This window comes from Pelobates fuscus, chromosome 1, assembly GCF_036172605.1.
Source record: "Pelobates fuscus isolate aPelFus1 chromosome 1, aPelFus1.pri, whole genome shotgun sequence".
NCBI classification, from domain to species: domain Eukaryota; kingdom Metazoa; phylum Chordata; class Amphibia; order Anura; family Pelobatidae; genus Pelobates; species Pelobates fuscus.
The window spans coordinates 134,883,525-134,955,613 of record NC_086317.1 but is presented as its reverse complement, the minus strand read 5'-3'; positions in this window follow the sequence as shown (position 1 = coordinate 134,955,613).

Below are 72,089 nucleotides of genomic sequence, written 5' to 3'. Positions count from 1 at the left end.
TGTCATTTTACTCAGCAGATGTAACTGAACACAAAATAAAACTTTGTACAGTAATAGCACACACCAACTTTACAAAATACACCTGAGAACTTCTTTGTTATAGGTTTGTGTGCCAAAACCTCCAAAAAACACAATTTTACTCCAATATTTAGCAGAGGTTGGCGGTAAAATGGCTACGTAGAAAGTGTCAAAGAAACCTTAGGTAAATAGCCTGTGGTGTCTACTTTATATAAATATATACTTTCGTGTGGCAATTGTGTTTTCTTTTATGGCTATTAAGCTTACAAGACAAACATACCAAATTCTAAAATCGCTCCACATTAAAACTTTATTTTACTCCTTCTGCTTTGTGACCTGTAACTACCATAAAAAACTTAAAATCCCAGACACATTATATATTCTGTAAATCAGAACAACTAAATTTATCTATTTTTAATTACTTTCCTTAACCTGCACTAATTGTGCACACATTATTATTGCAAAAACTGTCATTTTTTTGCATTTTTCTGTATATTTTTTATAATAAATAAGCATATTTATATATATTTGTGTACGGCACATTCCGAGGACGTAAGGAAAACAGGGTTTAAAATAAGTAGTTCCTTAATAGCAAGTCAGTTGAGGTGTGCCGAAACTGACGTAAGGTTAGGCCTGTAAAAGAGGGCCCACCTAGGAAAATGATAAAATTGAGGGTGCGGTGGGAGGGGCACTTCCGAGATCGTCGAAGACAGGTAAGCAGGGGCTCACTGGGTTTAAATAGGGAAATTAAGTGCCTCCCACAATTACAGGCCAAGCCTTCTATTTGTGTACGGCACATTCCGAGGACGTAAGGAAAACAGGGTTTAAAATAAGTAGTTCCTTAATAGCAAGTCAGTTGAGGTGTGCCGAAACTGACGTAAGGTTAGGCCTGTAAAAGAGGGCAAAAATAATAACCATTAAAAACAAAATGCGTTTATTAAGCGGTACATCATTTAGTCATATCACAGAAAGCCAGCCTTATCTCTTTCTCTGGATTGGGAATGTATCTGTTGTATGCGGATGATTTCCACCTCCCCATGTTTTTAATTATGTGTGTCGGTACATGATTACCTGAGGCAGCTGTGGCTGCTCCAATGCGAAAAGAATGGCCCGAGAATGAACGTGGGTTTTGTCCCAAGCGGAGTAAAAGGGTGCGTATGTAAAGCATGAAAATTTTTGTGGTCAGGGGTTTCCCTAGTATAGCTAGAAGTGGGCTATCAGGAGCGGAATTAGCTTGGGCTGCTACTAGCTTATCCAATACACGGACGGGACACCATTTGGTTGAAGTGGGATAAAAGTTAATTTCCACTGGTGGGCCTGTTTGGCTTGTTTTGGTACGGGTAACGGACAAAGTGTAGTGATCTGGATTTTTAATTAGGTGTTTCTTTTGGAGGCACGAGCTGAAATCAGAAGCTCTCTCTACAGTGAACTCTTTGGGTCTCAAGAAACCATAAAAGGCTAGATAAGCCGCTGATTTGATAACGAGGTTTGTGATATGTTCGAAAGGGGACGTGTCGAGTACATCGGACAAATTCTTAAACAGCTTACTATCTATGGGAAGGCGTTTAGTGGGTATGTGTACTGACAAGTTATGAATGCCTTTGAGGACACTTTTAAGAGGGTAGGAAGATAGGAAAGGAGACTTGTTGGGAAAGGAGGTTAACATGTAGTGTTGGATTCCCGTTAAGTAGAGTTTGATTGTGTTGTAAGCTAGATTAAGAGAAAAGTGGCAAAAAGTTGTGAAAGCAACCATGGTTTCAACAGAAAAAACATTTATTACACAGTAATTACGAACGAAACACATAAACAGTTCATATGCTCTGTAATAGGCTTTCCTCGTGTTAAGGGATAGACCCGCCTGAGCAAGCGTGCCGCTTAGTTGTAAGAGAGAGCTTAACGCATTACCAGGTCTTCGAATTTTGGAGGTACCCTGGGTTGCTGGGAAGCTGTAGGATGTAGTCTGAAGAACTCCTGCAAATTGAAGCGTGACAGAGCATCAGCGGCAGTATTTTGTATACCTGGGACGTGAACACAGGATATGCAGAACTGGAGATTAGCTGCTAGCCAAGTGAGTCTCCTGACTAGGTTCATGATCGTGAGGGACTGAGAGCGGCCCTTGTTGATGATGTTACAGGTAGCTAAGTTGTCACAAAAACACCTGACTGACTGCCCCCTCCACTCTACCCCCCACGTGTAAGCTGCTGCTACGATAGGGTAGATCTCAAAAAGAGAGGAGGTGGTACTGAAACTCTCGAGTGACGTGGTTTCGACCGGCCAGGAGTCGTACAGCCACTCGTCTCCAAATATGGCCGCATAGCCTAAGGTACCTGAAGCGTCAGTCCAGAGTACTGGGGAATCGTCGGAAATGGGGGGAACAAACAGTGACCTGCCATTCCACGAGGACAGGAACAGCTGCCACATTCTCAGGTCAGCTGTAGCTGACTCGTCTAAGGGTGTAGTGGAGTCATCGTCAGGGAGACCGTGCAAAAGTGAAAGGATTCTGGAAATGAAAGACCTACCCTGTGGAATTATTCTCATGGCGAAATTAAGTGAGCCTAAAAGTGACTGTAGCTGTTTCCTGGTGCAAGTGCCTAGTGACATGCAGGTGCTAATGTAAGACAGAATTCGGTCTACTTTCTCCTGGGGCAGGCTGGCGTGCATGGTGACAGAATTGAGTGTAATCCCCAGAAAAGTAATTTCGGTTTTGGGACCTTCAGTTTTGTCCTGGGCTACGGGGACACCTAAATCTTTGAAGAGCGTGAGCAAGTGATTAAGGCTGCGTGGAGTGCAGTGGTGAGGTTCAATGGTGAGGAAGTCATCTAAATAATGAATGACAGATTCAATCAATTCTATGAAGATCTGTATAATCTTAAATTGTCGCCCAACCAAAAAGATATTCAAAAATATCTTGCCGATACCCAGATCCCAAAAGTCACACCGCAGGATCTACTAACCTTAAATAGGATTATCTCGGCTGATGAAGTCAAATTTCAAATAAATAGACTTCCTACTAACAAAACTCCGGGCCCCGACGGCTTCACGAATATATATTATAAACAAATGCAGTCCCTATTAATTAATCCTTTAACAGATATGTTTAACCAAATAGCTTTAAATAAATCTTTTCCAACTGAATTACTACAGGCCAATATTATTCCGATACTGAAACCTGATAAACCCAGTCACAATCCTAGTAACTATAGACCTATAGCCTTGATTAATGTGGACATGAAGATCTATGCGGCCATTATCGCGGACAGAATCAAGTCTATTGTTGCGACGCTGATCCATCCAGATCAGATAGGGTTCGTGCCGGGTAGGCAAGTGTCCAACAATATTAGGACAATAATCGATACTTTGGACTGGGCCAATAGAAATAGGAAGCCCTTCCTGGCCCTGTCATTAGATGCTGAAAAAGCTTTTGACAGGGTCGGGTGGGGCTACCTCAGTGAACTCCTTATTGCTTTTGGGTTCACTGGCTGGATACATGACGCCATTATGGCCCTATATTCCTCCCCCACTGCTAGAACGGTGGGTCCAAATATTACAGCAGGGTGGTTTGCACTCAAAAACGGCACACGACAAGGTTGTCCTCTTTCCCCCCTGCTGTATATATTGTCTATTGAGCCTTTGGCAATTAATATTAGGAATAATCCCCTAATCCAAGGTGTCCAAACGAACATGATGGATATCAAGATATCATTATATGCGGATGACGCGTTACTCACTCTTACATCTCCAGAGTCCTCTTTAAAAACGCTAATGATGGAAATTAAAAGGTACTCCAATTTGTCGAACTTTAAATTAAATGTAACTAAAACCACAGCAATGTTTTTGAATTTCGACAATGATCTGGTAAATACCTTAACCCACTCCTATAAATTTATATGGACTGATGTAGAATTAAACTATCTGGGACTATTCATAACCGCCAATGTGACAGACATAATGGAGAGGAATATAATGTTCTTCATAAGAAATATGAATATCAAACTTAAAAGATGGAAAAATTTAGAAACTTCCTGGCAAGGTAAAATTAATATTATTAATTCATATATTTTGCCTAAATGGCTATTCATGTTCTCTATGATGCCACTTAAAGTCCCGGGGCCTTGGTTGGCTATGATCCAATCCAGCTTCAACAATTTCATTTGGAATAACAAAAAACCCAGAATTGCCCAAAAGATCTTAACTAAAAAACTGTCCAATGGTGGATTAAGTTACCCTAGTATTACCTACAGTTATTATGCAAATATTATTAGACATATTTATCTCCTTCAGGACCCAGTGCAGGTCCGTGAACCATGGTATATTTTAGAGTCCGAAATGGTGCAAACTGACACATTGCAATTTTCGATGTGGACAGTCACAAACAATTCTTTAATCAATACGTTTAAGAACTCTACGATATTATTTCAAATTTTGGAAGAGTGGATAACAATTAAGAAAAAATTAGGCCTAATGAATAAGATACCCAAGACATGTACACTAGAAATACTGCAAAGCCTTATGAAAGATTTTTCTCTAAAGAACTGGGCTAATGCAGATAAAATTAAGATATTACAAATTATGCAAGGCGATAATATTTTGTCATTTCAGTCCCTAATCGATACTTTTCATATTCCAGCTAGAGAAATTTTCACATATTTGCGGATAAAAAACTTTATACACAAAAACGTGCTCAAATCGACGTCCATTTTTGCTAAAAATTTGGAAGTTATGTTTAAGATGCAATCTATTAAAAAGAGCATGTCTGTTGCCTCATCAATGTTGGAATCCCTTAAGGAGTCCCCTTATAGAGTGATCAAGACGTGGGAACTAGAGTTGAAATTGCAAATTTCGTTAGATGACTGGAACTCCTCTTTAACTCGGGTAAATAAACATATCCATTGTTTAAACCTGTCAGAATGCCACTTCAAAGTTCTCTACAGATGGTATTATACACCTGTTAGATTAGCCAAAATGTTTCACTCTGCCGAGCCAACTTGTTGGAGATGTGGAAGCCATTTAGGCACCTACATACATATCTGGTGGTCATGTCCAGTTGTTAAAGCTCTTTGGTCCTGGGCCTTCAATATTTTTACATCTATGACCGTAGATAGAATTCCGGAGAATGCCGCCTCGGCTCTTTTACATCTGAATTTGCCTTTTGATTCTCAAAAAGAGATATGTCTTGCTATCCATTGTTTAGTCGCTGCTAAAATTATTATTGCGAGAAATTGGAAAATATCCAAGCCGTTTAATAAACGACCACTGATAGAACAAGTAAGGTATCAAATATCAATGGAATATGAGATGATCAAAAATGTGACTTCCACTTCTAGGAAAAACAATTGGTATAGTGAATGGTTAGATAAATACAGCTTACTATTTGGATAACTACCTCATAGATGGTTATCTCTCAATTTAAGGTATAATAGTCATATCGATATCTATATAAATGGAGAAAGATCTCTAAAACTAAAAACAGAACTCAATAACCCCAGTACAGGTGGAAGAAGACATATTTTGATTATGTGCTCTGAGTTGGTGGATTTAATTTTTTTTTTTTTTTTTGTCTTATTGTTGTTTTTCTATGTATGTTAGTATTGATATGCTGGAATATAACTGAATACGAGACTACTATTTGTGAATACGTGTTACGTATGTTAAAGATAAAAGATCTGTGTATTTATTGGAGAGATGGGCATATATGCTGCTAAGTATTAATTCCCGCATATTTGTTGTATGTTAAAAAAAAATCAAAAAATGTTTTGTCTAATAAAGAGCTATTTAAAAAAAAAAAAAAAATAATGAATGACAACTGGGCATCTGCAGAAGTTCAGGAGAAGCCATGTTAAGGTTTCGGCGAACAGGTCGAATAACTTGGGGCTACTTTTGGAGCCGAAAGTAAGCCTGGTAGCGAAATAGTAGTTGTCTTGCCACTTAACTCCGTGCAGATGCCAGAGTGATTGATGAATGGGAAGTAACTTAAAGGCGTTAGTAATATCTGACTTACTTAACCAGGCTGCCTTCCCGGAGTTAATAATCGCTTGAATGGCATCATCGATTCTAGCGTACTGAAGAGAAAAATCTTCTGACGGGATTAGTGCATTCAGGCTAGGTGTGGGAGAGGCGTGTGGTGCAGAAAAGTCAATAATAAGTCTCTTTTTGTTGTTAAACTTCCCAGTGGCGATACCTAGAGGGTTAGTTCTCCATGAGGAGAAAGGAGGAGTAGTGAAAGGGCCTATCATGAAGCCGTTATCTACTTCTTTCTGTAAGAGTACTTGTAGGGTGTCGGGGTCTGTGAGAGCTGACTGAAGGTTGGGGCACTCCAAGATGCCTGAGGGGAGAGAGACAAAGCCTGTGTGAAACCCGTGAGTGAACCCTGACGTGAGAAATTCCACCAGATGTAAAGAAGGATGATTAGCCAGGTAACGTTGCAAACTCGGTATGTTTATTGGAGTGGATGCCTTTTTAGGGTACAATTTGTTAGGGCACATTGTCTTGGCATGTGCCCTGAAACAAAGCGAGCACACATGCAGCAGTCTACAAGCACTGTAACTACAACCCCCAGCATTAAAATTATTGCAGACCTGAGCTTTGCCCAAGAACACTATTGGCCTGCCTAATTTGTCTCTAATCTCCTTCTGGTTGGAAGTTGACTGAAAATCGGAGTTGGCGTTACTGGTAGAGGGGATAGCTAAATTTTCAGGACAGAAATTAATGGAGTGAGCTGCAGACGAGCATATGGCACAGGAAGGGGTTTTGAGACCTGCAAAATGCATAAGAAACAACTCTGTGTCTAGCTGACCCCAGTCCGTGACTGCATTATATTGAGACAATGAAGCGGCTGACCTAGAGGAGAATGACTTGTGATAGTCGTAAAAGGCAAAGCCCCCGTACTTATAAGCTAGCTCTATCACCTTGTGTAGGTACAAATCTAGCTCCTCTCTGCGGAGGGGAAAAGCAGTACAGATAACGTCTCTGTATAGGCCAAATGCCAAGACAAACTCAGGAATGTTAAGTTTCCTATTCAACCTAGGATCTCTGGCCCTCATTACTACTGATAGATCCTCAAACGTGTACGCCCTGTTTTCTACCACGTCTTGAGCCGCTATCAGTAGCGAGGCCAAGTTAACATCCTTTCCCTCTATGATGTCACGTCTGAGAGACTGCGGTATTAGGTGAATAGGATTAATAACGTTAGTAACTTTCCTAGCCGGTGGAGGGTTACTGTTACCTCCTAGGGCGGGTGTGGGTTGGACAACCGGCCCGGGAATCTCGGGGACTGTAGGAACATTATTAGCTTCCAGGTTATCCAATCTGTTATTGATGGTGGCAACTGAGGACACTAGGGAGGCCATCATGGCGTGTAATTCAGCCAGGCTATTAAGTACATTAACCTGCGAACTAGGGCCAGGCCTTTCGTTATCCTCAGTAGAGTTTAATAAACGAAAAAGTTCATTCTTCCTAGCTGAAGCCGGATAAGGGATATTCCTCTTTTTAAGTTCAGCGGTAATCTTAGGGATAGTCCAGGAGCGATAGCTGGAAGCTGGACTTGGAGGGGTTGGTTGCCTTCTCTGCGTGCCCGACCTGAGAGGGGTGCTGGTAACCGACAGATTGTCTTCTAACACCGAAGCGTTGGACATTCTAAGGGGGGCAGAGAGGGTGAGTTTAGTACTGAAAAATAAATAGCTGGAGGGACCCCACTTACTAGGCTAGTGCCCATAGGCGAAATTGTATTAGCTTAGCTTTCGTTGGTGGCAGATGAGGCCCTAACTACTTGCCAAGTGGCTATGAGAGGCACTAACTATGATTTGGCTCGTGGGGCCTTGGTGCCACTGAGGTGGGTGGCGGGGTGTTGGCCTCTCGGTGACATGAAAAAGAAGCAAAACGTTTGGCCGTGACTGGTGAGGCCCTAACTAAGTTTTGAAGCAAGGCTATAGCTATGCGTTGGGACGATTGGCCTGAACCTCCGAACGTAAGGGCTGACCTATGCCTTGCGGGACCTCTAAACTTATAGGCAAAGAGGCCTATGGGAACATACCTAAGTTGGCGGGAGAATTACAACTAGTCCTCGAACCCCCCCCCCCCCAGGACACACCAATAACATACCTGCAGAGGAAGGAAAACTTTACTTGACCTAATAAAGGAGTATTATCCTGAAGGGAACCAACGGGACTAAAGGAAAAGAAACGTGACCTATTTATGAAACGTACTATTTAACTACAATATACACACAAATGAACTGGGTGACACAGAGGCCTACCTCTTTAACAAAGCTGCGAACACGTATACCCGCGAAGGGCCACTTGCGAGAAGTGTCAGTACTAGTAAGGACTACAACAAAAAATAGGACATGAACAGCCATTTAAAACAATGGAACAACATACCCCCTATTTAATCTACTTAGCTATTTATGACTTTAAGGGGACCATATAAACTACTTTAAATACAGAAGTTTAGAATACTGGGCAATACTACAAACCGCCTAAACCCCTTTTATAAAACGTAACTACTAAATTATTGCTTAAAATGTGAACAATATCCAGAAAACGGAACAGAATGAAGGTATTGCACCAAGTGAACGAAAAACGTATGGCAACCCGGTGCGGCTAAACGAGACTACGAGGTGTAAGTGTAACTGAACGTGTTACACTGACCGAGAAAATGCAGGAGCGGAGTGAAGCCGAGCCCGTGAGCGACAGGGCTAAACTTACGATTTCGATGCCGTCCGTGTAAGGCAAAAGCGTTATACTCACGAATACAGCCGCAGGGCGTTTGAACCGGGCTGCCGGCGGGCGGGAAACTGACGTCACGGATCTGTAAACCGGAAGTACACTGAAGCACTTCCGAGATCGTCGAAGACAGGTAAGCAGGGGCTCACTGGGTTTAAATAGGGAAATTAAGTGCCTCCCACAATTACAGGCCAAGCCTTCTATATATATATATATATATATATATATATATATATATATATATATATATGTTACATCAAATTAAAGCCCTTTCTGTCCTTTAAAAAATGGTATATAATATGCGTCGCTGCAATAAATTAGGAAAATGCAAATTTCAGTTGAACGCAAACAGCAAAACATGCAAAAAATTCTGTTGTCATTAAGTGAAAGACAAGCTTCTGAAGCTCTGTCCTTAAGGGGTTAAAGTAGTATAGTGCATGAAAAGAGCTACTAAAGTATAATGTCACAGTGAGACCTCTGACTCCCATCATGCCTAGCCATTGGACCCCAGGAAATGTATGTGTGTCTGAATGAATCTCTTTATGTATGTGTATGTCTGTTTGTCTGTCTGTGTGTATGTCTCTCTGTGTGTCTGTATGTATGTGTGTATGTATGTCTGTGTATATGTGTGTCTGTATATATGTGTGTCTGTATGTATGTGTGTGTATGTCTGTCTGTGTGTCTGTATGTGTGTGTGTGTGTGTGTGTATATGTATGTATGTCTGTGTGTCTGTATGTATGTGTGTGTATGTCTGTGTGTCTGTATGTGTGTGTGTGTATGTATGTATGTCTGTGTGTCTGTATGTATGTGTGTGTGTGTGTATTTTCTATGTGTCTGTATGTATGTATGTATATGTGTATGTCTGTATGTCTGTGTGTGTGTGTGTGTGTGTGTGTGTGTGTGTGTATGTCTGTCTGTGTGTATGTATGTCTGTATGTGTATGTGTGTGTATGAATGTCTGTGTGTCTGTATGTCTGTGTGTATGTATGTATGTGTATGTCCGTCTGTGTGTCTGTGTGTCTGTATGTATGTGTGTGTGTATGTCTGTCTGTGTGTCTGTATGTATGTGTGTGTGTATGTCTGTCTGTGTCTGTATGTATGTGTCTCTGTGTGGGTATGTATGTGTGTGTGCCTGTATGAGTCTGTTTGTGTGTATATGTGTGTGTGTCTATGTTTGCGTCTGCATGTGTATTTGTTTGCATGTGTGGGGGAATGGGGGAACTTATGGGAGGGTAACGGTAGACATAAGGGGGAGGGTGGCAGGGGGGTAGATGTACGGGTGGGGGCCCAGGGCATTATTAACACCGGGGCCGAGTGGTTTCTAGTTACACCTCTGCAAAGAAGGTTTTTTTTTCTAGACTCATAACATGACATCTGAATGTGTGTTTGTTAATATTGCTTAAGTAATATTAAAGTTGAATTTTAAAAACATAGGATGTTGCTCTCTCTGCACTATATCACACATTTAATCAACTACATATAGACTTTGCCATTCTGTGCATCTCGATAGCCACTGTGCTCCAAATGGAGTTTTTTAAGTGAATGTGTAAGTCAAGTGTAACACAACAAAAAGTAATTTTGATCAGAATGAGATGTATGTCAATTAGGTATGTGGGGACAACATGTAGGAATTGCTAATTAGTTTAGTATTTTAATGAGGCACATGTTTCATGTCTTGAAGAGATAATTTGTATATGCATTTGAATAGTGCTTAACCAGACATCTTCATATGCTAATCAAAAGGATAAAAGGGAGGTGGCCAATAGTCTGTTGAAATGCAACTATACAGATAATGTTTTGTACTGGGTAGAGAGAGTAAAATGAAAAGGTAAAATACGTGATTGGTGAAGATTGGTGGAGATCAATGGTGGGTGGGATCACTTAAATGACATCATGGTTGGAGAGGAAATAGTTAATGACAATAAGCCAATAACAGGTAAGGCCAATAAACATGCCCACCAGAGAGGTGGGGATAACTCCCACACCTTCTGTTATTGAAGCACTCTCTTCACTCTCTCAGAATTACTCTCAATAGTGCCTTTGTGGAGATCCTGCTCAATTCCAACTCTTGCTAGCATTTTCCTTCTTTCTCACTGCTCACCATTCTACAAGCCCTGTCTGGGGTATCCATACTAGATTTGAATTAGACACACATACATGCCTTTTTTAGAGTTTGATCTCTAGTCCAGAGGATTTCTACAAAGATTTTACCTGCAGATCTGCTCCCAGTGCAGACCTTACTCCAGCGACCTTGAAGAATTCCAAGAAGAACTATCTGAAAGCCAAGTTAGGAAACAGAGAGGTTCACTACAAGATCCATGGAGAATGACTTTCTTTCAAACCAAGGAGGGCATGATCCACAACATCCTCCCGCTGTATACAAAGATTATCAAGGTAAAATGCAAGATGGTACTCACATGAGCCATCCACCTTACTTAGAGAATTTTCAAGCCCACAGTGGAATTAAACCTGGCTATGAAGATTGCATCCAACAACAGTGCCCACCTCAAATGCCGAACATGATTAACCAGCTCCCCCATTATGATCCAATGCCTCAAATACATAATATGCTTGGGCATGGCTTTCAGAATACAGCTCTTCACCCAGCGGTCATCCAAAATCCCACAACAGTGAAAGATGTGACTCTGTATCATAATATTGCTACAGAACCTAATGGTTGCAACATAATGAATTGTGGACAGCCGTTAATGCCAACACTAAACCAAAACCAAACACCTGTCTATGTAAACCAAGTACCTTACGACGCAAATCAAGTTTATCCCCATCAAGCCGCCAGTCCTGTAAGCATGAATCGGCCCACTTTCCCACAGGCCATGCTCTATGTTGCTCAGATGGGGCAAGTCAAGTACCCCATGCATGCCTACCAAAATCCTTCACCAGCTAGGGATGGAAACTGCACCCCTCCAAGTACCATATCAACAGCTTGGAACTGCACCCATACAGGTACCATATCTAGCACTGGAAGCTGTACCCCTACAAGAGCCATATCTGTGACTGGAAGCTGCACCTCTTCAAATACCATATCCAGTGCTGGTGCCTGCACCCCTACAAGTACCTTATCTAGGGATTGGAACTGCTCCCCTGCAAGTACCATATCTGAGACTGGAAACAGCACCCCTTCAAGTACCATATCACTGGAATCCACCGGAAAAGAAGACTCAGATATTGAGGTGAGTACTTACTAAAGCAAACTTGTGCACTGTTTTAATATGTGGTTCCTTTAGCCAGCTTAATGTTTGGTCCACTTTGGAATATTTTCTTTTTGAGCTAGTAACATTTACATTTAAAATGTCTCATATAGTAGGAGGCCTAAATGTTGGACAGAGTTTATTGTTTAATTCTGAAAATTAATTAATTTATTTATCAACTACTAGTTCACCTAACATCTAAATATAAAATTGTCAAATTATCAATGTCCATTTAGTGTATCAAGGTCACTATTTTTAAAAAGACATTAAGGTAGAAAATGGTGAATGTGCAAACATTTGGTATGCTTGTTTTAATGTCTACGTTTTAATTTTACTTATAGTAAACATTAAGTTCTGGTGGATTGACAATTAAAAAATGTAGGCTGATATTTGGAAAAGGTGAAAAGATATCTCAAATATTTTCCAGCTTGGCACTGAGATCCACTTGTCAATTTAGATCAACTCACTGTTTATTGAATACATATATATTTGTATTCTATATCGTATATTGGGGTATGGCCCTCCATCAGTAATGTTTGTGAAGCTAGTCTAGTGATAGTTTTACCTCTTTTCTGTCAAAATAAACTTAAATCCAAGATTTACTTTATCTATAAATAAACAGTGGGAACTTGAAGTTAAATAAACCTTCTGTTAAAGTCGATGGCAATGTTGGCTCCAAGCAGAAGGCTGTGTCTATTGACTGTGACTAGTGCAATCCGGGTTTATATGCATCAATGATGGCCCCAATTTCCCATCCTGTAAATGGTGTTTCTGTATGGTTGATATATAATTGCACTCCAAACACTAGTAAATAAAACATTCATATCAAAAACTATGACTATTGCAGATGTTTTGCTGGAGATCTGGACCTTTGTAGATGTTGTGCTCTAAACACTTTAAAATAATTAAAAATGTTTTCTTTAACCCCAAGTTTAACTTGCTCCTTACATTCACAGGATAAATCAAGCATTAGTGAGCTTGAAAAATTTGCCCAAGATATTAAAAGGCGGAGGTATAAGTTGGGGTTTACCCAGGAAAACGTTGGGGACGGACTAGGAGTTTTGTACAGTAAGATCAGATGTTACTAAGTTACTAATGCATTAAAGTAAAAAAAAAAATAAAAAAATAAAAGATAGATATAATTATTTATATTTAGTCAGTTTGTAAAAAAATAAATAAAATAATCCACAAATAAAAATCAACTTATATTTTAATGGGAAAATGGTATTTTAATTACAGCTAATATAATTATCAAAAAACTATATAATTGAAAATGTAATTTTATTTTTATATATTTATGAGTGGATTTCATATTCTATATAATGTGTTTGATAAATACACTCTGACCCTTGAGAATGCACAAAGAATCATTTAATGCAAATTCATTTGCTTTTCCAACAACGCTTTGATACAATGAAATGCAATGCGCATTTTATCCCTGAATTTGATGGCATGTAGTAGACTTCAATCATGAGCCCAACGCTCACAAATATGAGATAATGCAAGGTCACTGATAGAAAACTCACGGAAACATGCACCGGGATACAATATCATTGTTCCAAAGAATTATGTTTTGCATAAATTGGTCATTGTGGGCTTTTCAGGTTGCAATTACAGTGCTGTGCTGTCAACATATTATTACTATTATTATTATTATATTATATAGCATATATACATATATGTAAAAAGCATAACAAAATAATAAACTAAAAAGTTCATCAAATAAGCTTTCTGCATATTAATATTAATATTTTTATTGATTTAGTGATAAATATTAGAGCATAAGAGAGTTTTATTTAAAGCCAGAACACCTGACTATCATATAACTGACAAACTGTCTACTTTGTTACAGATAAACATTTTAGCCAGACAACAGTTTGCAGATTTGAAGCTTGCCAACTGAGCCTTACTAATATGCGGAAACTGAAACCAGTTCTGGAGAAGTGGTTTAATGAAGTTGAAACAAATCCAGCTAGCCGAGCAGTAAGTAGTTCAATTCATAATTATGAAAGCATTAACAGGGACTTATCCCCTAAAGATTTATTTACATCAAGTTGATCATTGTCAAAATTCCACAATTATGAGCAGTGGAATTCATTGTATTAAAACAACTATGACCTCATATCTCCCAACACTGGGAGCCATGGGATTGGATAGTAGATATATAGGTCCTAGTAGCAATGTCAGGGTGAACCTGCCTGCAAAAGGGAGTGGGCTGGCCCATTAAAGCAGCATATCAGCCTGGGGTCAAGTACGCCAAGCTGACTGACAGCATCTATGGCCAGCTGACGGGGTAGGCAACCTTTGACAATCCAAATGCTATGGACTACATCTTCCATGATGCTTTGACAGAATTATGGCTTTAAAGGCTTATGGCAGATGTAGTCCAGAGTTGCCAAAGGTTGCTTACCCTTCTAGTAGACCATGCAGAGAGTACTGCTGAAGCACGCTTGGCATGGTCCTAGTGACTGCCACAAATCTGAAGCACATCTAATGATGCTATCTCTGTGCTACACAGGGACAGTTCCCTCTTCCCAATTATTATTATTATTATTATTGCCATTTATATAGCACCAACAGATTCCGTAGCGCTTTACAATATTTTGAGAGGGGGGGATGTAACAATAAATAAGACAATTACAAGAAAACTTACAGGAATAATAGGTTGAAGAGGACCCTGCTCAAATAAGCTTACAGTCTATAGGAGGTGGGGTATTAGAAACATTAGGATAGGAAATATCAAGTAGGAGTGAAGCAGAGCTGGAGGAGAGAGCAAAGCACTATCCCATAGGAGAGCAAGAGACAGGTATGTAAGGGAGAGATTACTCTGGGAGGCCATACGCTTTCCTGAAGAGATGGGTTTTAAGGCCCTTCTTAAATGATTGAAGACTAGGGGAGAGCCTGATGGCAGTAGGCAAGTTATTCCATAGGAGAGGAGCCGCCCGTGAGAGGTCCTGCAAGCGTGAGTTGGCCGTACGGGTGCGAGCAGCAGTCAGGAGGTGGTCGCGGGCAGAGCGGAGGGTACGAGGAGGGGCATACCTCTGGATCAGTGAAGAGATATAAGAGGGGCTGGAATTGTTCAGTGCTTTAAATGTATGGGTTAGCACTTTGAATTGACTCCTATAGGATACAGGGAGCCAATGTAAGGACTGGCAGAGGGGCGAGGTGTGAGAGGACCGACTGGATAGGAAAATCAGTCTAGCTGCAGCATTCATTACAGACTGTAGCGGGGCAGTACGGCTTTTGGGGAGACCAATCAGGAGAGGGTTACAGTAATCCATGCGGGAAATTACTAGAGCATGGACAAGCTCCTTGGTAGCATCTTGCGTAAGAAAGGGGCGGATGCGGGCTATGTTTTTGAGTTGGAACCTACAGGACTTGGCAACAAACTGGATGTGAGACTCAAAGGTGAGACCAGAGTCAAGTATGACGCCAAGACAGCGCGCTTGTAGGGATGGACTTATGTGGATATCACTGACTTGAAGGGAGAGTGAGAGAGGAGGATCAGTATTAGGAGGAGGAAAGACAAGGAGTTCAGTTTTAGAGAGGTTAAGTTTGAGAAAGCGTGACGACATCCAATCAGAGATGGAAGAGAGGCAAGCAGTGACACGTTGCAGGACGGCCAATTGCACTTAAAACACTAGCAGGTACTGAGTTCAATATAAACATAATTTTAAAATCATTAATATGATTAGCCTAGGGCGTGTTTGGCATGTCAAGGAGAAGCATATCTTAATTTTGCAAGGTAGGAGACGGTCACATGGCTACAGGATTTTAATAAATCACTGCTGCTTTAGTAGGTATGATAAAAGAAGGAAAGAAGTCCATTTCTTTACAATAAGTTGTAGAGGCAGCTATGGTGCTTGGGGTGCTTTTGTGAAATCTGTTCATTAAAAATGTTGGTATTTTTTCTTTTGAAATTTGTTAACCAACTAGGTTGGAAAACATGTAATTCTATGATTAACAGGTTATTCTTTGTATTTTTTTTTTTCTTTTTGCAACCCACTAGATTGTTGACAGAGGAGACAAACCGAAAAACTGTACAAAAACAAAAAGCCGTACGTTCATTGATGAGGAGACAAAGAAAGTATTAGAATTATCTTTTACAGAGTGCGCTCATCCCAGTAAAAGCAACATTGAAGACATTTCAACAATGACCATGCTAAAATGCAAAGTAAGTATTGACAGTAAGAACATTTCTATTAACTGCTATGACGTGACAGTGGCAGATCCAGAGCCTGACCTCGGGAGGGGCACTTGCAGATTATTTAGAGAATAATCCAGACACAATACCCACTACAGCTCAGTGTAGTGGTTATGGTACCAGTAGGGCCGGGACCCCCTCCCAGAGTAAGTAGTCAAACCGTTTAAGAACAGTTTGACAACTTACCTGAGGTCTGCTTGGAAATGGGGCTGTAGTAGGGCATAGGAGCAGGGGAGCACTGTGTGTGTGTGTGTGTGTGTGTGTGTGTGTGTGAAAGTTGCAGTATGTACGTGAGGATGGCAGTGTGTGTTAGGAGGGCAGTGTGTGTGTGTGCGTTGCAGTGTGAGTGGGGGGCAATGTGTGTATGGGGGGAAGTTTGTGTGTATGGGGCAGTGTATGTGTGTGGGGTGCCAATGTGTGTGATGGGTGTGTGTGTGTATTGGGGGCAGTGTATATGGGCAATGTGTGTGTGGGGGGGAAGTGTATGTGTGTGTATGGGGGCAGTGTATGTGTGTGGGAGCAGTAGTGTATGTGTATGGTGGGCAATGTGTGTATGGGGGAAGTGTATGTATGTGGGGTAATGTGTGTGTATGTGGGGGCAGTGTATGTATGTGGGGGCAGTGTGTGTGTATGGGGCAGTGTATGTGTATGGGGCAGTGTATGTGTGTGGGGGCAATGTGTGTGTATGGGGCAGTGTATGTATGTGGGGGCAGTGTGTGTGTATGGGGGCAGTCTATGTATGTGGGGGACAATGTGTGTGTGGGGGCAGTGTATGTGTGTGTGTGTAGGGTATGTGTGTGATAAGGATGGGGGACTTTTTTTAATGTTTTTTTTTAAATTTGAAAAAATGTTTTTTTTTTTTTTTATTTAAAATATACACAATGTCCCCCTCCCTTCTTACCTTTGTTTAGGGAGGAGGGGGGACATTTCTCGATCCCTGGTGGTCCGGTGGGGAATCCCTGGTGGTCCATGTGGTGAGAGTGAACTCTAGCCCCGGTCTCAACGGCAACGCTCCGTGCTCGCGAGAGAAGGACCTGGAGGAGCTGCAGACTGAGCTCCCCCGGGTCCTCTCTCCCTCCTCTGTCGGCAGCCAGCAAACAGTGCCTGCAGACCGGAGAGGGAGATCCATGAAGGCACATTGCAGGGCTGGCGCTTGCATTAGCCGGCAGGGGTGAGGGAGAACCTCGGATTCTCGGGGGGGGGGGGGGGCAATTGCCCTCGTTGCCCCCCCCCCCCCCCCGGATCTGCCAGTGTGACATGAACTTTCACAGAGTTACTCACTAAAGTGAGAATTCAGAGTGAATTCAATGTGAATTTCAGATTAAAGTGGTTCTGATGTCTTAAGCCTGTCCCTATAAGCTTTGCAATGTAAACACTGCTAGCTGCAGTAAAACAAGCATGGTGTGGTAGAAACGGTCGGTAAAATCACCTTTTAAGTACAAATGGAGACGGTCACCTAAAATACCACATGAAGAAGACTTTAGAGTCAGGAATACATGTTTGTATTCCTGACACTAGTGTTCCTTTCATCCTAACATAGCCAAAATGAATAAATAGCTGACAATATTGCCATAGCTGATAATTTTTCTAATTGGGCTATTTTGACCTTAAATTTAACACCCACTTAGAATTCACTTTAATTCTCACTTTAGTGAATTATACTTTGTGAAGAGAAATATGGTGGTGTGTCAGTAGTCCCAAAAATGCTAAATATTTATTTTAACAGCTCATGTGTCATGAACTCGTCTTCCTAGACCTGAAAATTTTGCTATCACTGGATGGCACAATACAGACCGAATTGTTCAGAAAAGCCACCTCGACAAATAGCTTACTACATTGGGACAGCCATCACCCATTTAAATTAAAAGCCTCCATCCCGTACGGCCAGTACTTGCGCGCCAGACGAAACTGCTCGGAGGACCAGGCATTCTTCAATGAATGCCAAACACTAAGATCCCGATTTAGAGAACTTGGCTATCCAAACAGGGTTTTGAAGAATGCTTTCCATCATGTTTGCCTCATGGACAGGAAATCCACATTAGCATACCAGAGGCCAAAACAAGACCAAAAATCTCCACGCTGTATTGCCACATTTGACCAAGGTTGGTCACCAATGTCTAAGATCCTCAATACCAACTGGCCTATACTTCTACACAACCCAATACTTTCGAAGGTTCTACCGGAATACCCTCCACGGACAGCTCGCAGGCCCAGGAATCTCCAAGATCAACTTGTCCGCAGCCATTTGGTAACTCCCCCTATCACCACAAATTGGCTAACAGGGACAAAAGGCACCTACAGGTGCGAAACTTGCTACATCAACACAAACCCATGTCTCCGTTGAGACCAATGCACTGGTGAACTGCAATACCACAAAAATTATCTATCTAATCACTTGCAGCTGTGGCATACAGTACATTGGTAAAACGTTCCAACAGTTTAAACGGAGAATCCTACAACATGTAACTTCAGTTAAAAACACGCTGACACCTACTCCGGTAGCGAGACATATACAAAACTTTCATGGAGGCAACCCGCAGAACCTCACCTTCCAAGCCATTGAAAAATTACTCCCAAATCCAAGAAATTTTAACAAAGTCCTGCTGCGCAAAGAATCCCAATGGATTTTCTCGTTCAAAACCTTATCACCTCTGGGTCTGAACAAGGAATTTAATTATACCCCATTTATCCACTAGGAGATCACCCTATTTGAGTAGCCGACTTTGTTTTTGGCAGGTCTGTATGAACGCACCGACCCAACGGCGGGTCCAGGGACCATGGCATACATCCCCGAAGTTTTCCAACTTCATACACAACTTACTTTAGCCTACACAATAATGTGCCACAATAACCCTAGCACGCATTCTAGGTGTGGCATATGATCACTATTTCTTTCTCCATCTCGATGTATTGATCAAACAATACTTAGCTCATGGGTGATTGTCACCCTGATATCCGGTGACCCTCATGCTATATAGAACCAATTATGTCTGTTCTGGGATTTACATGCACACGATTATCCCATCATCATGACTATCTCCCCCAACATGGGTAATCCATTTCTGTAGATACTGTCAACCAAAGTATATATTTCCTTGTGGTTATCCCCTCCACCATTGTAGTTTGAGAGGAACCATCACTCTGATCACACATGAAGGTGTTAGAACTTCATCCCGAGATTAAGAATGCACTTCACCACTTTTTGAGCCTTTCCGGCCACCGTATTTCGACTCCTCGTCCTCATCCCCCCAGGAACCAATCAGGGGCTTGAGCTGGCTATTTAAGCTTTACTTACCCGGGAAGTCTTTTCCCCTGACGAGCCTGGTACACACAGGCGAAACGTACGTCGGGACAGACAGCTGGGAGACCATACCCGACCCTGTCAAAACGAAAACCGACCAAAAGACCGACTTTGGGTGAGACCATCACCCGACCCACTGAACCTTAAAGCTGGGTCACCACTACCTAACATTCATACCGATTCCCCTTTTGGGACTCTCTCCTTTACTAGTAGCGCACACATTACCCGATAGGGTTAGCGGCACATCTACAATTAAGGACTGCACTTTCCTTCTCTATATACCTCTTTCCTATACCTGGTGCCCATGAAGGCATCATTCTCTTTTACCCTATATCCGGCTCGATTAAGCCAGCTGGTTAAACAAGTATTTCTTGCTAGGTAACTGATGACGATTTTTTCAGCCTCAACTTTACAACCCATGGGGCACAGGTATAGGGTCTAGCACATACGATTTTATACACACTCACTTCGTGTGTCAGTGTACCCACTCTACTTGTGGAAACTTTTCCATGCGCACGGCTGACTACTCTATGGTAACTAGTTGCATCTCGGAGAGTGGCCTACCACGCACTGCTTCTCCAAGCAACTCGCCTCACCATCTGTAGCCCTGCTATAAATATTAGACATGTGCAGATGAACTTTGGTAATATTTGCAACCACTGAAATAGGTGATACCCCATCTCGGGGAAACCTTCTCTCTAGCCTTACGGGTATCAGTTTGCAATCTGGACAGCAACTGATCCTACTAGCAACTGACCTCGGTAGTTTAAGCCCTAACCCGCTACACTATCTTTTCACAGACGGACCCCGTGACCACTTGCAATAACTGTAACAGGCAGTGGTGCACGGAAGTATCTAGACACATTAGGCTCCGACTGTAAACTCAAGCACTGTATCCGTACAGACGTACTTTGTTATACCTGTAGACACTATATACCCAGTAGTGTACAAACGTACTTTGTTATCATTGCAGACACTTCATATGAAGTGATACACAGGCTAATTCAACTCGGCTGTTCTCTCATTGGAAGAGGTAGCACTATCAATACTGCTCTGAATAGTTCTTGTCACTTATCATAGTGAACTGACAAAACATCTTTTGTACACTTAGGTATTCAGCCCTGCTGAGCCCTTACTTCAGTACCAAGGGATCTGACCCGCTCTCGGCAGGTCTCTCATTACTGGAGTACCCTGTTGCTTGCACCCTTTACCCAGTACTGGAGCTAGGTAGTGGTTTTATACTAGGTGCTTTGGCACCTTATGTATTTGTCTCCCCTCCCTCTTCCCCCCTTGTATATAGTTCAGTTTGTGTTGTGTGTTGTTTTCACTGAATAAAGTTATCAATTTTAACCGTTCATTTACGATATATGGTGTATATTACCATACTCCACAGGACAGACCCTGCTCTTTTCTTGTTCTCCTTCTCATAACCTAGGGTTACCCCCTGCTCTGTCCTTTGACACACACTATCCGGCCATCTCTCTATATGTACATGTGTCTTTTAATGTTTCATAGATAGATGTCTATGCCAAGAACTGAGTGGCACAGTAGAGCTAGATAACAAATTCATGCAGTTGCATTCACAGCAATGGATCTTAATTACAGCAACTGCAACAAATATACTGTAGTTGCTGTGATTACTGTTTTAGTGTGTGTTTCTTGTGCTTTCTTGAGATATATATGAATGGGGTGACTCTGTCATTACATTTTGATGATAATGTTCTGGCAATGTAGCCTGTGTATTGGCATCATAGGGAAGAATTGCCTTGATTGGCGATGCATTTTCCAAGCAAGGATAATCATGCTGTAGACAGTTGGGAAGCCTTTCATGGCACACTGGAGAGGAGTTGAGTACTAACAGCTATTAAAGTGATTACAGATATCATTTAGATTTCTATATTGTCTACTTTCTGAGTTAACTGTTATAGTGACCATCTTGTGGCAGTCACTTTAACAATGAGTTCTAGAGATATGAGTAACAGTATGTGCAATTTGGGTAAAAGAAGACTCTATGATAAGGGCCAGTTGGACATGTCTCCAATGGAGCCATTTAAACCATAATTTTGTAAGGAGTTTTTCGCTATTTTGGAATATTTGCAATCCCCTTTTTAATTTTGACAAATTTCCAGTTTAATGAATAATTCTATTTGTTTTAGCTGGGAGTAGGGGCAACTGTTTTCCTGGTACAACAGTGAATATTTTAATGTATGAATTATACATATTATATATTTCCCAGATGTTTTGCTCTGTATAAATCAGACTTGGTATTTGTAAATTATGCCTCTTTAAATGTAAATAATTTGTAAATAATTAGACCACATCATATAAAATAATTAGATTCCCTCACATAAGATGAATTCCTTTATTGACCACCCAATACTTTCATTATTTATCAATAGGTTATTAGAAACTGGTTTTGCAACCGGCGCCAGAAGGGAATAAAAGACCTGAAGAAACACCTGAAGGAGAGGGCCATTGCATCTGGTAACTTTGCTCAACCCATTCCAGTTCCTAACACAGGAAACTGTGTCATGCCACCAATGGCAGTACCACAACCCTATCTAATTGGCATGACTGGATCAAATCATACACCTTTTATGGCTATAAACAACCAAGGACAATTCATCCAATATGCCATGCAAAGGATGCCTCCTGGAAACTATACTCAGTAAACCATGGTATATACACATTCCTATTTTTCCAGTTAAACCTTTCTTTCGAGCATTAACCCATCTTGATCAATCTTTCTTCCATGTTGTAGCGACAACCCTACCACTTCACTTCCCTGCCATCATTATTAATGCTTCGTTCTCATTCATACCTTATCTAAAATTAATTGCCAAATCCTGCCCACTGCCTCTGAAATTCACCATGTCTGACACAATGTGAAACAGAAAGCCCATGCATTTCAGTAGAATCATTTTACACCTTACCCTCTGTAAGTTATTCAAAACCTGCTTCCACCCCACAAACTCTATCTCAAACTACATTACCTCTCTGTCAACGACCTTCGTATCTATTATGCTTTCAGCCACATCTCCCACATTTTTCAAACCCATGTCCTTTATTACAGAAGTTCTATCTAGACCTAGAACTCACTGGACTCTCCTTAATATAATGTATGTAGTTGTATATAGATTGTACAGTTGACAATGAACCTTTCATTCTAAACACTCTGAGCTTTTTACCTTTCTTTCAGGGGTTCTCAACCCAGTCCTCAAGGACCCCCAAACTGTCCGGTATTTAGTGATTACCCTGCTGTGTCTAATGTGTTTTTAGGGAGGGGTGGAACAAACACTTTAGACACAACAGGGTAATGCCTAAATCCTGGACTGGTAAGGGGTCCTTGAGGACTGGGTTGAGAACCCCTGCAACTATAAGTTCATTTGGGCAGGGCTGCATCTTGTACACTAAGTCTAAATTAGTCAGTGTTTCATTTATGCATTGTAAAGTGCTGTAGAATGTGTAGGAACAGTATAAATGTATTTATTGTAAATATGACATGTTGCTATTTATTTATAAAAATAATAAAATAGATTTAAAAAAAAAAATCAACACCTAATAAATTTGTATGTAGTTGTATATAGATTGTACAAGTGGCAAGGAACCTTCCATTCTGAACACATTGTGCTTTTTTACCTTCCTTTAAACTGTAAGCTCATTTGAGCAAGGCTGCATCTTGTACCCTAAGTCTAACTTAGTCCGTGTGTCATTTATGCATTGTAAAGTGCTGTAGAATGTGTAGGAACAGTATAAATGTATTTATTGTAAATATGACATATAGCTATTTATATATAAAAATAATAAAATAGATTTAAAAAAAAAAATCAACACCTAATAAATTTGTATGTAGTTGTATATAGATTGTACAAGTGGCAATGAACCTTCCATTCTGAACACATTGTGCTTTTTTACCTTCCTTTAAACTGTAAGCTCATTTGAGCAAGGCTGCATCTTGTACCCTAAGTCTAACTTAGTCGGTGTGTCATTTATGCATTGTACTGTGCTGCAGATTGTGTAGGAACAGTATAAATGTATTTATTGTAAATATGACATATTGCTATTTATATATAAAAATAATAAAATAGATTTAAAAAAAAAATGGCAAAATAAAAAATTAACACCTACTAAGTTTGTTTGTCTCTTTGTTTGGAAATGCATTTTTTTCACTATAATGAACTGTAAGATATATGGAGCTTAGATTGCCCTGTACATCGGCCATGAATTAACCCCTTAACACTGTTACACATTCTATGCTATCTGCAGTATAATGGGCTTTAAAGCCTTTGCGGTGGCATAGAACGCAGTAACAGCTTTCATGTCTAGGAGCTCCAGCACACTTACCTTTACTGCGATCCACTTCCGGAGGACTGACTGACAGTATATATTATATACATATATTAATATAAAAATACACTAAGAATGAAATTGCATATATTGTAATTAATATACTATATATTGTATATATGTATTATTATAAAATAAAAATAATAAATACATAAAAATAAACAAATAAAAATATAGAAAAAATATATATATATGTGTGTATATGTAATTTCCTTCTAACTGTATTTTATTATATATATATATATATATATATATATATATATATATATATGTATTTTGATATTATATATATATTTGTATTAAAATACACTTAGAAAAACATTAAATATATATATATATATATATATATATATGTACATATAAATAAAAATAATTTGAAAAAATCATATATATAAATATATAATTACATAAAGTATTGCATAAACATGCAGATTTTAATTGTATGTGTATATTTATGTAATTGTTTTACATAATTATGCGACTTTACTAATTACAATTTGAGAAACCTGCCTGACAACAGAGGTAAAAAGTCAAGATAATTTATTTTGCAAGCCCTATATTTAACCCTGTAACTTTCCAAAACACCTTAAAACCTAGACATAAGGGTACTGTTGTACTCGTGAGACATTACTAAACACAAATATGAGTGTTTTCGAGCACTAAAACATATAATGCTGATGATATCATCAGTGGAATGGCAGTTTATTTGTCAAAAATGCAAAAAAACAAATATGAACGCTAAATTTGGCCAGTGTTTGTGACTAAGTAGCTACTTAAAACACTGGACATATTCCATTTTGAATACCCTGGGTTGTCTAATTTTTCAAATGCTGGGGGTTATTTATATTCCTTTGCTGCCATATGGTATCAAAGGCAACATAACCATTCTGGCAACTTTTCAATGTGTAAAAAAAAGGAAAGGGGAAAGCCCTATATTTGACCCTGCAAGTTTCCAAAACCCCATAAAACCTGTACATGGGGAACACTGCTGAACCTCAAGACATCGCTGAACAAAAATATGTGCATTTTATTGCAGTAAAAGCTAATAGAATTATGACATTTACAGTTAAAATGCCTCACAGAACTAAGAAAGCATTCCTTAATTTCTCATGCTTTTTAAGATTTTATTCATATTAAATTATGTTTAAAATGTCATTATTTGATGTGGAATGAAAGCCCTGCTTCTCCTGAACAACATGATATATAATAAGTATGGGTGCACTTAATATGAAAGAGGTGAATTATGGTTGAAAAGATATATAGTCAAATTCCAGGTTTTGTTTTGATCAGAACTCCGTCCTTAAGGGGTTAAAATGAAGAATGTGGTTCTCATGTAGAATAATGTGCAGAAATGAAACAACTCAATATAAATGTGGAGAGTTTGTGTAGGCTTGTCACTATTGTACATCTAATGTCACTTGAAAAAAAAGAATTATATACAATAAAAAAAAAGAAAAAAAATTTTACTTGCACACTATCCCAAATCCCTGTGTACATTTAACCCCTTCAGGACGGAGGACGGTTCAGGACCGTCATCGGCATTTTTGCGTTGCCGACCGGTGACGGTCCTGAACCGTCCTAACCGTCCAATGTACTTACCCGATCACCGTCGTTCCCCCGGCGGCGATCGGCGGTGCTCCCGGTGTGGGGAGACTGCCTGCAGCCCAGACAGTCTCCCCATGGCAGGTTAGGACCCCTGTGGCTATGTGATCGTTCAACAGGGCGACCACATGGTCACAATAGGTGTCCATGTGTCTGCCTGCAGGGGGACTGTCTGTGCTGACAGGCAGTCTCCCTGCTTAGTGTAAAATCATAAAAAAAATAAAGTTTAAAGTTAATAAATAAAAATAATAATTATATATGTGTATATATATATGATATATAGACGTATATTATATATATATAATATACGTCTAAATATCATATATATAATGTCATACTAAGTGTATTTTTATATTAATATGTACATATATTAATATAAAAATACACTTATAATTAAATTACACACGTGTATATATATATATAATATATATAATAACTATATATATTGTATATATATTATTATAAACTACAAATAATAAGTAATTTAAATTAAATAAAAAAAATAAAAAATAATAATAAAAATTTAAAAAAAATTATATATCTATACGAAATTTTATTCTAACTGTATTTTGATATTAATATATATATATTTATATCAAAATACACTTAGAATGAAATTATATATATATCTATGTATATATAAATAAATAAAAGAATGCGAACTATTCATATGTCCATATACAAAATTACATAAATAATTATATAAATATACACGTAGACTTCAAATATATAAATATGCATATATATTTAAATTCTACGTGTGTATTTATGTAATATTTGTACATAATTAAGTTATTTTATTGATTGCAATTTAAGGGACCTGCCTGCCAACCCAGGCCGAAAGTCCAGAGAATTTAATTTGCTATCACTGTATTTTACCCTGTAACGTTCTACGACACCCTAAAACCTGTACATGGGGGGTACTGTTTTACTCGGGAGACTTCGCTGAACACAAATATTAGTGATTCAAAACAGTAAAACATATCACAGCGCTGATATTGTCAGTGAAAGTGACTTTTTTTGCATTTTTCACACACAAACAGCACTTTTACTGATGATATAATTGTTGTGATACATTTTCCAGTTTTGAAACACTAATATTTGTGTTCAGCAAAGTCTCCTGAGTAGAACAGGACCCCCCATGTACAGGTTTTATAGCGTTTTTGAAAGTTACAGGGTCAAATATATGGGTCAAATATTTTAACATTGAAAACGGCCAGGTTGGTTACGTTGCCTTTGAGAGCGTATGGTAGCCCAGGAATGAGAATTACCCCCATGATGGCATACCATTTGCAAAAGAAGACAACCCAAGGTATTGCAAATGGGGTATGTCCAGTCTTTTTTTAGTAACCACTTAGTCACAAACACTGGCCAAAATTAGCGTTCAATTCAGTTTTTTACTTTTTTCACACACAAACAAATATGAACGCTAACTTTGGCCAGTGTTTGCGACTAAGTGGCTACTAAAAAAGTCTGGACATACCCCATATTGAATACCCTGGGTTGTCTACTTTTAAAAAAAATATGTACATGTGGGGTGTTATTTAGCGATTTATGACAGATAATAGTGTTACAATGTCACTATTGATACATTTTAAAAATGTATGTTTTGAAACCGCAATATGCTACTTGTACTTATAGCCCTATAACATGCAAAAAAATAGCAAAAAGCATGTAAACACTGGGTATTTTTAAACTCAGGACAAAATTTTGAATCTATTTAGCAGTTTTTTTCATTCGCTTTTGTAGATGAGTAAAAGATTTTTCACAAAAAAGTCAAAAAACGTGTAATTTTTTCAATTTTTCATCATATTTTTTCATTTTTTTAAAATTAATTTACATGAGATTATATAAATAATGGTATGTAAAGAAAGCCCCTTTTGTCCTGAAAACAACAATATATAATTTGTATGGGAACAGTAAATGAGAGAGCGGAAAATTACAGCTAAACACAAACACCACAAAAGTGTAAAAAGATGCCTGGTCGCAAATGTACAACATCGCAAAACCAGTCCGGTCCTTAACCCCTTAAGGACACATGACGTGTGTGACATGTCATGATTCCCTTTTATTCCAGAAGTTTGGTCCTTAAGGGGTTAAGGGGTTAAATACAGGAGTTTTTTTTTTTTTTTGTATTACCTCTATGGCTATTTAAGTGTAAGCTCACATGCCACATCATGTCAAAACTTCTTAGGTGAGTCATATACTAATAACTCCTATAGACAGGGCCGCCACCAGAAATTTTGGGGACCCTGACAAGGCACAAAGTCTGGGCCCCCCATGCCCCCCCTCCCCCGCCCGGCCGGCCTCCCCCCCCCGCAATTAATGCAGTGTGTGTTAGTGTAATGAATGCAGTGTGTGTGTTAGTGTAATGAATGCAGTGTGTGTGTCAGTGCAATGAATGCAGTGTGTGTGTCAGTGCAATGAATGCAGAGTGTGTGTCAGTGCAATGAATGCAGTGTGTGTGTTAGTGTAATGAATGCAGAGTGTGTGTCAGTGTAGTAGATGCAGTGTGTGTGTCAGTGTAATGAATGCAGAGTGTGTGTTAGTGTAATGAATGCAGAGTGTGTGTCAGTGTAGTGGATGCAGTGTGTGTGTCAGTATAATGAATGCAGAGTGTGTGTCAGTGTAGTGAATGCAGAGTGTGTGTCAGTTCAATGAATGCAGAGTGTGTGTCAGTGTAGTGGATGCAGTGTGTGTGTCAGTGTAGTGGATGCAGTGTGTGTGTCAGTGTAGTGAATGCAGTGTGTGTGTTAGTTTAATGAATGCAGAGTGTGTGTTAGTGTTGTGGATGCAGAGTGTGTGTTAGTGTAGTAGATGCAGTGTGTGTGTGTGTTAGTTTAGTGGATGCAGTGTGTGTGTCAGTGCAATGAATGCAGTGTGTGTGTTAGTGTAATGAATGAAGAGTGTGTGTCAGTGTAGTGGATGCAGTGTGTGTTCAGTGTAATGAATGCAGAGTGTGTGTTAGTGTAATGAATGCAGAGTGCGTGTCAGTGTAGTGGATGCAGTGTGTGTGTCAGTGTAATGAATGCAGAGTGTATCAGTGTAATGAATGCAGAGTGTGTGTCAGTGCAGCGGATGCATTGTGTGTGTCAGTGTAGTGGATGCAGTGTGGATGTGTCAGTGTAGTGAATGCAGTGTGTGTGTCAGTGTAGTGAATGCAGTGTGTGTGTTAGTTTAATGAATGCAGTGTGTGTTAGTGTAATGAATGCAGAGTGTGTGTTAGTGTTGTGGATGCAGAGTGTGTGTTAGTGTAATGAATGCAGAGTGTGTGTCAGTGCAGTGGATGCAGTGTGTGTGTCAGTGTAGTGGCCCCTGCCTATAGACTGTAGCTCGTTTGAGCAGGGTCCTCTTCAAACCTATCGTTCCTGTACGTTTTCTTGTAATTGTCCTATTTATAGTTAAATCCCCCCTCTCATAATATTGTAAAGCGCTACGGAATCTGAAACTGCGGCTGTACTATACAGCATTTCCCTCTCTCTCTCATTCCCGCGAGATGTGGTGTGCGCACCGCACGGAGCGTTGCCATGGCAACGCTCTAACGGCCGCACATCTCGCGGGAGTTAGAGAGAGAGGGAAATGCTGTATAGTACAGCTGCAGTCCGCTGGGCCCCCTCTGCAAGTATAGGGAGCCAGGGGAGGCCCCGCGGCTGCACCTATATATAGCGATCGTCACTATATATAGGTGCAGAAAGTAATTGTGGGGCCCTGGACTGCCAAAGCAGTTCGGGCCCCCCAGGACCCCCGGGCCCGTGACAACCGTCATGGTTGTCACCCCCTGATGGCGGCCCTGCCTACAGACTGTAGCTCGTTTGAGCAGGGTCCTCTTCAAACCTATCGTTCCTGTAAGTTTTCTTGTAATTGTCCTATTTATAGTTAAATCCCCCCTCTCATAGTATTGTAAAGTGCTACGGAATCTGTTGGCGCTATATAAATGGTAATAATAATAATAATAACTCACCTTGCTGTTTTCAGCTAAAAGGTAAAATCTCTAATGAGACAAAGAGGGGTATGTTTCTAAACTCCAACATACTTACCGTATTTATCGGCGTATAACACGCACTTTTTCTCCCTGAAAATAGGGGGCAAATAATGTGTGCGTGTTATACGCCGATATACCATATTTTTCGCTCCATAAGACGCACTTTTTTTGTGGAGCGAATGTGAAGGTTTACTTACCTGTCTTGAAGCATGGGCCGGCTTCACAGCGCGCACCGCGGTACAGGAACTTCAATTTCAGGTTCCGGATTCCGGCGGGACTGAAAGGAAGTGTGCCGCCGGAAACCGGAACCTGAAATTGAAGTTCCATAATATGACATCTGAATGTGTGTTTGTTAATATTGCCTAAGTCATATTAAAGTTCAATTCTAAAAAATGTAGAATGTTACTTTTTCTGCACTATATCATACATGGGCTCCATATGACCTCCTAACAATAAATAGTTTTTTTAAATGGATGTATAAGTCCTATTTTAGCCAGAATGAAATTTATGTCAATGAGATATTTGGAAGGACAAAAAGGAACTGGGGCATACCTGGAACATGCATATTGCAGGAATGGTGCTGCCGTAGTGACCAAAATTATACATAATACAGATTAAGGAATAGTGCATAGATTTAAAAAAAAAAAAAAAAATGTAAGCAGCTATTAAAAATGACCTGTTTTAGCAAGCAAATATGTAGATTCAGTTCCACCATATGGCCATATTGGGTTAAGCCCACCACTACTTCACAATACACCAATATCGGTTGATCCTACACTCATTTCAAAGTGGGAGGAAAATTAAATAGTGTTAGTGCTAAATAAGCTAAAGTTTAAGTAACGGATCCCCTATACTCTGACTTAGTATATCCGCTGTAGTTCTCACTAATCCCCAGTGAAGCAGTGATTATAGCTCCCAATTCCCAAACATCAGCCTAGACTTGATGAAGGGTAGAAACGAATGTGTTTAATCAGGGCTCAATGGCCCACTGTTATTCAGTACAGAGACAAAGCAAAAACGCCCAGGACACTCCCATAAACACAGCCACAAAATGTCCCCAAATTTCAGTGTCACCATGACTGGGCAATAATTACGCAAAATTTGAAAATACATAAAAACACATATTAAATACATAGGAATTCCCACAAATATTACATCCCCAAATAAACTGGATCTGAGTGCCCAAGTTGTCCAAAAAGTGCCCAGTTCCCACGAACACAGCCGAATCACCACCGTGGTAAAGTTTTGACCGATGAGACTCCTGCCCAAAGTAGTTCCATAGTTTTAGAGGTAGCGGTCAGTCAATTTCAGGTGTTCCAAAATGCACAAAAAGGCTGACGGTTCCCCTGGCTCACAGGTAGCGTTTGTTCGTTTGGTCCATACAAAGATACAGGTGTTCTTATGTTTTCACCGATGTTCGTGCCGTTGAGTGTCCATTTTAGAGTTCCAGACACTCGATGACCAAGTCCTGCTGCCTGCGTTCGTGCGACAAGATGGCCACCGTTTTCTCCGCCACACAGAGGAAGCACTTAATTCTGTGAATTCTTTGTAATTAATGAGCCAGGGGGGTGTTTGGTGTTCAGTAGTTTATCATACCGAATGCAGGGAAAGCATAAATGAAGTCTAGGAACCAGTCCGTGAGCGGAGGAAGAGAACAGCTCCGGGGTAGGCAAAATAGTCGGTTTTGTCACAATTTATTTTAATAATCTGCTGTTAGAACATTGCGAATATATATGATGCAAAATTAATGTCATAAACGCAATATTACAAAAAAAATGAAAAAAGAAAGTAGCGTCAAAACTTAACAATTAAAGTGATAGTACTTGATGTTTATACTCACAATGCATGCAATATATCTGCTCTATAAAAAATTATAATAAAAGTGACATTAATATTAGAAATCTCCTCAAATATATACCTTTCTGTTGTCACCTCCAAAGGGGTCTCTGAAGCTGGGGGGCTTGGCGGGATGCTGAACCCAAAAGGAAAATATGGATTCTGAACTTACATAGTAAAGAAAAAAAAGAATTGGGGCCACCCGAAACATGCATTTAGCAGGAATGCTCCTGCCATAGTGACCAACATTTACATATAATACAGATTAAGAAACAGCACACACACACAAATATATTTTAAAATTATATAAGGCAACTTAAAATCATCTATCTCAGCAAACAAATATGGGGATTTAGTTCCACCAAATGGCCATATTCTGTTAAGCCCACCACTACTTCATATAAAATAGCCTAAAAAAATTTAAAAAATTAGTTTTATGTGTGCGCTGTTACTTAATCTGTATAAGGAGATATTTGGATACAACATGTAGTAATCCAAGAAGAAAAAACTCACAGGCACTCCAACTTCAAGCCGCAGGCAGATTTATTGTGACAGAATGCAACGCAACGTTTCGACCGGAAAGGTCTTTTTCAAGCTTGAAAAAGACCTTTCCGGTCGAAACGTTGCGTTGCATTCTGTCACAATAAATCTGCCTGCGGCTTGAAGTTGGAGTGCCTGTGAGTTTTTTCTTCTTGGATTATTGTACTGGGATTGCTGGTCCTGCTCTGGAGCACCCTTGGCCGTTGGGACTGAGTGCGGTTCTCATCACTTACTCTGCTTAACAACATGTAGTAATGACTAATTAGTTTTACATCTTAATGAGGCACATGGTTCATGTCTTGAAGGGATAATTTGTATGTGCATTTGAATAGTCTACAATTAACCAGACATCTTCATATGCTAAGCAATAGAATGAAAAGGAGGTGGCCAGCAGTCTGTTTAAATGTAAATATCCAGATACTGTTCAGTATTTGGTAGAGACTAGAGAGAAATAAATGAAAAAGTTAAGATGTCCATAGGCTCGTGATCGGTGGAGAAGAAATCAACAGGGGTGGCTCAATTTAGATTATAATAGTTATTTTTTTTTTTTTTTAAATCACAATCTAAATTTTCTTACATTGTTTACCTATTTAAAATGTATTATATTTTATCCAACTTGTTTTAATATTTGGTCTAGAAAATGAATGAGTGCTAATGGTGCATAAGTCTTTGGGCACTGTCCCCTATCTTTGCCAAGAAACCTGGAAAGAGTATGAACTGAATAAAACACAAGGTTCTACCCTGTACCTATTGACTTCCCCCTCTCCAGATGCACTTATAATGACCAAACATCCATATTATCATTTTTGATTCCAACCATGCTAGACAACAATAATAGGCTGAGAGTTCTGGGGTGCCTCATCTGCCATATCCTGAGAGTTGATGTAGAGTGATAAACACAATGACATATTGAAACAACCCAAGTCACCATTTGCTTACTCAGTTGCTGTTGCAAGTTCAAATTGGATTATATGCTATTGATGAGAGAGACAATCGAATCAGCTGATTGCACAAATTACCTATTGTTGCAAGTATGGGGTCTGCTGTTATTGCCCTTACTGATCAGTTTACCCAGTGCTTTTAGAATATTATTAGTAGTCATACATTTCTACCTCCATAATTAGTTGAGATATACCGTATGCATCCTTAGGGCTAACATTGACCTTTATTCAGTTGTGATGAATTTCACTTCATGTTCTGAAACATTTGTTTGGTCAATATAGATTGTTACTGGGTCTATTCAAAAGACTTGTATTGAATTTAGCAAACAATTTATTTATTTATTATTTATTTATAAAATATTTCACCAGGAAAGATACATTGAGATTTCTCTCGTTTTTAAGTATGTCCTGGGTCCACAAAACATTGCATTGATAAATTAGGGTACAATAAAATACAACAGTATCAATACACAATATATACAAAATGTAACATAGAACAGGTAGGAAATATATAATCAACCATGACAGGTGCATTCTGTTTTGAGGTATGTAGAGAGGGATCTCTTAAAGGACTTTAGGCTTGGGGAAGATTTTAAAGTGTGCGTGAGGTTGTTCCACAATTGTGGCTCTGTTGGAGAAGGAAGATTTAGATAAATTATGTCATTTTAACCAATATGACACAGTTTTAAGCTCAAATTCTAAACACAAGTAATAAGATAACTTAGTTGCCAGTGAATATAAAATACATGCATTTCACGTAGTTAAAGTTCATGGATTGGTCTGTAACTTGATTATTAGTAACATAGCAATGTTAATAAGCCTTTGAGCTATTAATTACCACCACAATCTCATCTCATTGAACCCTAATCTGTGTCTGAATTTTAGATTGTAGATTAACCTTCCTGGCAGCCTCACCCTTTGTGAAGCCTGCAGTACATGTCCTTATCTTGGAACCAAATACAATAAACACAAATCAGATTTATATTATTTTCTCCCTTGCTCAACTAAAAACTGTAATTGAGTTATGCATGATCTCCACATCCATACATATGATCCTTACTGTCTGAGAAATTATGACATGAGAAAACTTCACATTTTATTGTAATTTTTTTTTTTTTTTAAAGTATTGATGTAGGAGAGGCTTTATAGTTTCATTATTGGAGTTAGTTGCAATATAACACAGTATTGCGATACCTTTTTATTGGGCTCACACAATTTAACAAACACAACCTTTTGGGAATTGCTATTTTTTGTAATTTCTCATATAGTTATGGTAAAGTTATAGATTTTCACCATTTTACCACCCAACCAGAACCATTAAAAATGACAAATGTCCCCAAAGTCATATTAAAGTTCAATTCTAAGAATGATAGGATGTTACTTTGTCTGCACTATATCACACATTTGTTCAACTACATATAGACTTTGCCATCTCGATGGCCACTGGGCTCCAAATTGAGTTTTTTAAGCGAATGTGTAAGTCAAACTTAACACAAGACAGAGTCATTTTAACCAGAACGAGATTTAAGTCAATGAGATATTTGGTAACAACATGTAGTAATTACTAATTAGTTTAGCATTTTACTGAGGCAGACTGTTCATGTCTTCAAGGGATAATTTGTATCTGCATTTCAATAGTCTGCACTTAACCAGACATCATCATATGCTAATTAATAGGATGAAAATGAGGTGGCTAACAGTATGTTGAAATGTAATTATCAAGATAATGTATAGTACTTGTGTAGAGAAAATAAAATGAAAAAGTAAAAGAAGCTCATAGGTGAATAGTAATTGGAAGAAGAGGAGATCAATGGGGGTGGGATCATTTAAATTACATTTTTGTTGGAGAGCGAATGGTTAGGGACTATAAGCCAATAACAAGTAAGGCCAGTAAACAAGCCCACCAGAGAGGTGGGGCTAACTCCCACACCTTCCTTTATTGAAGCACTCCCCTCACTCTTTCAGAAACACTCTCATCAGTGCCTTTGAGGAGATTTCTCTCACACTCAACTCTTGCTAGCATCTTTCTGCTAACATGATTTTTTACAGCTCATCATTCTACAAGCCTTGTCTTGGGTTTCCAGGCAAGGTTTGAATTAGATACACGAACATGCCTTTCTAGAGTTTGATCTTCAGTCCAGAAGCCTTCTACAAAGATTTTCTCTACAGCTCTGCTTCCAGCGCAGATCCTACTCCAGCGACCTTGAAGAATTCCAAGAAGAACTATCTGAAAGCCAAGTTAGCAAACAGAGAGATTCATCAAATAACCATGGGTAACAATGACTTTTATTCCAACCAAGGAGGGAGTAATCCACAATTTCCTCCCCCTGAATACGAAAATTATCAAGGAACTAAGCAAGCTGTTACTGGCATTAACCATCCACCTTACTCACCGTATGTGCAAGGCAACCATGGAATTAAGCCTAACTACAAAGATTTCAGCCAACAAGATGACAGGCAGTGCCCACCTCAAATGCCGAACATCATGAACCAGCACCACCATTATGGTCCAGTTCCTCAAATACAAAATGTGCTTGGGCATGGCTTTCAGATTACAGCTGTTCGCTCAGTGGTCAGCCAAAATCCCACAACAGCCGAAGATGTGACTCTGTATAATAACAGCACTACAGAACCTAATGCTTGCAACACAATAAATTGTGGACGGCCGTTGCAACAAACAAACCAAGAGCAAATACCTGGCTATGTAAACCAAGCACCTTACTACCCAAACCAATTTTCTCCCCATCAAGCTACCAGTCCTGTAAGCATGAATCGGCCCACTTCCCCACAGGCCATGCTCTGTGCTGCTCAGATTGGGCAAGTCAAGTACCCCATGCACCACTACGAACATCCTTCACCAGCTAGTGAAGGAAGCTGCACCTCTACTAGCACCATATCCAGCGCTGGGGGCAGCACCCCTACAAGTTCATTTTCCAGGGATTGGAACTGCACCTCTACAAGCACCATATCTAGTCCTGGAAGCTGCACCCCTACCAGCACTATATCTATAGATGAAAGCTGCACCGAAAGAGTAGACTCAGATGTTGAGGTGAGTACTTACTAATCCAAACTCATGCACTTTTTTATTATGCAATTCCTTTAGCATGCTATATGTTTGGTCCACTTTGGAATATTTTTTTATTTTTTTTGTGATTGTAAAATGAACATTTTAAATATATCATGTAATAAGAAATCTAAATAGTGGAGATGGTTTATTGTTTTATTCTGAAAATATATGGATTTGTTTAAAGTGAGAAATTGTCAAAGTGTCAACGGATATTTAGAAAAACAAAGTACACTATTTTTTTTAATGACATTAAGGTAGAAAGTGGGGAATAATTTTTAGTAAACCAAAAGTTGTGGTGGATTGACAACTGAAAATGTAGGCCAGTATTTGGAAAAGGGGAAAAAAATATTTGAAATAGTCTTATTTGTAGAATTTTTCCAGCTTTGAACTTTCCTCCAATTTTTTTCACCTTACTTGTCAATTTAGTTCCACTCAATATTTACTACATAAATTTGTATTTTTATTTTATTTGGTATGTAACTGTTGCAGGGGTCGACCAATTTCAGGATTTGCTTGTGAAGCCTAAATATCGAGTACAATGGCATATTTTATATTGTCTAGTGACTTTAACCTATTTCCTGCCAAAATTAGCTCAAATCTAAATTGAGGTCTACTTTATTTATAAATAAACAGTGAGAAATTGTAATTAAAATAAACATTCCGTATAAAGTCGATGGCAATGTTGGCTCCAAGCTGTAGACTGTGTCTATTGACTGTGACTATTGCAATCGGAGTGTACCGTATTTTTCGCTCCATAAGACGCACTTTTTTTCCCCTCAAAAGTGAGGGGAAATGTCTGTGCGTCTTATGGAGCGAATATGAAGCTTTACTTACCTGTCTTGCAGCGTTGGCCGGCAGCACAGGGCGCACCGCGGTAGTGGAACTTGAATTTCATGTTCCGGTTTCCGGCGGGACTGAAAGGAAGTGCGCACAAGCTGAGTGCGCACTTCCTTTCAGTCCCGCCGGAAACCGGAACATGAAATTCAAGTTCCACTACCGCGGTGCGCCCTGTGCTGCCGGCCAACGCTGCAAGACAGGTAAGTAATTATAGGACAAGGGGAGGGGGACAGTATGGGAGGGGGATAAAGTCTATGGGGAGGGAGGGGGGGTGGAAGTCTGTGGGGAGGGGGGCAGATGAAGTCTGTGGGGAGGGGGGCAGATGAAGTCTGTGGGGAGGGGGGAGATGAAGTCTGTGGGGAGGGGGGGGAGATGAAGTCTGTGGGGAGGGGGGGGAGATGAAGTCTGTGGGGAGGGGGGAGATGAAGTCTGTGGGGAGGGGGGGAGATGAAGTCTGTGGGGAGGGGGGGAGATGAAGTCTGTGGGGAGGGGGGAGATGAAGTCTGTGGGGAGGGGGGAGATGAAGTCTGTGGGGAGGGGGGGAAATGAAGTCTGTGGGGAGGGGGGGAGATGAAGTCTGTGAGCAGGGGGGGAGATGAAGTCTGTGGGGAGGGGGGGAGATGAAGTCTGTGGGGAGGGGGGAGATGAAGTCTGTGGGGAGGGGGGAGATGAAGTCTGTGGGGAGGGGGGGAGATGAAGTCTGTGGGGAGGGGGAGATGAAGTCTGTGGGGAGGGGGGGAGATGAAGTCTGTGGGGAGGGGGAGATAATGTCTGTGGGGAGGGGGGGAGATGAAGTCTGTGGGGAGGGGGGGAGATGAAGTCTGTGGGGAGGGGGGGAGATGAAGTCTGTGGGGAGGGGGGGAGATGAAGTCTGTGGGAGAGAGGAGAAGACTATGGAAGGGGGGGACACTATGGGACAGGGGAGAAAAAAAATATTCTGTACAAATTGTCCCATAGTCAGAAACACTATGGGACAGTTTGATCAGAATATTTTTTTTCTGGGTTTCTTCCTCTAAAAACTAGGTGCGTCTTATGGTGAGGTGCGTCTTATGGAGCGAAAAATACGGTATATGCATCAATGATGGCCCCAATTTCCCATCCTGTAAATGGTGCATCTGTATGGTTGATATTACACTCAAAACACTAGTAAATAACACATTCATATAACAAACTATGACTATGGCAGATGTTTTTTTGGAGATCTGGACCTTTGTAAATGTTGTGCTCTAAACCCTCTTAATATAATGATTTTTTTTTTTCTTTAACCCCAAGTATAACTCTTGCTCCTTACATTCACAGGATACATCGAGCATGAGCGAGCTGGCGGAATTTGCCCACAATTTTAAAAGACGGAGGCTTCGATTGGGGTTTACCCAGGAAAATGTTGGGGTCGGACTAGGAATTTTGTACAGTAAGATCAGATATGAGAAGTTACTAATACATTGTAGTTAAATAATCAAAACAATATTTCATTATTTATATTCAGTCAGTTTGTAAAAAATATACAATGCCCATATAAAAAGCAACTTATATTTTAAATGGAAAATCTGATATTTTAATTACAGCAAATACAATTATCTAAAATATACATTATTGATAAATTTAATACATTTTTTTATATATTAATCGATGGATTTTATATTCCCAGTATTTTGTTTGATAAATACAGTCTGAACCTTTGAGAAAGCACAGAGAGGGCATTTAACAACACTTTGGTACAATGAAATGCAATGTGGATTTTATCCCTGAATTTGATGACGCGTAGTAACCATTGACTTCAATCATAAACCCAACTCTTGGAAATATGAGATAATGTAAGGTCAAAGATAGAAAACTCATGGAAACATGCATCTGCAATACAATATCATTGTTCCAAAGAATTGCGTTTGCATAAAATGCTAATTGTGGGCTTTTCAGGTTGCAGTTACGATGTCAGAGTGCTACCAACATAAATATGTAAAATGCATAAGTCAATAATGAAATAAAAAAGTAATAAAACAAGCTCTAGTCATACTAATAATACTATTAATGTTTTAATTGATTTAAGGATAAATAATAGAGCATAAGAACATATTTTTCAAGCCAGAACACCTGGACATCACATAACTAACAAACCGTCTACTTTGTTGCAGATAAGTCATTTAGCCAGACAACAGTTTGCAGATTTGAGGCTTGCCAACTGAGCCTTACTAATATGCGGAAACTAAAACCAGTCCTGCAAAGATTTTACGATGACGTTGAGGCAAATCCAGCTAGCCGAGAAGTAAGTCAAACTATTTTAAAGATTAATTTACATCAAGTTGACCACAATAATCAGCAGTGGAATTCATTGTACAAAAACAACTATAACCTCATATCTGCCAACATTGGGAGGTATGGGATTGGGAAGCAGGCATATGGGTACTAGAAGCATTGTCAGTGACTTGCGTCACTGGCGATGCAATAAATGAATGAACCTGTCTGCAAAAGGGAGTGTGTTGGCCCATTGAAGCATCGTGCCAGCCTGGTGTCAAGCACGTCAAGCTGACTTACAGCAATTCGGGCCAGCACACAGTGTAGTAGACCGGGGTAGACAGCTTTTGAAAATCCAGATGTTATGGAGTTTGTCTCCCATGATGCTTTGCCAGAATTATGGCTGTAAGAGCATTATCGGAAATGTAGTCCACAACATCTGAAGTTTCAAAGGTTGCCTGCCCTTGTAGCAGACCATGCAGAGAGTACTGTTAAAGCATGCTCTGCATAAACCTAGTGGCTGCCACACATCTGAAGCACATCTAATGATTCTCTCTGTGACACAGGAACTGTCTCCTCTTCACAATTGCACTCAAAACACTAGTAAATAAATACCACTTTCGTATCACAAACTATAATTGTGTCAGATCATTTTCAGGAGATCTGGCCTTTTGTAGCTGACGATGTATTCTAAACACTATTAACAGGAAAGAAAATTGGGATGCAGGAACAGGAGTAGGACCCGAAAGAAGGAACAGTTTAACCAAATTTGGGACATTTTGGGAGGCATGCAACCCTGCTTCCTTTTCAGTCATTGAATTGCATAAGGGTTCTGTGTCCAGTATTTAGTGTATGGTAACTGAAGGTTCAAACTTTAAATCAATGAGAATTTCAGAGTTGGATAACTCATTGTTCAGTCTACATGATGTAGGCTTTAGTTGTAAGGCTATAAACATAGGGAGCTACAAAGTTCACTGTTATGTCTATGTAGAGCTTCAGAGATCAGTGTTTAGCCTGATGAGAGGTACTGAGTTCAGGGTTTTAGGAATATAACCATGATTTAATATAATAATAATTATTATTATTATTATTAGCCTATCATTATCACTTGGGATGTGTATAGCATGTCAATGAGCAGCATATCTTAATTTTGCATGTGCATATGGATACAGTGATTTTAATGAATCACTGCTGCTATAGTAGATGTGATAAAAGGAGAAAAAAAGGACAAATGAGCCCTATGCAGTATTATCAATGCAAGATGAACAGGTAGCTATGATGCTTGGGGTGCGTTTGTGTTAGTGCCCCTTTAACTTAGTGATTTTTTTTAAACATGTTCATCAAAAAGTTTTTTGGTTTTTTTTAAACTTGCTAATCTACCGGGTTGGAAAACATTTTTTTAATTCTGTGATTAACAGGTTATTATTTTATTTTTTTATTTTTTTGCATCCCACTAGATAGTTGACCGAGGAGAGAAACCGAAAAACTCGGCAAAAAGAAAACGTCGTACGTGCATTGCCGAACATGTGAAGCTATCTTTAGAAAAGTTTTATGAAGCGTGCCCTCGTCCAAGTAAAAAAGACATTGAAATTATGTCTACATGCACTAAGGTCGATTGTGACGTAAGTATTGACAACAAGAACATTTGTATCAGACCACAACTGTGACACAAACATTTACAGAGTTATTCACCAAAATGAGAATTCAAAGTGAATTTCAGATTTAAAGGAAAACTATAGTCACCAGAACCACTACAGCTTAAAGTGATTCTGATGTCTGTAGCATGTCCCTGCAGCCTTTTCACAGTAAACACTGCCTAGTATTTCCCTCAGATGGACACTAGAGGTGTTTTCTAGTCTAGGGCAGCACTGGTGTTCAATGTCTCCATGCTCTGCGTGGAGAAACTGAATGTTATATGTTATATTGACTGCTTTATGAGTTAGCTGTTATAGTGACCATCTTGTGGCAGTCGATTTAACAATGAGTTCTAGAGATTTCAGTACCAGTATGTGCAATTTTGGTAAAAGAAGATTCTATAATTAGGGCCAGTTGGACATTTGTAATGAGCTCTTTTTCTATTTTGCTATTTTGGCCTAAAATTTGCAATCCCTTTTTCAATTTTCACAAACTTCCAGTTTAATAAATAATCCTAATTGTTTTAGCTGGGAGTGGGGTCAAACTAGCCACTACATGCAGTGCCTTAGCTCACCAAATAAATACCTAGCCCAGATCAATAGAGCAATTACTTTGTGGGAGATACACATGCACATTCACACAAAATTCCTTGTAATTGTTCACGCTGGTACAAAAGTTAATATTTAATGTATATATTACATTATATATTTCCCAAATGTTTTGCTCTACATAAATCAGACTTGGTACTTGTGATTTATGTCTCTTTAAATGTAAATAATTTGTTAATAATTGGACCTCATCATATAAGGTAAATTCCTTTATTGACCACCCATTTCTTTCATTATTTATCAATAGGTAATTAGAAACTGGTTTTGTAACCAGCGCCAGAAGGAAAAAAAAAAACTGAAGAAAATCCTAAAGGAGTCTGGAAACTTTGCTCAACCCATACCAGCTCCTAACGAAGGAAACAGCGCCATGTCGCCAGTGGGAGTGCTACAACCCTGCCTTATTGACATGACTGGATCAAATCATGCACCTTACATGGTTACAAACAACCAATATGGGCAAGTCATCCAATATGCCATGCAAATGATGCCCCCTGGAAACTATACTCAGTAAACCATGGTATATACACAATTAACCCATCTTGATCACTTTTACTTCACATACACACAAACAAACACATGCACATTAACAGACACACATAAGAAACATACATACACACATACAAATAGACATAAATACACACATATAGATGTGCAGATACACAGATAGATACACTGACACCCAGATACATATACAGATACATACTGGTACACAGATACTTATACAGACACACATATTCACATACAGACACACAGATAAATATCTGTATACACATACGGACAAACAGATTAACAGACACATATATATACATGAAGACACACAGCTACACTTGCAGGCTCACGGACACACTTACAGACACACATGCAGACATACAGATACACATATAGACACACATATTCACATGCAGACACACAGATAAACAGATATACATAAAGACATGCATATATCCATATATAAATACACAGGTACACATACAGACACATATTCCCATATATACACATATATACACATACAGAAACACATATTCAGATACAGGCACACATATTCACATACATACACACATTCACACACACAGATAGCTACACAGATACACAAACAGACATGCATGCAAAAACTTATTTTTTTTTTTAGCATTCCTCCTGTTTTCTACCTTTTAAGTGCAGTAAGTCAGCCTCCCTGGGATCCAGTCAGCAGGCCGATGCTATTGGGAGTCAGAGGCTCTTACTCTTACCTCCTCTCCTTCTCCTGTGTAGTGCTCTGTGATAGCTGGCTGTCACTTCCTCTCAGTGCTGACATTATTAGAAGGGCCAAGTCATGATATTAAAGGGCCACAGCACTGACCAGGCCCCTTAAGACATATTACCATCGGGTGGCTCTAGGTGCATGGGATGGATCCCATGTCACACTGATACATACACACACCTTGATACATGCATTGACCGACATGTACACACTCAAACACACACCCTGACACACAGATACACGCAAACTGACACACACAAACGCTGACACATGCACACATAATGATACACAGATACACACTGACAAAAACTCACACACAAATGCACACTGATGCATATATATACATACACAGATGCACATCCTGATACACAGATCTGCACAGACACACAGATACACACACTGACAGATACATACATAGATGCACACCCTCACTCTACATGCTCCCCTCCCCTCATGCATCCTCTGCGGCTGCCTACTCCTGCATAGCCCTCTCTGCAGTAAACTGGGAGGAAGTGACAGGCTGCCACTTCCTCCCAGAGGCCCTTTCCCGCTTTTAAAGGACCACAGTGCACAAAAGGGGCCCCTATTCAGCAATAAAGCAGTGATACCCATCAGGTTGCCCTAAATGAAAGGGCCACCAGATGGGCCCCCTGACTGTGCCGGTAATTCTTTTTGATAAACTGCAATAATTACCTTGTCGGGTTAACTCCACCTATAGTGTCTGTCTACAAGACTAGGGTTGTTAGGCTACTTTTGGTCGCCTAACTGACAATAGACATCATCACGTTGTGCATAAGGACATTCAGCATCACCCAAAACCCACATACTAAACTATTATACAATGCTTTTCTATGGTGGAAGTCTTAATATGAGTGCAGCGCTTGGCGCGCATGCGAATTTGGTTCAGCCTCCAGCTAATGTCAGAGAAACAGAGGCGGAGCCTGAACCAGCACCGAGGGACATTGGTGCTGGAATCACGTAAGTGGCAGAAGTTTTTTTTTAAACCCCTTATGCACCGATGAGTGGGGGGGCGATCAGCGATCCTAAATTACATTTTTGCTGGCAGAGGGTAAATGTTTTAGACCCTCTAGTGCTAGGAAAACACTATATGTTTTCCTGGCACTATAGTTTCCCTCTTAAGGTATTCTTTTGTTTGGAACATTTTGTGAATGTATACAAATAATTTTTGAGTCTTCTTTACTGGTATATACTGAGGTACACACCAAACCTATGTTGTGCCCAATGGTTGTACAGTTGATAATGATCTTTCCATTCTGAAAACATTGTGCTTTTTACATTCCTTTAGACTGCAAGCTCATTTGAGCAGGACTACCTTTTGTTATGTTTAGACTAAATTAGTCAGTGTTTCATGTATGCATTATAGAGTGCTGTTGAATGTGTAGGAACTGTGTAAATGCATTCATTGTAAATATGACATGTTACTATGTATATAAAAAAATTACAAAATAGAAAAAAAAACAAATAAAAATTATAAAATAAAAAATCAACACCTACTAAGTTTGTTTGTCTCTTAGTTTGGAATGTTTTGAAGTTTGGAGGTTGTTCTGTATCATTCCAATGTTTATTAAAGCGTAAGCTCACGTGCCACGTCAAGGCAAAACCTCTTAGGTGAGTCGTACACAACAATACACCTTGCTATTTTCAGATATAAGGTAAAATCTCTAATGAGATATAGGGGTATTTTTCTAGACCACTACATATGTATTAGCCCTTAGTAGGGAACACATACTGTAACACTGTAACATGTCTGTGCCAAACAAAAACAAAAACAAACATAACAAATTAAGCCTTGCACCCAAACTGTATATAGAAACAAAGAAACATAGAAACATAGAATGTGACAGCAGATAAGAAACATTAGTCCCTGGCCTTATCTTATAGTTAGGGGTTAGGGTAGCCTTATGTCTATCCCATGCATGCTTAAACTCCTTTTCCACTTCAGCTGGAAGGCTATTCCATGCATGCACTACCCTCTCAGTAAAGTAATACTTCCTGATATTATTTTTAAACCTTTGCCCCTCTAATTTAAGACCATGTCCTCTTGTTGTGATAGTTTTTCTTCTTTTAAATATAGTCTCCTCCTTTACTGTGTTGATTCCCTCTATGTATTTAAATGTTTCTATCATATCCCCCCCTGTCTCCAAGCTATACATGTTAAGTTCCTTTAATCTTTCCTTGTAAGTTTTATGATGCAATCCATGAACCAGTTTAGTAGCCCTTCTCTGAACTCTCTCTAAAGCATCGATATCCTTCTGGAGATACGTTCTCCAGTACTGCGTACAATACTCCAAGTGAGGTCTCACCAGTGTTCTGTACAATGGCATGAGCACTTCCCTCTTTCTACTGTTAATACCTCTCCCTATACAACCAAGCATTCTGCTAGCATTTCCTGCTGCTCTATTACCTTTAAGTCATCAGAAATAATCACCCCTAAATCTCTTTCCTCAGATGTTGAGGTTAGGACTCAAAATATTCTGTACTCTGCCTTTAGGTTTTTATGTCCAAGATGTATTATCTTGCACTTTTCCACATTAAATGTCAGTTGCCACAACTCTGACCATTTTTCTAGTTTACCTAAATCATTTGTCATTTGGCTTATCCCTCCTGGAACATCAACCCTGTTACATATCTTAGTATCATCAGCAAAAATACATACCTTACCATCAAGCCCATGCTTTGAATATACTCCATTGACTACAACCAGGCTCAGACTGGCCATCGGGCACACCGGGCAAATGCCCGGTGGGCCGCGGTGGCCATGGGCCGAGGCCGGCAGGGAGATCCCAGGATCTCCCCTGCCGGTCTTTGCAGTGCCAGTACTATCCAAGCGCCGGCCCTGCAGTAGTCCACGGTGGGCCGGTAGGGAGATCAAAAATCTCCCTAACCGGCCCACAAGCAATATATTCCGGCCGCCGGCGGGGAAAGAGGGAGACAGCCAGGAGAGGAACCCGGCGGAGCTCTAACTTACAGCTCCGCCGGGTTCCTCTTGCGAGGCTAGAGTTCACTCACCATGAGGACCTCCAGGGATGGCGGCTGCAGCAGCCGCAGGATCCCCCCTCCCAGGCATAAGGTAAGCAGGGAGGGGGGAAAATAATCACCCAAGTCACATCAGCCTCACTTGCTCACAGACACCCTGCACCCCTAACACTCACAGCACCCTCACTCACACAAACACACACACTGCACCCCTGTCACTCACAGCACACTCACTCACACATACTACACCCCTGTCACTCACAGCACCCTCACTCACACACACTGCACCCCTGTCACTCACAGCACCCTCACTCACACACACTGCACCCCTGTCACTCACAGCACCCTCACTCACATACACTGCACCCCTGTCACTCAGAACACCCTCACTCACACATACTGCACCACTAACACTCTGTCAGGGTTTCTTTGCTGTTTTAAACAGCAACCCTTTTCTGTTTCAGTGATTGAGTTTCAGCTGCAATCACTATGAGCTCCTTCTGCTTGTTGCCACGGTTACTCACCTGTGAGTAGTAATCAACCCTGCTGCTAATCAGTTCTGCCTATTTAAGCAGCTAAGCCCAGAACCTCCTTGCCCTTGCGTGGTTTCCTGTTCCCCAGAAGTCTCCTTGTTCCTGTGTTTCCTGTTTGCTCCTGGTTCCTGACTCCGGCCTTGTTCCTGACTCCGCTGCTCTCCGTGCTCCTGATCCCTGGCTTGTCTGACTACCCGCTCTGGTGACTGACCCCTGCTTGATTCCTGGACTTTGCTTTTGTTATTTATTTGTTATTTATTAATAAAGGTGTGTTTGCATCTACTTCTGTCTCTGTCTGGTTCCTGGTCCCTGACATGGCAAGGGCCATGAATACAGATGGTACAGGCAAGACACCTATACCTAACCTGCTTACCCAGTGGGACCAGCAGAACCACCATTTGGACCAGTATGCCCATCTGGATCCAGTACCCGGCCAGCCTGCGATTGCGGCCGCCTCTGCCTCACTTCCTGTTCTAGCACCGGTTGTAGCCTCCAAACCTGTAGCGGCTAGAGAAATGACTGGGTCTGTCCCGCTCCCTCAATATTTTGGGGGCAACCCAGCTCAGTGCAGAGAATTTATAAATCAGGTTAAAGGATACCATGATACCAGGCATTTCCTACAGACAGTGACAAAGTTCACTTCATGATTTCTTTGCTGTCTGAAAAGGCCCTAGCTTGGGCAAAACCTCTCTGGGAGGCAGAGAAGCCTATTATTTACAATTACCCTGAATTTGTTGCATCCTTCAAAAGGGTTTTTGATATTCCAGCTCGCTCCACCCCTACTGCCAAACTACTCATGTCTAATGCTCAGGGCACAAAAACTATTGTCGAGTATGCCAGTGAATTCCGTACCATGGCAGCAGAGGGTGGCTGGAACAACGAGACTCTCGTGGCTGCCTTTGCACAGGGTCTCTCCGATGTGTTTAAAAATGAGATTGCAGCCAGAGAATTACCTAAAGATCTCGAGGAACTGATATCATTTGTCACCCTCATTGACATCAGACTCCGAGAGAGATCCTCATCCAAGGAGCGCCTGCGGAGGCCTCTTGTAAATTTGGCACCGAGCTTTTCTTGCCCACCCGAACCTCCCTCACCTCCCATGCCTCCTGGTCCTGAGTCCTCTGTCTGTGTGGAGACAAGGCGGTTAGGCTTCTCACGCCTCTCGGTCGAGGAGAGAGCCTTTAGGAGGAGGGAGGGTCTGTGCCTATACTGCGGACACCACGGTCATGTGTTAAAGTTTTGCCCGATTCGTCCGGCAAAGGGCCCGCACCCAAGATACTGTCAGGGGCAGATCTTGGGTGGTCTTTCTGCAGACCCAGAGATATGTGTGCGCAAACCCTTGGTGCCTGTTATCCTCTCCTGGCCTGATTCATCCATTGAAACCCGGGCATTTCTTGATTCTGGGGCCGCAGGCTTGTTTATAGATTGTGCATTTGCAGCAAAGCACTCTATACCCTTACAGTCTCGCAACTTCCCACTAGCCTTCGAAGCCATCGATGGCAGACCAATACAGCCAACCCACATGACCCAAGAAACCGTGCCCATATCTCTAGCTGTAGGGGCTCTACATCATGAGACGATCCAATTCCAGGTCATTTCCTCTCCATATTACCAGGTTGTTTTGGGATACCCTTGGTTACAGAAGCATAACCCCACAATTGATTGGCGCAAAGCTGAGATATTATCATGGTCCCAGCAATGCACATTGTCCTGTCTCCAGAAACCGGTCAAAGTTTTGGGCGCATGTTCTGCCTCTTCCTTACCCGCTGAGTACCAAGAATTCCATGATGTATTTGACAAGGGTCAAGCCAGCGTTCTGCCACCACACCGTCCGTATGACTGTGGTATCGAACTCCAACCGGGTACCAATCCTCCCCGGGGCCGGATTTACCCACTGTCTGTAGCAGAGAATCGAGCCATGGAGGAGTATGTTACCGATGCACTGTCTAAGGGTTTTATTCGGAAGTCATCTTCTCCTGCCGGGGCCGGCTTTTTCTTTGTAAAGAAAAAAGATGGCGAGTTGAGACCCTGTATCGACTATAGGGGTCTCAATCGCATTACTATTAAGAATGCCTACCCCATTCCATTAATCACGGAATTATTTGACCGCCTCAAGGGAGCAACGGTCTTCACCAAACTTGATCTGAGAGGGGCATATAATCTCGTCCGGATACAAGAGGACCACGAATGGAAAACCGCATTTAACACCAGGAGCGGCCATTACGAATACCTAGTAATGCCCTTTGGTCTTTGCAATGCTCCGGCGGTTTTCCAAGAATTTATAAATGACGTCCTGCGAGATATGCTGCAGCAATGTGTGGTGGTTTATCTTGATGATATTCTGATCCATTCCACATCTCTCGAGAACCATCACGCAGATGTTTCTCATGTATTACAGAGACTTAGAGAAAATAATCTGTTCTGCAAATTGGAGAAATGTGAGTTTCACTGCAAACAGGTTACATTCTTGGGATATGTTATCTCAGATGCTGGATTCTCTATGGATCCGGAGAAACTTTCGGCTGTACTAAAATGGCCTCGACCTACGGGTCTTCGCTCTATACAACGGTTTCTGGGCTTCGCCAATTATTATCGGAAGTTCATACGCAACTTTTCTTCCTTGGTTAAACCTCTCACGGACATGACCAGGAGAGATGCTGATCCACAGCATTGGTCATAGGAAGCCATTACTGCCTTTGAGTCTCTCAAAGTCGCCTTTGCTGCTGCTCCTATACTGGCACACCCTAACCCTGCCTTACCATTCATTCTTGAGGTCGATGCGTCTGAGACAGGAGTGGGCGCCCTCCTGTCTCAACGTCCTAACCCAGAGAGCTCCAGGCATCCGTGCGGGTATTTCTCGAGGAAATTGAACCCGGCAGAATGCAATTACCAGATTGGTGATAGAGAACTTCTAGCCATAATTTTAGCTCTCAAAGAATGGAGGCACCTTCTTGAGGGTACTTCAGTGCCAATCCTCATACTCACAGACCACAAGAATCTAACATATCTTTCTGAAGCTAAGCGACTTTCCCCCCGGCAAGCTAGATGGGCTCTCTTCCTATCAAGATTCAATTATGTGGTTTCTTACTTGCCCGGTACAAAAAACATTCGGGCTGATGCCTTGTCTCGACAGTTCTCCCCTCCATCTAGAGAGGAGATAACCCCTACTCCTGTGATTCCTCCGGACCATATACTGGCAACCATCCGTACTAACCTCACCTCACCCCTAGGCGAGGAGATTCTGGCTGCACAAAGTAATGCTCCTCCAGAGAAACCTAATGGCCGTTGTTTTGTACCTATTAACCTCCGTACGAAACTATTGAGTACATACCACGACCCCAAAGCAGCTGGACATCCAGGCAAAAAACAGTTAATCTGGTCCGTATCCCGGCAATTTTGGTGGCCTAGTCTCCGTTCGGATGTCACCGCTTTTGTAGCTGCCTGTCCTGTGTGCGCTCAAAATAAAACCCCACGACGCCCTCCAGTGGGTCTCCTGCAAACCATACCTAATGGTGAACGACCCTGGACCCACTTGTCCATGGATTTTATCGTAGATCTTCCGGTCTCCCGTGGCAATACAGTCGTTCTCATGGTTGTTGACCGATTCTCGAAGATGTAACATTGCATTCCCTTGAAAAAACTACCAACTTCCCAGGAACTTGCAACAATTTTTGGTCGGGAGATCTTTCGTTTGCATGGGTTACCCAAAGTGATAGTCTCAGATAGGGGTAGCCAGTTCGTGTCCAGATTTTGGAGAGCCTTTTGTACGCAAATGGGAATTCAGCTTTCCTTCTCCTCGGCCTACCACCCGCAATCCAATGGTGCAGCGGAACGAGCTAACCAAACACTGGAACAGTTTCTGCGTTGCTACATTTCTGACCACCAGAACAACTGGTCTGATCTGCTACCCTGGGCGGAGTTTGCCCACAATAGTGCGATTAATGCCTCCTCCCGGCTATCCCCATTCCTGGCAAACTATGGGTTTCAACCGTCCATGTTGCCTGATACGTTCTTGCCACAGGAGATACCGGCATTGGAGGAACATCTCAGGGAACTCCGTTCCACTTGGGTGCAGGTTCAGAGTTCTTTGCAACGCGCAATGCAGAACTACAAACTCCAGGCCGACCGCAGACGCCTTCCTGCACCTACCTATCAGGTCGGAGAGAGGGTCTGGCTGTCTTCCCGCAACCTACGCCTTCGTGTTCCCTCACAAAAACTGGCACCCCGATACGTTGGGCCATTTCGTATACTTCGAAGGGTTAACCCTGTAGCTTACGCACTTGACCTTCCTGCTAACATGCGCATCTCAAATGTTTTCCATGTTTCCCTCTTGAAACCGTTGGTTTGTAATCGCTACACCACCTCAGTGCCACGTCCACGTCCTGTTCTGATTGACAATCATGAGGAATATGAAATACGCAGCATCATTGACTCACGGGTCTTCAGAGGACAGATCCAATACTTGGTGCACTGGAAAGGATACGGTCCAGAGGAACGCTCCTGGGTTCCAGCCTCTGATGTCCATGCACCATCCCTCCTTCGTTCCTATCACGCCCGCTTCCCCATGAAGCCCGGACCCACCAACAGAGATGGGGGGAGTCGTTGAGGGGGAGGTACTGTCAGGGTTTCTTTGCTGTTTTAAACAGCAACCCTTTTCTGTTTCAGTGATTGAGTTTCAGCTGCAATCACTATGAGCTCCTTCTGCTTGTTGCCACGGTTACTCACCTGTGAGTAGTAATCAACCCTGCTGCTAATCAGTTCTGCCTATTTAAGCAGCTAAGCCCAGAACCTCCTTGCCCTTGCGTGGTTTCCTGTTCCCCAGAAGTCTCCTTGTTCCTGTGTTTCCTGTTTGCTCCTGGTTCCTGACTCCGGCCTTGTTCCTGACTCCGCTGCTCTCCGTGCTCCTGATCCCTGGCTTGTCTGACTACCCGCTCTGGTGACTGACCCCTGCTTGATTCCTGGACTTTGCTTTTGGTTATTTCTTTGTTATTTATTAATAAAGGTGTGTTTGCATCTACTTCTGTCTCTGTCTGGTTCCTGGTCCCTGACACACTCACTGCACCCTCACTCACACACACACACGCTGCACCCCTGACACTCACAGCACACACACACTGCACCCCTGACATTCACATCACACACACTGCACCCCTAACACACACAGCACCCTTACACACACACACACACACACTGCACCCCTGACACGCACAGCACACACACACTGTACCACTGACACTCACAGCACCCTCACTCACACACTGCACCCCTCACACACACACACACACTGCACCCCTGACACACACAGCTTCCTCTCACGCACATAGCACCCTCGCGCAAACACAGCACCCACTCACACACAGCACACACACACAGCACCCTAACCCACATAGCACCCTCACGCAAACACAGCACCCATCACACACTGCACCTATCTCGCACACACACTACACCCCTTACACACACACACACACAGCACCCTCACACACACTGCATAATATGCGTTCCTAGCATTTTTGTCTCCTGGTATCCCAACTATGGAGACACCAGAGACAATTTCAAGTAAACACAATGCAAGCATGTTATTGAATTTGCTTGTGCTGTGCAGAACAAATACAGGGTTCTACCCTGGAAGAGCATTGAGCCAACATGCTCACTTTGTGATGGGGCGTGCTTGTCATTGGTGATGACAAAACACACCCTATCTGGCCCGCCCCCTTTTTAGTGGGCCGCTGTAATAAAAAAATGCCGGGCCGAATTTTCTTCCCAGTCCGGCCCTGACTACAACCCTCTGTTGCCTGTCACTTAGCCACTGCATTACCCATTCTACAATATTTGAATCCGTTAGAGCGCTGCCACAGGTTACCATGGCAATGCTCCGTGCGGCACGCACACCACGTCTCACGGCAGTTAGAGAGAGGGAAGATCTGTAAAGTGCTCCTGCAGTCCACTGGGCCCCCTCTGCAAATACAGGGAGCCGGGGGCCCCACCATGCCACCGGACCACCAGGGTTGGAATATTTTCCCCTCCCTGAACCTGGTAAGAAGCAGAGAGGGGGGAATTTCTTTCATTACATTACATGCATACACTAGTAAACACACACACACACACTCTGCATTCACTGCACGAACACACACTCTGCATTCATTACGCTAACAAACACTGCATTCACTGCACTAACACACAGTCTGCATTCATTACACTAACACACACTCTGCATTCACTGCACTAACACACACTCTGCATTCATTACACTAAAAAAACACTCTGCATTCACTACACTGACAAACACTCTGCATTGACTACACTGACACACACTCTGCATTCACTACACTAACACACACTGCATTCACTACACTGACACACACTCTGCATTCACTACACTAACACACACTCTGCATTCATTACACTAACACACACTCTGCATTCATTACACTGACACACACACTGCACTGACACACACACTGCATTCACTACACTGACACACACTCTGCATTCACTACACTAACACACACTCTGCAACCATTACACTGAGGCCCCTTGTCTTCATTTTCATCTGTAAATACTGAACAAAAATATTAACCGAGGCAGTCAGCTAGACCTTTATCCTCTTCTACATACCTTCCATCTTTTGTTTTTAATCTAACTAATCTTTTTTTTTACTTTCCTTTTCTCATTTATGTATCTAGAAAATGTTTTTTCCCCCTTTTTTTTACTGCCTGGGCCATTTTCTCTTCTGTGTGTGTGATTTGGAAGCTCTTATAACTTGCATTCACTAAACTAACACACACTCTGCATTCATTACACTAACACACACACACACTGCATTCACTACACTAACACACACACACTCTGCATTCATTACACTGACACACACACTGCATTCACTACACTGACACACACACTGCATTCATTACACTAACACACACACACTGCATTCACTGCACTAACACACACTCTGCATTCACTACACTAACACACACTCTGCATTCATTACACTAACACACACAGTGCATTCACTAAACTAACACACACGCTGCATTCACTACACTGACACACACTCTGAATTGACTACACTGACACACACTCTGCATTCACTACACTAACACACACTGCATTCACTACACTGACAAACACTCTGCATTCACTACAGTAACACACACTGCATTCACTACACTGACACACACTCTGCATTCACTACACTAACACACTCTGCATTCATTACACTAACACACACTCTGCATTCATTACACTGACACACACACTGCACTGACACACACTGCATTCACTACACTGACACACACTCTGCATTCACTACACTAACACACACTCTGCATCCATTACACTAAGGCCCCTTTTCTTCATTTTCATCTGTAAATACTGAAGAAAAATATTAATCGAGGCAGTCAGCTAGACCTTTATCCTCTTCTACATACCTTCCTTCTTTTGTTTTTAATCTAACTAATCCTTTTTTTACTTTCCTTTTCTCATTTATGTATCTAGTAAATGTTTTGTCCCCCTTTTTTTACTGCCTGGGCCATTTTCTCTTATGTGTGTGTGATTTGGAAGCTCTTATAACTTGCATTCACTACACTAACACACACACTCTGCATTCATTACACTAACACACACACTACATTCACTACACTAACACACACACTGCATTCACTACACTGACACACACTCTGCATTCACTACACTAACACACACACTCTGCATTCATTACACTAACACACACACTGCATTCACTACACTGACACACACACTGCATTCATTACACTAACACACACACACACTGCATTCACTGCACTAACACACACTCTGCATTCATTACACTGACATACACTCTGCATTCATTACACTAACACACACAGTGCATTCACTACACTAACACACACACTGCATTCACTACACTGACAAACACTCTGCATTCACTACACTGACACACACTCTGCATTCATTACACTAACACACACACTGCATTCACTTCTCTAACACACACTGCATTCACTACACTGACACACACTCTGCATTCATTACACTAACACACACACTGCATTCACTACACTGACACACACTCTGCATTCATTACACTAACATACACACCTTGTGCTTTGTCAGGGGCCCCAAAATTTCTGGTGGTGGCCCTGTACATATATATTATATTATAGTTGCCTGACTCCTCCCTACTCCTCCCTACTACCCTACTACCTTATTGGGCACATTTGCTAACTTTCAATCTTCTGGGACTACTCCTGTTAACAATGATTGCTTAAATAAATCTGTTAATGGTTTTGCTAGTACACCACTAAGTTCTTTTAATAACTTTGGGTGTATTCCATCAGATCCCATTGACTTATTGGTCTTTACTTTTGACGGTTGAAATAGAAGCTCTTCCTCTGTAAACTCACTACTACTAATTTGTCCTAATTTGTCCTTTTTCCTAACTGAGGCCCCTTTTCTTCATTTTCATCTGTAAATACTGAACAATATATTAATTGAGGCAGTCAGCTAGACCTTTATCCTCTTCTACATACCTTCCTTCTTTTGTTTTTAATCTAACTAATCCTTGTTTTACTTTCCTTTTCTCATTTATGTATCTAGAAAAATTTTTGTCCCCCTTTTTTTACTGCCTGGGCCATTTTCTCTTCTGTGTGTGTGATTTGGAAGTTCTTATAACTTGCTTAGCCTCTTTCTGCCTAATCTTATAGATCATTCTGTCTTCCTCACTCTGGGTTTTTTATAATTACTAAATGCTAACTTTTTGTTTTTTACTATTTTGGCCACATCTGCGGAGTACCACAGTGATTTCTTGAAATTTTTGCTTTTACTGACAAGCCTAAAGCAATTTTCTGTTGCCTTCAGCAGTGCAACATTTAAATAATCCTATTTCTCTTGGACTCCATTTAAATTGCTCCAGTCTGATAATGACTTCTTTACACATAATCTAATTTTAGAAAAGTCTGTTTTTTTAAAGTCTAAAACTTGTTTTTGTGTGGTGTGACTCAGTCACTGTTCTTATATTAAACCACACTGACTGATGATCACTGGATCCTAAACTTTCATCTACAGTGATATCTGATACCAAATCTCCATTTGTTAACATTCAATCTAGTATGGCCTCTTTACGAGTTGGCTCCTCAATGACTTGTTTAAGAGACAATCCTGGTAGGGAGTTTAGCATATGTGTGCTCCTGGCACAAGCAGCTATTTTGGTTTTCCAATTCACATCAGGAAGATTGAAGTCACCCATGTTGATAACTTCATTACATTACAGACCCCTAAAGCACTTTAGGTTGTTGTGTGAAGAGTGTGTCCCCTTTTATCATTTTACAAAAAGTGCAGACTTTAATAGAAATTGATACTTTTAGAAAGTCATCTGTTTAGATCCCCCTGGCTTTCACAGGTCTTGTTACTACCTTGTTTGGTTAGCTCAGTGGAGCAAAACTCAAGAGGCAGCAATTGCCTAGAACACCTCAGAGCTCTCATTGAGCTGCAGTGCAAAGCCTGTGATTGGACAACTTTATAAAATCTGGGTTGGGTTAGAAGAGGAAGACTCACAAAGGCAGCAGACAAAAATCTGCAGGATTTTTATAACTAAAAATGAAAAATGCATAATTAAAGACATGAAAGTTTTAATTTTTTTTGGTATTTTGGCACTAAAGTGTCCCTTTAATTTACCAAAGATTATTTAATTAATTATTTTATGATTCATATATGATTTTATATTTGAAAATCACATGTGTTTAGATTAATGTTTTTTCATTGATTATCGTATCAATTATATGTTTATAACTTTAAGTAGGGAGGTTAATCCTTATATATGGGAAATGGATTGTGGCGTATTCATCTAGATATAGCCCAATTAATTTGGCAAAATGTGTTGAAGCGAGTAGTGATTTGATGTATGCTCAAGACCAAGGGACGTAACTGGACATCATGTTGCCGAATTTACATCTACATTCTCCAGACACAGGGATTGGTGGACAGCACTGTGCGGAAGAGAGAAGTTACAGGCATTTAACTTATCATGTTATGTATGTATATACATGTGTATGTGTTCAGTTGATAGCGCTCTAATTTAGTATCCTAAACTGCTATTATGTGAGCTTAGCAATAAGTCTAACATGTATAAGTCTAACACGTAAGTTCAATACTATGTATTGCATCTCTTTTTTTATGTCATAATTAGTCATGTCGCGAACATAAAATTTTCCGTTCGCAAACAGCGAACGCGAACTTCCGCAAATGTTCGCGAACAGGCGAACCGCCATAGACTTCAATAGGCAGGCGAATTTTAAAACCCACAGGGACTCTTTCTGGCCACAATAGTGATGGAAAAGTTGTTTCAAGGGGACTAACACCTGGACTGTGGCATGCCGGAGGGGGATCCATGGCAAAACTCCCATGGAAAATTACATAGTTGAGTCTGGTTTTAATCCATAAAGGGCATAAATCACCTAACATTCCTAAATTGTTTGGAATAACGTGCTTTAAAACATCAGGTATGATGTTGTATTGATCAGGTAGTGTAAGGGTTATGCCCGCTTCACAGTGACAGACCAAACTCCCCGTTTAACGCACTGCAAACAACCGCAAACAGTCCATTTGCACAACCGCAAACTCCCCATTTGCACAAGGTTGGATACCAAGCTAGCCATGTCCTGTTCCTTGTCCTCACTGATGTCATTGAAGGTCTCTTCCTCCACCCAGCCACGTACAACACCAAAGCACTTTCTCTGAGCTGTCTGCTCAGCTCCCTCGCGCGCCGCACAGTGAGGCTGGGAGGCGGAGCCGGAATATAACATCATATTCCGGCTCCCAGCCTCACTCTGCGGCGCGCGAGGGAGCTGAGCAGACAGCTCAGAGGAAGTGCTCCCTCGCCAGCCGCCCACCAGCACCGCCCGACCGCCCAGCATCCCAGCATGTCTGTTAGCCGCAAGGCTAACAAGACATTTGCCTTGGGCATTTGGGGGTGGCTTTTTTTGCTGCCCCCTGGAAAATGCCGCCCAAGGCAAATGCCTTGTTTGCCTCGCGGCTAATACGCCCCTGTGAAGGGAGGTGCACACGCCGCCTGCCCGAATCGACAGCCGCACGCCCTTGTGTCTCATGCGGCCACCCTACGATTTACATGTACTGCATACTACATTTACCATGAGGCTATATTTTTATGACGTGGCAATGTCGTGGGTCACATGTCCACGGATTTTCTTTTTCCTTTTTTTCAGCTCCTTTCCACACTTGTTTTTAAGGAATGTTTAGCTATAATTACTTGCCAAGTATTACAGTATAATTAAAGATATTTATCTAATGATTTTTTTTTTTCCAATTCGTATTTTATTGAAAGTTTTATGAATGGGGTAGGGATACAGAAAGCAAAAAGGGAATGGGGAGGGTAGGGAGACGAAGTTTCACATAAGTTTTCATAGCAGTGCATATTGTTTCACATAGCATATAACAACAGTTCACTTATCCAGTGCCTTTAAGTATATACATATCACTGATCAATCTTTATAGTCTTCCAAACATAGTGTGTGTTGAACTATGAAAGCAGCCCGCAAGGGCCCCATTTGATCTAGACATGCTGTGGGGGGGATGTGACCATAACTATGGGTCCTAGTGGTTATTGACCAAACGGTTAGTGATTAAATGTCCTGGTTTCTTGCAATGGCTATGACGGATTCTTCCACCTTATTCTCACTATATGCGTGCGTCATCCGCTTCTAGTTCAAGCATACCTGTGTCTTTGTATTACTGGGTGAGAATTGATGCCGTTGATAATGGCAGGTGTTAATGGTGTGAGGTACTGTATGTCATATTACATCGTATGAGTAATCTATGATCTCGAAGTGATCCACCTGTGCCAGTTATGATGGGCAGATGTTATTTGTTTTTGCGTAGAGGCTGCCAGCATTTCATATTTAAGATATTGTTTAATCTTTTCTTCCAGTAAAGTGGGAGCGGGGCATACAGTTTGCTTCCAGTGTAAGGCTATAAGATTGCGTGTCGCCAGTATCATTATAATCACAAGATGTTTATCCAGGTGGGATATGGGGGTGGGTATTAGGAGCATGAGGCCCAATCGGAGCGATAAGGTCAGGCTTGTTATACCCATGCTGACCCATAATTTGTGAGTGTCTTCCCACAGCGGCTTTATGAGGTGGCATTCCCACCAAATATGAGTCATTGTACCTGCACTTATCCCACATCTCCAACAATTGCCTGATGTGAGTGGAAATACCCTGTGTAGCTTATCTGGTGTATAGTACCATCTGTATATCAACTTTTTGTGTGCCTCTATATGTGAGTAGCAAGTGGACACCCCTTTCAGAGCTGTCAGTGATTCGAGCCACTGTTTGTCCGAAAGCGCTAACTTGCTCTCTTTTTCCCATTGAGCCTTATACGAAAAGTTGTGTGAGGGTGCACCATCTTCTAACACTGCATAGCATAAAGATAGGGTTTTTTGTCTGGTCGGTGCGGAATGGCATCTATCATACAATTTACATCTGTCGGTGTCAATGTCGTGCCCTGTGTTTGTGGGTGGTGTCACTTGTCTATAATGATGCTTTTAAGTTGAAGGTAGGGAAATATATGCGAAGGGGGTAACTTAAATTATTTTTGTAATTCCGGGAAGGGCATAATCTTCCCTTGGTGACATATGTCCCTAATGCGCCTAGCTCCACTCTCTTTCCACCCGCTTAGGGATAACCATGGAGAGATCGATTGTAAAGCGGTGATAGGTGCCCATGGGGAGAATTGTTTGTCAGTTCTTCGTGAGTGGTGGAGGGTGTCCCATATTTGAATAGCATAACGAGTCAACGGTAGGAGTGTGTGCTGAATACCTCTCAGCTGTTTCGGTGTCCATATGAATTCTACCACCGACCGTTTAGGGCCGTGCTTGTTCTCAATGTCTACCCATTGTAATGTCCCTGGTGGGGCGTGTAATTTAACCACATTTTCTAGTATTGCTTCCCTGTGGTACTGTAATATATTGGGGAATCCCAAACCTCCTTTTCTGGTTGGGGTATATAGCAATGTTACAGGAAATCTCGTTTTTTTGCGTTCCATATAAAGGATGTTAGCAATTTCTGTATATGTTTGCATAGAGTGGTTGAGAAAGGTAAGGGTAACATACGGAAGATATACAGTATTTTTGGGAGTACCATCATCTTAACAGTATTGATCTTGCCGAGCCATGACAACATAACATCCTTCCAATTATGCAGGATTTGATTACATATTTGTGGCAAGGGGGCAAGATTGAGTGTAGAGATGTGTCGATGTGTGGCTGCTATCTTTACGCCTAAATAGGTGAGGTGTGATTGTCTCCAATCGAAGGAGAATACTGTTTTCAATCTAGCTACTACGGAAGAGGGAAGACGGATCGGCAGGGCTTGTGTTTTTGATTGATTCAATTTGTAATAGGACACTTTGCTATATTCTCCCAGTATTTCGACAAGAGCAGGTAAGGACCGTTCAGGTTGGGACACGGTGACCAGGATATCATCCGCAAACATTGAGAGTTTGTATTCGGAGGATTCAATTTTAATCCCTGTTATGTTCGGGAGAGTCCTAATCATATACGCTAGGGGCTCGAGAGAAAGAACGAAAAGCAGGGGTGAGAGTGGACAACCTTGGCGTGTCCCATTTGTGATAGGGAAAGGGCTGGAAACAAATCCTGCATTCGTGACCTTGGCAGTGGGTTGTGTGTATAGGGCCATTATGCCAGTAATGTATGAGGCTGGGAAGCCAAATTTGATGAGTACCCGTTCCATGTACCCCCAGTGAAGCCTATCAAAGGCTTTCTCCGCGTCTAACGCTAGGAGAAGGCCCGTCCCTTTTTGTGATTCCATTAGTGATAATATGTTCAATATCTTTCTTGTGTTGTCCGAACCCTGCCTTCTGGAGACAAAGCCTGACTGATCGTTGTGAACAATTCGGGCGATGATGTTTTTAAGCCTGTCCGCTAAGATCTTGGCATATAATTTGGTGTCACAATTCAGAAGGGATATCGGGCGAAAGTTCTGACAGTGCGTGGGTGGTTTGCCAGGTTTAGGCAGAGTGGAAATGTGGGCCTGCAACATGTCTGTAGGCAGCGTGCCGTTGCAGAAGCATTGATTGAGTAGAGTTGTGAGATGGGGGGTCAGTATGTCTGAAAATGTCTGATAATACAGGTTTGTGAAACCGTCTGGTCCTGGTGATTTGTGTGTGGGCAATCTACGTATCGTTTGTGCTACCTCTTCTACAGTGAATGGTTGTGTTATCATATTTATTTCTTCCTGTGTTAGGGTGGGTAAATTTACCTTATCTAAGAATTGAGCGATATGTTCCTCAGACGGCGTGTGTGTGGAGGAATCGTTTTTTAGGTTATATAGCGAGCTGTAATATTTCGCAAACTCCTCCACCATGTCTTGAGGGTGCATTAGTTTCTTTTTTTCGGAGGAGACAATATATGCTACCCGCGAATTGGCCATACGGGCTTTGAGCTTGGAAGCTAAGAGGGAACCGGCTTTGTTCCCTTGGGCAAAGAATTTGTAGTTGTAATTGTGCAGTATATGATTCATTTTGTCTAGCTCCATTTCTCGTAGTTGTGCTTGTGCCTTGGACAATTGTGCAGAGTTATGTGCCGTTGGATGAAGCTTGTTAGTGTGAGTATGCGTGATTATTTGTTGGATTAGGTTGTTATAAGTGCGAAGTCTCGTCTTTTTAGCGAAACTAGCTTGTTTAATGAATATTCCCCTAATGACAGCCTTATGGGCCTGCCATATCGTGGCCGCAGAAGAGTGTTCTACAGTGTTCCTCTGAAAATAGTCTGCGAGTTCAGTCTTTATTTGCATAGTGAAGTCAGGGTCATGTAACAAAGATTCGTTCAATCTCCATGAACCCCTGCCCTTGGTGGGGTATTGTGTTGTTAGTGTTAAAGAGATAGGTGCATGGTCTGACCATGTTATTAATCCTATTTTGGCAGTTTGGACTTTGGGTACCAAAGATGAGTGAATCAAAAATCTGTCTATACGGGAGTAGGAGTTGTTAGCTTGGGAATGAAAAGTGAAATCTTTCTCTGAGGGGTGTAGTATCCTCCAGGCATCTAAAAAACTAGTGTTGTGGAGGCATTGTTGGATAGCTTTTGTAGTGTTTGCACGTTCTTTGGCTGTGGCTTGTGATATGCTTGAGGAGGAGGATGTGTCCAGTTGGTCATCTAAAATAAAGTTGGTGTCACCTCCTATCACTACGTTGCCAAGAGTATGTAACTTGGCTAGGTTTAGTATTTTATCTAAATATGTTGCTTTATTCTTGTGTGGTCCGTATATGTTAATGAGGGTTCATTGTTAAGTAGGCATTGAACTATGAGGAAACGTCCCTCTCTATCGCCAATTTTTTTCTGCAGTGAGAAGAGCACGTCCTTATTGATCAATATAGAAACTCCTCTTTTCTTCTTACTGTACCCAGAGTGATAGCCTATAGGGAATTGCTTGGACGTGAATTTGGGGATTTTAAAAAGTGGGTTTCTTGAAAGAAGGCCACTGTGGCTTTCATTTTTTTGGCTTCGCCAAGGGCTAGCCTTCGCTTATGCGGGGAATTCAACCCTTTTGCATTAAGTGATATAATAGTCAAGGCCATGGTGTAGCATTGTGTCAGGATCGGGACAGGGATCCAACACGCAGAGTACGAACAGGAGAGGAGTATGTATACCGGACCTTAGAATGGCCGGACTAACGTAAGGAGAAAGCAAAGAATGGTCAGAGACAAGCCGAGGTCGAGGGACCGAGAGAACAGGTAAGCGAGAGACAAGCCGAGGTCAAAGGACACGAGAGGTAAACAGGAACGATAGTACAAGCCGAGTCAAAACCAAATAGAACAATAGACATAAGAGCACTGAGGAACCAGACAAGCTAGAACCACGACAGGGCAATGAACCATTACACACATCCCTCTTTTATACCCTGGTTCTCTAATTGATGACTCCGCCCTTGCCGAGCCCTGATTCGTTGTTCCGAACTAGATTGACAGGTCGGGATGTGATTGCCGTCATGACGTCGGCTCCTGAGCGTCGTGTCATAAAAGGAAGCGGGGCTATCGCGGCCGGCGTGGGAATGACTAAGAGAGCTGTGAGGATTGGATGAATCAGCCCCCCTGAGAGAACGGCCGTCGGGAAGTCTAACCTCCTCAGAGGTAGAGACTTCAGGTACCCTGACACATTGGATGTGACTGCATTTATGTGTTGCTTTTTGTCCCTGTGGTGTAGATGTTTATAGCAGTGGTGAGGGGAGTCATTCCTTTAGTGCCGCCTATCAGGTATGAAGGTCAGGTTGGGATGTTCAATTATGTGAAACAGAGGGGTTTGGGGGTAAGTTGGTGAACAAGAGGGTAGGGGATGGGGGAGGAACCAGAGGAGAACTATGCACAGGGTGTTGGTCAGATAATGAGTATCTGACAATAACCAGATTTGTAGTGGCTCCGTGAAGCCAAAAACATGGGGGGAGGGTAACTGAGGTGATAGACACTAGCCTACCCGTTTCTAGTCAAAAAAAGAAAAATTTCTTGGGGCGGCTGTGTGCGTACGCACAAAAATTGAGGTCTCATGGTAACAGTTAACTTGTAGGGGTGGTCACCTACCAGGTAATAAGTAATCTACATAGGGTATCGACCTTAGTAAAACGCTAGGCTCGCATTAGCCCTGTGATAATAACAACATATAAAGTCATACCATATAAAATAACTGATCTCACTTTTCTTGTAGATGGAACAGTGTAGGATGATCAAAGAGTCTCTAAACAGCTAGGAGTTCGATATCAGTTTTTGTCTTTTGCTGCGGTGACCCAGTCCTTTATGAGCTTCTTAGGTGACTTTACGGGGTATCTCGTTCCCTCTGCCACATCTTGTTGGTGAACTTGTATGTTCCAGCCCGAGAGAAGCTTGATCCCGTCGTTCAAATTATTTATGTGGTGTTCCGTTCCATTTTTTTTCACAATTATGCGTGTCGGGTAACCCCATTTATATAAAATATCTGCATTTTGTAGAGCCTGTGTCAATGGTCTCAATTCTTTACGTTTTGCTAAGGTTGCTGCTGATAAATCAATGAATAGTTTGACTCCATCATATTCGGGTGGTATGTTATTTGCATTGCGTGCTGCTCGCATAATGGTTTCTTTTGATGTAAAATAGTGAACTCGTGTGAGTACATCTCTTGGGGTGGCTGTATCTAGGAATCTGGGCCTCGGTAAACGGTGTATGCGGTCAAGGCGGAGATCGGTCTCATTGAGGCCTGGACATAAGGCTTTAAACAGGCCCACAGCGTAGTCGTGCAATTCTGAGGGTTTAATTTCCTCTGCTATTCCCCTGAGACGGATATTATTTCTTCTGTCGCGGTCCTCATGGTCCGCCACCTTAGCAGCTAATGCGTGCAGTCGGGAGTCTAGTGAGTCAAATACTTCTGTTAGATTGTTGTGGGCCTCAATGATTTCTTCGGCCTTATCTTCCAGCGCAGCAGTGCGCTCTCCGATTTCTTTTATGTCTGCTCGCACATCTTTTGCCAGTTTGGCGAATTCAGCTTGCAAAGTGGTTTGTAAGTTGAGTAGCATCCTTTGCATGGCGTCCTCTGATGCAGGAGCCGTGTTTATATTTGAGAAGGACGTGATATCGCTCCTATCAGAGCATGCTACAGGAGATGTGGGGCCTTCGGCTCCATTTTGTGTGCGGTTTTGTGGCGGTGTTAAGGAGGAGATTTGCAGCTCTGTCTGCTTCGTTTTCAATTTTTTTTGCCCCCGGTGAGACATGGTGGTTTCGGGTTATCCCCAGGGGTATTTTTTCCACGGGTAGGACAGTGGATTTTCTGCTATTTGCTGCGTTCCGTTATACCCTCGTAGGAGCTAACAGCTCACACGTCCGACTCCATGAGCTGCCAGGCCACACCCCCATCTAATGATTTTTAAATAAATATAGAAGCAATGTTTCTGATTGGCAGACACATTTCTGGCACTAATTTTAACTTAACTTATCCCTATATAAAGCCTATTAGCCAGGTATTATGACACATACCATTTGAAAAAGTCTGATAAGACGTAAAGTGTTATGGTTATTTTAATTGTGTATTTTATTTAATAAAGGATTTTTTGGTTACAACTCTGTGCCAATTATCTTTTTAGAATGGAGAGTACAAGCGCTTCTATGTGTAGGATAAGATCTAGGTTATACCAAATAAATATGCGTGAGCTGCTGTACCACCGTGCTTATCTTTATATCAGAAATAATGGAAAGGAAAGAAATATCCGGTGTAGCGCTCTAATGGCAGTGGATATATAGGAGTAGTGAAGGAAAAACCTTGCTATACCTTAATGGGTCATATATTTATGAGTAGTCCCAATGTTTTCAGGTTTACCTTAAAAACATTTGTGTTTTTTATTTAAGGTAAACCTGAAAACATTGGGACTACTCATAAATATATGACCCATTAAGGCAGGGCTGCCATCAGAAATTTTGGGGCCCCTGACACAGCTCAAGGTCTGGGCCCCCTGGCGCCTGCAACCGAGTCCCCCCCCCCCCCCCCCCCGAGTCCGCCCACAGGGATGCAGTGTCTGCAGGGCCGGTGCAAGGATTTTTGCCGCCCTAGGCAAAAGTAAAGTTTGCCGCCCCCCCATGTGACATCACAGTGCCCCACCCATATGATCTGCCATGTTAACTAACACAGTGCTGCAGTGCCGCCGTGTTTACAATAAAAGGCCTGCAGGGACATGCTATAGACACCAGAACCACTACATTAAGCTGCAGTGGTTCTGGGGACTATAGTGTCCCTTTAATGTGAGGTAAATTAAAGATTAGTGCCACGAATAATATACTAGATTGCCTACTTACAACCAGATGAGGATGATGATGGGCTTCAGCTGCCGTCTGGCTCCACTGGTCTGGTGTAGAACAGGCTCTCTAGAGGCGGTTTGTAACTGTGGTCACAAAAATCAATGCTCTGGGAGAACGGGAAGCAGCTCCATTTTTTGAGGGCCCTTTACACAGCTCAAGGTCTGGGTCCCAGGGTCCACCTTCATGTTCCACGAATGAGTTTGTTCACAGGGGTGTGTGGGGGGGATGTCCTGATGTGTGTAAGGAATGCATTGTGTGAATCTGTGTTTGTATGTGTAAGGGCTGCAAGGTGAATTTGTGTATGTATGGGATGCAGTGTGTGTGTCTGTAAGGGATGCCCTGAGTGTGTGGAAGGGGTGCATTGTGTGTTGCTGTGTGTAAGGGATGCATTGCATTGTGTGTGTGTGTGATGGATGTCAATCTCTCCCCCTACCCCCTCCAATTTCCTTCTTCTCCCCCCCTCCAATTTCCTTCCTTCTCCCCCCCTCCAATTTCCTTCCTTCTCCCCCCTCCAATTTCCTTCCTTCTCCCCCCCTCCAATTTCCTTCCTTCTCCCTCCCTCAAATTTCCTTCCTCTCCCCCCTCCCTCAAATTTCCTTCCTCTCCCCCCTCCCTCAAATTTCCTTCCTCTCCCCCCTCAAATGTCCTCCCTTCCTCTCCCCCCTCAAATGTCCTCCCTTCCTCTCCCCCTCCCTCAAATTTCCTCCCTTCCTCTCCCCCCCCAAATTTCCTACCTTCCTCTCCCCCCTCAAATGTCCTCCCTTCCTCTCCCCCCTCAAATGTCCTCCCTTCCTCTCCCCCCCTCAAATGTCCTCCCTTCCTCTCCCCCCTCAAATGTCCTCCCTTCCTCTCCCCCCTCAAATGTCCCCCCTTCCTCTCCCCCCCTCAAATGTCCTCCCTTCCTCTCCCCCCTCAAATGTCCTCCCTTCCTCTCCCCCCCTCAAATGTCCTCCCTTCCTCTCCCCCTCAAATGTCCTCCCTTCCTCTCCCCCCCTCAAATGTCCTCCCTTCCTCTCCCCCCCTCAAATGTCCTCCCTTCCTCTCCCCCCCTCAAATGTCCTCCCTTCCTCTCCCCCTCCCTCAAATGTCCTCCCTTCCTCTCCCCCTCCCTCAAATGTCCTCCCTTCCTCTCCCCCTCCCTCAAATTTCCTCCCTTCCTCTCCCCCCTCAAATTCCTACCTCTCCCTCCCCCCCCAATTTCCTCCCTTCCCCCCCCACTCATTCATATTTCCTCCCTCCCCCCATTCATATTTCCTCCCTCCCCCCCCTCAAATTTCCTCCCTTCCCTCTCCCCCCCACTCATTCAAATCCCCCCCCTCCCTCAAATTTCCTCCCTCTCCCCCCCACTCATTCATATTTCCTCCCTCCCCCTCCCCCTCCCCCTCCCTCAAATTTCCTCCCTTCCCTCTCCCCCCCACCCCCACTCACACTCACTCAAATTTCCTGACACCCGGCGGGCGCGCGAGGGAGCACTCTCCTCTGAGTGCTTCCTCTTCAGCTCCCTCGCGCGCCGCGTACTGATGCCGGAGCCGGAAGATGACGTCATCTTCCGGCTCCGGCATCAGTACGGTGCGCGAGGGAGCTGAAGAGGAAGCACTCAGAGGAGAGTGCTCCCTCGCGCGCCCGCCGGGTGTCAGCAGGGCCAGCCTCTGGGGGGCCCTGAGGTGACCGGCTGCTGGGCCCCCCAGGAGAAGAGGCTGGCCCAGTGGGAACATACCGGGTCGCAGGGCCCCCTGCGACCCGGTATGTTCCCACTGAATGTGGGGCCCGGACGACCTGAGCAGTCCGGGCCCCCCAGGACCGCCGGGCCCATGACAACCGTTGCGGTTGTCATGCCCTGATGGCGGCCCTGCATTAAGGTATAGCAAGGTTTTTCCTTCACTACTCCTATATATCCACTGCCATTAGAGCGCTACACCGGATATTTCTTTCTTTTCAATTATCTTTTTTGTACGCTTTTTCAATTGGAAAATGTTTTTACTTTTTTTCTTTTACCTGGCTACCTTTTATCTCCGTGGGACTCCAAGTATATCCTAGGTGGGGATCATACCACCAACGCTGATATCAAAGTGCAGTTGGCCTGCACTTTTTGGTGCCAGGAGTTGCTGTGGCACCCTCCCAGAGTAAGTAGTCAAACTGTTTAAAAAAATGTTTGATAACTCACCCAGGTCTGCCGGGATAGGGGTTGTAGTGTGTATGTGTGTGAGGGGTGCAGTGTGTGTGAGGGTCGCAGTATGTTTATGGAGGGGTAGTGCGTGTGTTAGAGGGGTGCAGTGTATGTATGGGGTAGCAATTTGTATATTGGGAGCAGTGTGTTTGTGTGTAAAGGGTGCAGTGTGTGTATTGGGAGCAGTGTGTTTGTGTGTGAGTGGCGCAGTGTGTTTTTGTGTGAGGGGTGCTATGTGTGTGTATGGGGGCAGTGAGTGTATTGGGGCTGTGTGTGTATTGGCGGCTGTGTGTGTATTGGGGGCTATGTGTGTGTAAGGGGGCTGTGTGTGTAAGGGGGCAGTGTGTGCTTAAGGGGGGCTGTGTATGTAAGAGGGGGCTGTGTATGTAAGGGGGGCTGTGTGTGTGTGTAAGGGGGGCTGTGTATGTAAGAGGGGGGCTGTGTATGTAAGAGGGGGGCTGTGTGTGCAAGGGGGGCTGTGTGTGTAAGAGGGGCTGTGTATTTAAGGGGGGCTGTGTGTGTGTAAGGGGGCTGTGTGTGTAAGGGGGGCTGTGTATGTAAGGGGGGCTGTGTGTGTAAGGGGGGCTGTGTATGCAAGGGGGGCTGTGTATGTAAGGGGGGGCTGTGTATGTAAGGGGGGCTGTGTGTGTAAGGGGGCTGTGTATGTAAGGGGGGCTGTGTGTGTAAGGGGGGGCTGTGTATGTAAGGGGGGGTTGTGTGTGTAAGAGGGGGCTGTGTATTTAAGGGGGCTGTGTGTGTGTGTAAGGGCGCTGTGTGTGTGTAAGGGGGGCTGTGTATGTAAGGGGGGCTGTGCATGTAAGGGGGCTGTGTGTGTAAGGGGGGGCTGTGTATGCAAGGGGGCTGTGTATGTAAGGGGGGCTGTGTGTGTAAGGGGGGCTGTGTATGTAAGGGGGGCTGTGTGTGTAAGGGGGGGCTGTGTATGTAACAGGGGGGCTGTATATTTGTGTGTGATGCAGTGTGTAGGGGGTTATAGTTTGTGTGAGGGGATAGGGGGGCAGATTAAAGATTTTTTTTAATTATTATTAAATAATTAAATAAATATAGCTAATGTCCCCCCTCCCTTCTTACCTTTGCTGAGGGAGGGGGGGATATTGCTTTCTCTTCCAGTCCCTGGTGGTTCTAGTGGGGGAGTGAACTCTAACCTGCAGCTCACGGCAACGCTCCGTGATCGCGAGAAGAGAACCCGGCGGAGCTGCAGGTAAGAGCTTCTCCGGGTTCTCTCCTCACGCTCCCTCCCCTGCCGGCCGCTCAGAAACGTGCCTGTGGGCCGGGGAGGGAGATCACTGATCTCCCCTCCGGTCCGTGATGGCAATCAGCAGGGCTGGTGCTTGGATAGCACCAGCCCTGCATGGGCCGGCAGGGGAGAGCCTCGGGCAGCAATATTTTATCGGGGGGGGCAATTGCCCCATTGCCCCCCCCCCCCCGGATCCACCAATGTAGAGGATACAGAAAGTTTCCCCCTGGAATAACTAAGGAAGGGGGAGCATGACTGCTGCCCACCCCAAGATTGTGCGCTGGGTCAATAAGGAAACAAAAGTATCAAAGTTTGGGAATCTTCAGGAAAGGGAGAGGGAAGGGACCAGTGGGTAGGATCAGTTGAGGGCACCTGACTGTTTTCCTGGCTGACTGTCCCCTGTAATAAAAGAATAGCAAGCTTTAGTCTCCTTAGTGATCCCTTCCCTGGTACTATTTACTCTGCCCACTACCCCTGTCATGGCTGCTCTGATGGCCCCAGAGGCTGATCTGCAGAGGCTCCTACGCTACAATCCTACCTGGTGCATCCTCAGGCACTGGCTGGGGCTAGGGGAGGCATGGGTAGTGGGGATAGTTTACAGAGCCAGGAAGTGCTGGGGTTGCTTAGGGCAGTTTTAAACAACCTGGGGGTTCTTTCTTCTCCTCAGTCCTTTGCGCTCTCCTCGGTCCTCGGTCCCTTGCGCTCTCCCTGCACAGTCCCTGGCCCAGGATAGGAGTATGGAGGGTGTGCGCCCAGGGGGGGCGCATGGGTTCTTGCCATGCTGTGAGCTATCTCCATTGGGGATGCATGTGGCGCTGGACATCAGGGAGAAAATTCTTAAGGGTGACTACGTGGATTTACTGTCCCTGGTCCCCCCTGATTGGGAGTCGATGGATAATCGATGGATAGCCGCGGCGTGGGGGATGGCGGATGGTGAGAAAGTTAAGCAGCTGCCGCAGACCTTTGGGAACTGGCTGCAGTGGTTTTCAATTTTTGCGAGAATTTTTACGCAGAGTTTTCCAGAGAAGGCGCCAGCGTTATTCGGGTACTTAGACCTGATTTGGGGGGCGTATAAGGTTTATGGGGGTCAGTGTTGGTTTAAGTATGATGAGCAATTTCGCCAGAAGCTGGCGGTGAGTCCAGGCATGGATTTTGGAAATCAGGACGGGAGCCTTTGGCTCTTGTTAATGACTCCCTGTCAGCCGTTCCCCTTTCCAGGCGCAGCCGGCGCACAGCCCAGTGCGCTGGCTGGGCAGCGCAAGTAGTGTTTTAGCTCTATAACGAGAGCCACTGCAAGTGGTTTGGATCATGTAGATTCAAGCATGAGTGCTCCCATTGTGGAGGAGCACAGAAAGGCAAGCAAGGAGGAAAATATGCTAGGGAGGACGTCCCTAGAGCAGAGGACGCCGTTGAACATGGTAAGGATGCGTCCATGGCTCGACCGGTACTCCAAGTGTAGTGACGTGCGGGTTTTGCTGAAGGGGTTTTCCAAGGGGTTTTGGATACTATTTGTCCATTCGGATTCCCCGTCGTTGGCTGACAATATGCGTTCGGTGGTGGGCAAGGAAGCGATTTTGGAGGATAAACTTAGGCAGGAAGTTCAGTTGGGTAGGATGGCTGGGCCTTTTTACAATTTACGGGTTTCTCCCCTGGGGTTGGTGCCCAAGAAGGACCCAGGGTCTTTTCGTCTCATTCATCACCTGTCCTACCCGTCGGGTGGGTCGGTGAATGATGACATTGATAAGGAGGCATCGCGAGTCCGATACGCCTCCTTTGATAGGGCATTAGAGTTGGTGTGGGAGGCTGGGATGGGTGCTCAGCTGGCCAAGTTGGAGATTGAGTCCGCCTTTCGTCTGCTCCCGGTCCACCCAGACTGCTTCCACTTGTTGGATTGCCAATTTCAGGGATCCTTCTTCTTCGATATGTGTATGCCAATGGGTTGCGCTATTTCTTGTTTCTATTTTGAAATGCTTGCGTCCTTTTTTGAATGGGTGGTTTCTTCGGTGTTGGGCCTGTCGTCCCTTACGCACTGGATGATTTTCTGTTTGTGGGCCCACGGGAGTCGGACGACTGCGCGGTGCTCCTGGATTCCTTTCATGAGGTCTCTTCTGAATTTGGAGTGCCAATAGCAGTAGAGAAGACGGTAGAGCCGGTAGGGGTTCTGTCTTATTTGGGGATTGAAGTGGATACGCAGCTCATGGTTTTTCAGTTGCCGGAGGACAAACTTGCTATGGTTGGTGGACATAGCTGTCAGTTGTGTAGTGCAACGAGAGCTGTCAGAATTGTTGCGTAATACCCGCATTTACTGTGAGATGGGTAATGATACTTTGGTCTTTTGGGGTGAAAACATGTAGACTGTAGGATAGTGTTCTTATCCGTAGGTTTTGTGTATAATATAATAATTCTGACAGCATTCATTGTGCTGTCAGGGAACCAAATTCTGTTTATAGTTCATTTATTCTGAATCATTATCTCTCTCATTTCACCCTTCCAGGCCAATACCAGAGAAATCATTTTTCCTCTTTATGGCACAACTTTTCATGTGACATCCATCAGCCTCTACAATCAGGTTCTCCCTGAGAACTGCTTTATATAATGTCTCTGCATGGAGTAGGTGTATGCTTCAATCGCCTATAATTATATTATTATATGTATAACTTTGCAGCCTGTAAATACTTTGGATATGCGTTTTTTATTTTTACTTTTAACACTATTGCTGTCCGAGCTTCACAATGATTTTTTTAAAAACACAATTTAAACACAATTTAAAAAGAATGGAAAAAAACACAGTGTTTCCCCACTTTTTTGTCACTGGGTTCTTATCTCTTTACTTTACTGTTGGGATAAATGGGAATTTCTAGATATTGTCAATCAGTCTGCTTTTTTTTCCTGTGTAATCTAATTGCAATTGCCTGCCTGCCAGCTTCTGTGTCAGGCTCACAGTGGATACTGTGCTCACTTGCCCAGTGCCACCACTCATATCTGGTGTCACAATAGCTTGCATTTAAAAACACATTTTTTTTTTCACTGTAATAGATTGAATAGCAGTTAGTTGTTTGCAAGCGTCTGTGTGTCAGGCCAACAGCGTGTACTCTGCCAACCTCTGCCAGTGCACAGTGCCACTCATATCTGGTGTCACAATAGCATGCATTTAAAAACAAAAACATTTTTTTCACTGTAATAGATTGAATAGCAGTTACTTGTCTTCAAGCGGGTGTGTCAGGCCTACAGCGTGTACTCTGCCAACCTCTGCAAGTGCACATTGCCACTCATATCTGGTGTCACAATAGCGTGCATTTAAAACCAAAAAACGTTTTTCACTGTTATAGATTGAATAGCAGTTACTTGTCTTCAAGCGGGTGTGTCAGGCCTACAGTGTGTACTCTGCCAACCTCTGCAAGTGCACATTGCCACTCATATCTGGTGTCACAATAGCGTGCATTTAAAACCAAAACACTTTTTTCACTGTTATAGATTGAATAGCAGTTAGTTGTCTTCAAGCGGGTGTGTCAGGCCTACAGCGTGTACTCTGCCAACCTCTGCAAGTGCACATTGCAACTCATATCTGGTGTCACAATAGCGTGCATTTAAAACAAAAAAACTTTTTTCACTGTTATAGATTTAATAGCAGTTACTTGTCTTCAAGCGGGTGTGTCAGGCCTAAAGCATGTACTCTGCCAACCTCTGCCAGTGCACATTGCCACTCATATCTGGTGTCACAATAGCGTGCATTTAAAAACAAAAAACTTTTCTCACTGTTATAGATTGAATAGCAGTTAGTTGTCTTCAAGCGGGTGTGTCAGGCCTACAGCGTGTACTCTGCCAACCTCTGCCAGTGCACATTGCCACTCATATCTGGTGTCACAATAGCGTGCATTTAAAAACAAAAAACTTTTCTCACTGTTATAAATTGAATAGCAGTTAGTTGTCTTCATGCGTGTGTGTCAGGCCTACAGCGTGTACTC